The sequence below is a fragment of the Salmo salar genome, chromosome ssa13 (assembly GCF_905237065.1).
Source record: "Salmo salar chromosome ssa13, Ssal_v3.1, whole genome shotgun sequence".
Taxonomy (NCBI): Eukaryota; Metazoa; Chordata; class Actinopteri; order Salmoniformes; family Salmonidae; genus Salmo; species Salmo salar.
The window spans coordinates 101,671,530-101,743,618 of NC_059454.1; positions in this window are offsets into that span (position 1 = coordinate 101,671,530).

Here is a 72,089-nt window from a genome sequence, read left to right on the forward strand (position 1 = left end):
TTTAATTGGCGCAATATATACGGAACAAAAAAATAAACAGTTCATATGAGGAAATCAGTCAATTGAAATAAATTCAATGAATTTCACATGACTGGGAATACAGATAAACATCTGTTGGTCACAGATACCTTAAAACAATGGGCCTCAGGATCTCATCACAGTATTTTTGTGCATTCAAATTGCCATCGATAAAATGCAATTGTTTTTATTGTCCATAGTTTATGCCTGCCCATACCATAACCTCACCACCACCACTCTGTTCACAACATTGACATCAGCAAACCACTCGCCCACACGATGCCATACACATGGTCTGCAGTTTTGAAGCCGGTTGGATGTACTGCAAAATTCTCAAAAATGCCATTGGAGGCAGTTTAAGGTAGAGAAATTAACATTCAATTCTCTGGCATCAGCTCTGGTGGACAAGCCTGCAGTCAGCATGCCAATTGCACTCTCCCTCAAAACTTGAGACATCTGTGGCGTTCTGTTGTGTGACAGAACTGCACATTTTATTGTCCCCAGCACAAGGTGCACCTGTGTAGTGATCATGCTGTTTAATCAGCTTCATTGATATGCCACACCTGTCAGGTGGATGAATTATCTTGACATTTGTGCACAAAATATGAGAGAAATACGTTTTTTGTGCTTATGGAAAACATCTGTCATCTTTTATTTCAGCTCATAAAACATGGGACCAACACTTTACATGTTGCGATTATATTTTTGGTCAGTGTAATAACCTTTTGGTATTTTCCCTATAAACAACGGCTGACCTTTGATACTACCTTAATAAAGTTTTGAAACTTTTATTAAAAACTTTTTCAGGCTTTTTTCTAAATTTCCGCCTGACTGACCTGCCCAAAGTGAACTGCCTGTTGCTCAGGCCCTGAAGCCAGGATATGCATATAATTGGTACCATTGGAAAGAAGATACTTGGGGGTTTGTAGAAATGTTAAAATAATGTAGGAGACTATAACACAAAAGATATGGTAGGAGAAAATCTCAAGAAGAAAAACAACCAGAATTGTTTTGTTTTGTTGAGAGCCCATGCTCTTACAATGGAAAGTATAGGGAAATAATTTAATCTAGCTCCCAGTATGCAATTTCTATGGCTTCCACTGGGTGTCAGCACTCAATGTTCAAGGTTGCAGGCTTGTTCCTTCCAAAACGAGTAAGAATAATGAGTTTTACTACAGGGGCACAGTCTTGGAAATTCGTGGGTGCGCATGCCATGAAGACAACACGCACCTGCTAATATCGCTTTCCAATTGAACATACTTCTTTCCGTATTAAATATTATAGTTTGATTACATTTTAGGGTATATGAGAATTAACCTCTATGGGACCGGCGGGACGAATTCGTCCCACCGACGTAACAGCCACTGCCAGCCTGTGGCGCGATTTTCAAAATCTTCAAAATCCTATTACTTCAATTTCTCAAACATATGACTATTTTACAGCCATTTAAAGATAAGACTCTCGTTAATCTAACCACACTGTCCGATTTCAAAAAGGCTTTACAACGAAAGCAAAACATTAGATTATGTCAGCAGAGTACCAAGCCAGAAATAATCAGACACCCATTTTTCAAGCCAGCATATAATGTCACCAAAACCCAGAAGACAGCTAAATGCAGCACTCACCTTTGATGATCTTCATCAGATGACAACCCTAGGACATTATGTTATACAATACATGCATGTTTTGTTCAATCAAGTTCATATTTATATCAAAAACCAGCTTTTTACATTAGCATGTGACGTTCAGAACTAGCATACCCCCGCAAACTTACGGGGAATTCGCTAACATTTTACTAAATTACTCACGATAAACGTTCACAAAAAGCATAACAATTATTTTAAGAATTATAGATACAGACCTCCTCTATGCACTCGATATGTCCGATTTTAAAATAGCTTTTGGTGAAAGCACATTTTGCAATATTCTAAGTACATAGCCCAGGCATCACGGGCTCGCTATTTAGACACCCGGCAAGTTTAGCACTCACCATAATCATATTTACTATTATAAAAATGTCATTACCTTTTGTTGTCTTCGTCAGAATGCACACCCAGGACGTCTACTTCAATAACAAATGTTGGTTTGGTCCAAAATAATCCATCGTTATATCCGAATAGCGGCGTTTTGTTCGTATGCGTTCCAGACACTATCCGAAATAGTAAAGAAGTGTCGCGCTTGGCGCAATTCCTGACAATAAAATTCAAAGTATTCCATTGCCGTACGTCGAAGCATGTCAACCGCTGTTTAAAATCAATTTTTACGTCATTTTTCTCGTAGAAAAGCGATAATATTCCGACAGGGAATCTCCTTTTCGGCAAACAGAGGAAAAAAATCCCAAAGGCGGGGCGGTCGGGGTCACGCGCATAAGCTAGTGTCTCTTGATGGGCCACTTGAGAAAGGCGATAATGTGTTTCAGCCTGGGGCTGGAATGACGACATTCTCTTTTTTCCCGGGCTCTGAGAGCCTATGGAATACGTGGGAAGTGTCACGTTAGAGCAGAGATCCTTAGTAAATGATAGAGATGGCAAAGAAGTTCCAGAAATGGTCAGACAGGCCACTTCCTGTAAAGGAATCTCTCAGGTTTTGACCTGCCATTTGAGTTCTGTTATACTCACAGACACCATTCAAACAGTTTTAGAAAATTTAGGGTGTTTTCTATCCATATGTAATAAGTATATGCATATTCTAGTTACTGAGTAGGAGTGGTAACCAGATTAAATCGGGTATGTTTTTTATCCAGCCGTGTCAATGCTGCCCCCTAGCCCTAACAGGTTAAATATAAATGTATTTTGACTTGTTGAAACAAAGTTTAGGGGTAGATTTTCGGATTCCTATCTTGGCACGTTGAACGAGTGGATCACTCAAATCGATGGCGCCAACTAAACAGAGTTTTTGGGATATAAAGAAGGATTTTATCTAACAAAACAACACAAAATATTATAGCTGGGACCCTTTGGATGACAAATCAGAGGAAGATATTCAAAAAGTAAGTGAATATTTAATCGCTATTTGTGAATTTAGGAAACCTGTGCCGGTGTAAAAATATTTTGATGTGGGGCGCTGTCCTCAAACAATCGCATGGCATGCTTTCACTGTAAAGCCTACTGTAAATCGGATAATGTAGTTAGATTAACAAGAATTTAAGTTTTCAACCAATATAAGACACTTGTATGTACCTAAATGTTTAACATCCATAATTTTTATGATTATTTATTTGAATTGCGCGCCCTCCAGCTTCACCGGAAGTTGTCTCGCTAGCTGTCCCGGACGCCTAACCTGAAGAAGTTTTTTGTTAAGCTTTGGTGTGGTGTGGCTATTAGCCTGTTATACTGCAGGCCTGTGATATGAACTTGAGGTGAGGAAGAAGATTTTAGACCTACCTGAGTTAGTCCTGTAATCTAACAATGTGATGCTTACCTTTAAACAAAATATTTGGATAGAAAATTAACGAATTAGCCTCTTTCTGTTCTCTTTCTCTTTCTTGCCTACAGTTGAAGTCAGAAGTTTACATACACTTAGGTTGGAGTCATTAAAACTCGTTTTTCAACCACTCCAAAAATGTCTTGTTAACAAACTATAGTTTCAGCAAGTCTGTTAGGACATCTACTTTGTGCATGACACAAGTCATTTTTCCAACAATTGTTTACAGACAGATTATTTAACTTACAATTCACTGTATCACAATTCCAGTGGGTCAGAAGTTTACATACACTAAGTTGACTGTGCCTTTAAACAGCTTGGAAAATTCCAGAAAATGATGTCATGGCTTTAGAAGCTTCTGATAGGCTAATTGACATAATTTGAGTCAATTGGAGGTGTACCTGTGGATGTATTTCAAGGCCTACCTTCAAACTCAGTGCCTCTTTGCTTGACATCATGGGGAAATCAAAAGAAATCAGCCAAGACCTCAGAAAAAAATTGTAGACCTCCACAAGTCTGGTTCATCCTTGGGAGAAATTTCTAAACACCTGAAGGTACCACGTTCATCTGTACAAACAATAGTACGCAAGTATAAACACCATGGGACCAAGCAGCTGTCACTCCGCTCAGGAAGGAGACACATTCTGTCGCCTAGAGATGAATGTACTTTGGTGCAAAAAGTGCAAGTCAATCCCAGAACAACAGCAAAGGACCTTGTGAAGATGCTGGAGGAAACAGGTACAAAAGTATCTATATCCAAAGTAAAACGAGTCCTATATCGACATAACCTGAAAGGCCGCTCAGCAAGGAAGAAGCCACTGCTCCAAAACCGCCTTAAAAAAGCCAGACTACGGTTTGCAACTGCACATGGGGACAAAGATTGTACTTTTTGTAGAAATGTCCTCTGGTCTGATGAAACAAAAATAGAACTGTTTGGCCATAATGACCATCGTTATGTTTGGAGGAAAAAGGGGGAGGCTTGCAAGCCGAAGAATACCATCCCAACCATGAAGCACGGGGGTGACAGCATCATGTTGTGGGGGTGCTTTGCTGCAGGAGGGACTGGTGCACTTCACAAAATAGATGGCATCATGAGGTAGGAAAATGATGTGGATATATTGAAGCAACATCTCAAGACATCAGTCAGGAAGTTGGTCGCAAATGGGTCTTCCAAATGGACAATGACCCCAAGCATACTTCCAAAGTTGTGGCAAAATGGCTTAAGGACAACAAAGTCAAGGTACTGGATTAGCCATCACACAGCCCTGACCTCAATCATATAGAACATTTGTGGGCAGAAGTGAAAAAGCATGTGCGAGCAAGGAGGCCTACAAACCTGACTCCGTTACACCAGCTCTGTCAGGAGGAATGGGCCAAAATTCACCCAACTTATTGTGGGAAGCTTGTGGAAGGCTACCTGAAACATTTGACCCAAGTTAAACAATTTATAGGCAATGCTACCAAATGCTAATTGAGTGTATGTAAACATCTGACCCACTGAGAATGTGATGAAAGAAATAAAAGCTGAAATAAATCATTGTCTCTACTATTATTCTGACATTTCACATTCTTAAAATAAAGTGGTGATCCTAACTAACCAAAGACAGGGAATTTTTACGAGAATTAAATGTCAGGAATTGTGAAAAACTGAGTTTAAATGTATTTGGCTAAGGTGTATGTAAACTTTCGACTTCAACTGCGTATATATATATATAGTGGGGGAAAAAAGTATTTGATCCCCTGCTGATTTTGTACGTTTGCCCACTAACAAAGACATGATCAGTCTATAATTTTAATGGTAGGTTTATTTGAACAGTGAGAGACAGAATAACAAGAAAAATATCGAGAAAAACGCATGCCAAAAATGTTATAAATTGATTTGCATTTTAATCAGGGAAATAGGTATTTGACCCCTCTGCAAAACATGACTTAGTACTTGGTGGCAAAACCGTTGTTGGCAATCACAGAGGTCAGACGTTTCTTGTAGTTGGCCACCAAGTTTGCACACATCTCAGGAGGGATTTTGTCCCACTCCTCTTTGCAGATCTTCTCCAAGTGTTTAAGGTTTCGAGGCTGACGTTTGGTAACTCGAACCTTCAGCTCCCTCCACAGATTTTCTATGGGATTATTTTCTATGGGATTATGATTTCTTTGTCAGTGGGCAAATGTACAAAATCAGCAGGGGATCAAATACCTTTTTCCCCCACTTTGTATATATATATCATACAGAGGACATCTAAGCCTATAGGCCTATACATGCAATGCCCTGATGCATTTAGCTGAGGTGGAAAATTGTTGTTTTAGGAAAGTAAACACCAACAAAACGATAGATTCTAAAGTTGATGATACACATCAAAAACACAAAGAATAGTGTTTTTCTCATTTGTTATTGTCACGACTTCCGCCGAAGTCGGTCCCTCTCCTTGTTCGGGCGGCGTTCGGCGGTCGACGTCACTGGCCTTCTAGCCATCGCCGATCCACTTTTCATTTTCCATTTGTTTTGTCCTTGTCTTACACACCTGGTTTCATTCCCCCAATTACTTGTTCATTATTTAACCCTCTGTTCCCCCATGTTTGTTTGTGAGTGATTGTTTGTTTGTAATACGGTCCGTTATTGTGGGCTCGTATTATTGCGTTGTATTTGTGAATATTTGAGTAAATTACGTTTATTAGTCATTTCTGCTGTCCTGCGCCTGACTCCTCTACACCAGCTACACACAGGCAATATTACAGTTATAGACTGTTTTTGAGGACACTCAAATGCGTCTAATTTGGCCCAATATCCCTTGTGTATTGATGGCGATGGCTGCGTGGGTGGATGCCCTAATGGGTTACGCACCAAATGAACAGGCCTATGGATGACTGGTACATTTCTCAAATGTCAAATAAATTAAAATTTTCCCGGAAACCCTGGTGTGTGTGTGTGTGTGTGCACTGTTGTCTCTGAGTTTTACTTTGTGTGTTTGTGAGTGATCCCTCAAGCCAATACACTACATCCACTGTATACAATAAAACATGCAGCCATGTTTTCCCATAGTATGCTTCAATAGACAGCTCAGCCCTCTGAGACAATTACACTACATCAAAAACAAATGGTGGAATTATGAATTCAAAACCCCTCACCATGTCATGGTAATCATGCCAGAGGAGATGGCTGCCGTTCTCCTAACCAATTGTGCTATTGTGTGTGTTTCTCCGCGTTATTTGTAACTTATTCTGTACATAATGTTTCTGCCACGTATTATTTATATTTTTTGCTTATCTATTTTTTACTAAACACTTATTTTTCCTAAAACTGCATTGTTTGTTAAGGGCTTGTAAGTGAGCATTTCACTGTAAGGTCTTCACCTGTTGTATTTGGCGCATGTGACAAATAAAATTTGATTTGGTTCAATTTGATCTGAAGGAAGTGACACTTGATAAAACAATTACAAAAATGGCTTGTAGCACCTTAAACTCTAACGTGTGTGTGTGTGTGTGTGGGGGGGGGGTGACGACTTGTTGCTAAGCTACTGTTTAATAAAGAGATGGTGCACTGCTGAAGTTAATTAATATTCTGTTAACCCAAATAATGTTGTTGACTCGCCCTATACTTGTATTTGTGGCCAAAGCATAAATTCTCCTCTCTCTCCTCCTCTCCACCTCTCTCTCTACTGGTTAGGTTAGTCTGTGTGTGTGTGTGTGTGTGTGTGTGTGTGTGTGTGTGTGTGTGTGTGTGTGTGTGTGTGTGTGTGTGTGTGTGTGTGTGTGTGTGTGTGTGTGTGTGTCTTGCTCATATGGAATGACCTTCACAGTCACATACTAAACTCAGCAAAAGAAGAAACGTCCTCTCACTGTCAACTGTGTTTATTTTCAGCAAACTTAACATGTGTAAATATTTGTATGAACATAGCAAGATTCAACAACTGAGACATAAACTGAACAAGTTCCACAGACATGTGACTAACATAAATGGAATAATGTGTCCCTGAACAAAGGGGGGGTCAAAATCAAAAGTAACAGTCAGTATCTGGTGTGGCCACCAGCTGCATTAAGTACTGCAGTGCATCTCCTCCTCATGGACTGCACCAGATTTGCCAGTTCTTGCTGTGAGATGTTACCCCATTCTTCCACCAAGGCACCTGCAAGTTCCCGGACATTTCTGGGGGGAATGGCCCTAGCCCTCACCTTCCGATCCAACAGGTCCCAGACGTGTTCAATGGGATTGAGATCCGGGCTCTTCGCTGGCCATGGCAGAACACTGACATTCCTGTCTTGCAGGAATTCACGCACAGAACGAGCAGTATGGCTGGTGGCATTGTCATGCTGGAGGGTCATGTTAGGATGAGCCTGCAGGAAGGGTACCACATGAGGGAGGAGGATGTCTTCCTTGTAACGCACAGTGTTGAGATTGCCTGCAATGACAACAAGCCCCATGATGCTGTGACACACCGCCCCAAACCATGACGGACCTTCCACCTCCAAATCGATCCCGGTCCAGAGTACAGGCCTCGGTGTAACGCTTATTCCTTCGACGATAAACGCGAATCCGACCATCACCCCTGGAGAGACAAAACCGCAACTCGTCAGTGAAGAGCACTTTTTGCCAGTCCTGTCTGGTCCAGCGAAAGTGGGTTTGTGCCCATAGGCGACATTGTTGCCGGTGATGTCTGGTGAGGACCTGCCTTACATCAGGCCTACAAGCCCTCAGTCCAGCCTCTCTCAGCCTATTGTGGACAGTTTGAGCACTGATGGAGGGATTGTGCGTTCCTGGTGTAACTCGGGCAGTTGTTGTTGCCATCCTGTACCTGTCCCGCAGGTGTGATGTTCGGATGTACTGATCCTTACACGTGGTCTGCCACTGCGAGGACGATCAGCTGTCCGTCCTGTCTCCCTGTAGCGCTGTCTTAGGAGTCTCACATTAGGGGCATTGCAATTTATTGCCCTAGCCACATCTGCAGTCCTCATGCCTCCTTGCAGCATGCCTAAGGCACGTTCACGCAGATGAGCAGGGACCCTGGGCATCTTCCTTTTGGTGTTTTTCAGAGTCAGTAGAAAGGCCTCTTTAGTGTCCTAAGTTTTCATAACTGTGACCTTAATTGCCTACCATCTGTAAGCTGTTAGTGTCTTAACGACCGTTCCACAGGTGCATGTTCATTAATTGTTTATGGTTCATTGAACAGGCATGGGAAACAGTGTTTAAACTCTTTACAATGAAGATCTGTGAAGTTATTTGGATTTTTACGAATTATCTTTGAAAGACAGGGTCCTGAAAAAGGGACGTTTCTTTTTTTGCTGAGTTTATGACTACTTAGTATACAAAGAAACACACACATTATTGTATTCTTGTTTTGCCCTTTTTTGTCCTTTTCGTGCTGTCCTGGCTCCATCGACATACACAGGAAGCATTACTCTGAAACAACATCAAAGCACACTCTGAAAAGCACTCTCTGTTGTTCCAGCTGACTGTTTATCCATCTGCAGTATACAGGTAATATTGAATCAAATCAATGCTGTCCTCAGCTAGCTGAGCTCCCAACTCTAACTAATGGAAGGGCTCCATCGGCATGGAAACGGCAATCAAAACAGACGCTATTATTTTTGGAATTATATAATTATATATATGGTAGCATTATTATCATTATAAAAACAGGAAAATAACAGTGTTTTCTGGTTGAGAACACAGCAGCCCCCGTGACGCAGGTTTTGTCCTCCTCCACCTCTTTTTTTTACATTTTAGTAATTTAGCAGACGCTCTTATCCAGAACAACTTACAGGAGCAATTATGGTTAAGTGCCTTGTTCAAGGGCATATCTCCAGATTTTCCCCCTAGTCGGCTCAGGGATTCGAACCAGCAAACTTCCACTTACTGGCCCAGCGCTCTTAACCTCTTTTAACCTCTCATAACCTCTAGGCTCCTCTCCCTCTCCCCTCCCCTCCTTCCCCTACTCCAATCCTTCTCACTCACTCTCCCTTTCCTCTCCTCTTTTCTCTTCTGGCCAAGAGACCTTTCAGAATCTCAGAAGGAATCACAGAATGAGGGGGGTTGCCTAGCAACCAGGGTTCTAACTGTTCTAATGGTCTGAGACATAAAGAGAAGGAGGGAAAGTGAGAGAGAGATAGAAAGAGTGAGAGAGAGGGAAGGCGGAATAGGTTGTGATCACGACAAACATTGGCCATTATATTGGTACTGGTAGTCACATCTATTTGTGGAATGTAGCAGACAGTGAAGAGAAGACATTTGTGTAGGCTAATGAATAAACCTATCCAAGAGCCTGCGAAAACAATATAGAAAACAGCTAATATATTACAGATTTGCCCACGTATTTATCAACTTTCTCAACTATCTCAACTATCTCAACTGTCTCCACTGTTTCAACTATCTCAACTGTCTCCACTGTTTCTCAACTGTTTCCACTGTTTCAACTGTTTCAACTATCTCAACTGTTTCAACTATCTCAACTATTTAAACTATCTCAACTATCTCAACTATCTCAACTGTTTCAACTGTTTCAACTAACTCAACTGTTTCAACTGTTTCAACTGTTTCAATTATCAAAACTGTTTCAACTATCTCAACTGTTTCAACTGTTTTAACTATCTCAACTATTTCAACTGTTTTAACTATCTCAACTATTTCAACTGTTTTAACTATCTCAACTATTTCAACTGTTTTAACTATCTCAACTATCTCAACTGTTTCAACTGTTTCAACTATCTCAACTATCTCAACTGTTTCAACTGTTTCAACTATCTCAAATGTTTCAACTGTTTCAACTATCTCAACTGTTTCAACTGTTTCAACTGTTTCAACTAACTCAACTGTTTCAACTGTTTCAACTATCTCAACTATCTCAACTGTTTCAACTGTTTCAATTATCAAAACTGTTTCAACTATCTCAACTGTTTCAATTATCAAAACTGTTTCAACTATCTCAACTGTTTCAACTGTTTTAACTATCTCAACTATCTCAACTATCTCAACTGTTTCAACTGTTTTAACTATCTCAACTATTTCAACTATCTCAACTATCTCAACTGTTTCAACTGTTTCAACTATCTCAACTATCTCAACTGTTTCAACTGTTTCAATTATCAAAACTGTTTCAACTATCTCAACTGTTTCAACTGTTTTAACTATCTCAACTATTTCAACTATCTCAACTATCTCAACTGTCTCAACTATCTCAACTGTTTCAACTATCTCAACTATTTCAACTATCTCAACTATCTGTTTCAACTGTTTCAACTGTTTCAATTATCTCAACTGTCTCAACTGTTTCAACTATCTCAACCATCTCAACTGTTTCAACTGTTTCAACTATCTCAACTGTCTCAACTGTTTCAACTGTTTCAAATATCTGAACTATCTGAACTGTTTCAACTGTTTCAACTATCTCAACTGTTTCGACTATCTCAACTGTTTCAACTATCTCAACTGTTTCAACTGTTTCAACTGTTTCAACTATCTCAACTTTTTCAACTATCTCAACTGTTTCAACTATCTCAACCATCTCAACTGTTTCAACTGTTTCAATTATCAAAACTGTTTCAACTGTTTTAACTATCTCAACTGTTTCAACTATCTCAACTATCTCAACTGTTTCAACTGTTTCAACTATCTCAACTGTTTCAACTATCTCAACTGTTTCAACAATATCAACTGTTTCAACTGTTTCAACTGTTTCAACTGTTTCAACCATCTCAACTGTTTCAACTGTTTCAACTGTTTCAACTATCTCAACTGTTTCAACTGTTTCAACAATCTGAACTGTTTCAACTATCTCAACTGTTTCAACTATCTCAACTGTTTCAACTGTTTCAACTATCTCAACTATCTCAACTGTTTCAACTGTTTCAACTATCTCAACTGTTTCAACTATCTCAACTATCTCAACTGTTTCAACTATCTCAACTGTTTCAAGTGTGTCAAATATCTCAACTATCTCAACTGTTTCAACTATCTCAACTGTTTCAAGTGTGTCAAATATCTCAACTGTTTCAACAATCTGAACTGTTTCAACTATCTCAACTGTTTCAACTATCAAAACTGTTTCAACTGTTTCAACTATCTCAACTATCTCAACTGTTTCAACTGTTTCAACAATCTGAACTGTTTCAACTATCTCAACTGTTTCAACTATCTCAACTGTTTCAACTGTTTCAACTATCTCAACTGTTTCAACTATCTCAACTATCTCAACTGTTTCAACTGTTTCAACTATCTCAACTGTTTCAACTATCTCAACTATCTCAACTGTTTCAACTATCTCAACTGTTTCAAGTGTGTCAAATATCTCAACTATCTCAACTGTTTCAACTGTTTCAATTATCTCAACTATCTCAACTGTCTCAACTGTTTCAACTATCTCAGCTGTTTCAACTATCTCAACTATCTCAACTATCTCAACTGTTTCAACTGTTTCAACTGTTTCAATGATCTCAACTGTTTCAATGATCTCAACTGTTTCAACGATCTCAACTGTTTCAACTATCTCAACTGTCTCAACTGTTTCAACTATCTCAACTATCTGAACTGTTTCAACTGTTTCAACTATCTCAACTGTTTCAACTTTCTCAACTGTTTCAACTTTCTCAACTGTTTCAACTATCTCAACTGTTTCAACTGTTTCAACTATCTCAACTGTTTCAACTGTTTCAACTATCTCAACTGTTTCAACTAACTCAACTGTTTCAACTATATCAACCATCTCAACTGTTTCAACTGTTTCAATTATCAAAACTGTTTCAACTGTTTCAACTATCTCAACTGTTTCAACTGTTTCAACTATCTCAACTGTTTCAACTGTTTCAACTGTTTCAACTATCTCAACTTTTTCAACTATCTCAACTGTTTCAACTATCTCAACCATCTCAACTGTTTCAACTGTTTCAATTATCAAAACTGTTTCAACTGTTTTAACTATCTCAACTGTTTCAACTATCTCAACTATCTCAACTGTTTCAACTGTTTCAACTATCTCAACTATCTCAACTGTTTCAACTGTTTCAACTATCTCAACTGTTTCAACAATATCAACTGTTTCAACTGTTTCAACTGTTTCAACTGTTTCAACTGTTTCAACTGTTTCAACTATCTCAACTGTTTCAACTGTTTCAACTATCTCAACCATCTCAACTGTTTCAACTGTTTCAATTATCAAAACTGTTTCAACTGTTTCAACTATCTCAACTATCTCAACTGTTTCAACTGTTTCAACAATCTCAACTGTTTCAACTATCTCAACTGTTTCAACTGTTTCAACTATCTCAACTATCTCAACTGTTTCAACTGTTTCAACTGTTTCAACTAACTCAACTGTTTCAACTGTTTCAACTGTTTCAATTATCAAAACTGTTTCAACTATCTCAACTGTTTCAACTGTTTTAACTATCTCAACTATCTCAACTATCTCAACTGTCTCAACTGTTTCAACTATCTCAACTGTTTCAACTATCTCAACTATCTCAACTGTTTCAACTGTTTCAACTATCTCAACTGTTTCAACTGTTTCAACTGTTTCAACTAACTCAACTGTTTCAACTGTTTCAACTATCTCAACTATCTCAACTGTTTCAACTGTTTCAATTATCAAAACTGTTTCAACTATCTCAACTGTTTCAACTGTTTTAACTATCTCAACTATTTCAACTATCTCAACTATCTCAACTGTCTCAACTATCTCAACTGTTTCAACTATCTCAACTATTTCAACTATCTCAACTATCTCAACTATCTCAACTATCTGTTTCAACTGTTTCAACTGTTTCAACTATCTCAACTGTCTCAACTGTTTCAACTATCTCAACCATCTCAACTGTTTCAACTGTTTCAAATATCTGAACTATCTGAACTGTTTCAACTGTTTCAACTATCTCAACTGTTTCGACTATCTCAACTGTTTCAACTATCTCAACTGTTTCAACTGTTTCAACTATCTCAACTGTTTCAACTGTTTCAACTGTTTCAACTGTCTCAACTTTTTCAACTATCTCAACTGTTTCAACTATCTCAACCATCTCAACTGTTTCAACTGTTTCAATTATCAAAACTGTTTCAACTGTTTCAACTATCTCAACTATCTCAACTGTTTCAACTGTTTCAACAATCTCAACTGTTTCAACTATCTCAACTGTTTCAACTATCTCAACTGTTTCAACTGTTTCAACTATCTCAACTGTTTCAACTATCTCAACTATCTCAACTGTTTCAACTGTTTCAACTATTTCAACTATCTCAACTATCTCAACTGTTTCAACTATCTCAACTGTTTCAAGTGTGTCAAATATCTCAACTATCTCAACTGTTTCAACTGTTTCAATTATCTCAACTGTTTCAACTATCTCAACTATCTCAACTATCTCAACTATCTCAACTGTTTCAACTGTTTCAACTGTTTCAATGATCTCAACTGTTTCAATGATCTCAACTGTTTCAACGATCTCAACTGTTTCAACTATCTCAACTGTCTCAACTGTTTCAACTATCTCAACTATCTCAACTGTTTCAACTGTTTCAATTATCAAAACTGTTTCAACTATCTCAACTGTTTCAACTGTTTTAACTATCTCAACTATTTCAACTATCTCAACTATCTCAACTGTCTCAACTATCTCAACTGTTTCAACTATCTCAACTATTTCAACTATCTCAACTATCTCAACTATCTCAACTATCTGTTTCAACTGTTTCAACTGTTTCAACTATCTCAACCATCTCAACTGTTTCAACTGTTTCAACTATCTCAACCATCTCAACTGTTTCAACTGTTTCAACTATCTCAACTGTCTCAACTGTTTCAACTGTTTCAAATATCTGAACTATCTGAACTGTTTCAACTGTTTCAACTATCTCAACTGTTTCGACTATCTCAACTGTTTCAACTATCTCAACTGTTTCAACTGTTTCAACTATCTCAACTGTTTCAACTGTTTCAACTATCTCAACTGTTTCAACTGTTTCAACTATCTCAACTATCTCAACTGTTTCAACTGTTTCAACTATCTCAACTGTTTCAACTATCTCAACTGTTTCAACAATATCAACTGTTTCAACTGTTTCAACTGTTTCAACTGTTTCAACTATCTCAACTGTTTCAACTGTTTCAACTATCTCAACTATCTCAACTGTTTCAACTGTTTCAACAATCTCAACTGTTTCAACTATCTCAACTGTTTCAACTGTTTCAACTATCTCAACTGTTTCAACTATCTCAACTATCTCAACTGTTTCAACTGTTTCAACTATCTCAACTGTTTCAACTATCTCAACTATCTCAACTGTTTCAACTATCTCAACTGTTTCAAGTGTGTCAAATATCTCAACTATCTCAACTGTTTCAACTGTTTCAATTATCTCAACTGTTTCAACTATCTCAACTGTCTCAACTGTTTCAACTATCTCAGCTGTTTCAACTATCTCAACTATCTCAACTATCTCAACTGTTTCAACTGTTTCAACTGTTTCAATGATCTCAACTGTTTCAATGATCTCAACTGTTTCAACGATCTCAACTGTTTCAACTATCTCAACTGTCTCAACTGTTTCAACTATCTCAACTATCTCAAATGTTTCAACTGTTTCAATTATCAAAACTGTTTCAACTGTTTCAACTATCTCAACTGTTTCAACTTTCTCAACTGTTTCAACTATCTCAACTGTTTCAACTATCTCAACTGTTTCAACTAACTCAACTGTTTCAACTATATCAACCATCTCAACTGTTTCAACTGTTTCAACTATCTCAACTTTTTCAACTGTTTCAACTATCTTAACTGTTTCAACTGTTTCAACTATCTCAACTATCTCAACTGTTTCAACTATCTCAACTATCTCAACTATCTCAACTGTTTCAACTGTTTCAACTATCAAAACTGTTTCAACTGTTTCAACTATCTCAACTATCTCAACTGTTTAAACTATCTCAACTGTTTCAACTGTTTCAACTATCTCAACTGTTTCAAGTGTGTCAAATATCTCAACTATCTCAACTGTTTCAACTGTTTCAATTATCTCAACTGTTTCAACTATCTCAACTGTCTCAACTGTTTCAACTGTTTCAACTATCTCAGCTGTTTCAACTATCTCAACTATCTCAACTGTTTCAACTGTTTCAACTATCTGAACTGTTTCAACTATCTCAACTGTTTCAACTGTTTCAACTGTTTCAATGATCTCAACTGTTTCAATGATCTCAACTGTTTCAACGATCTCAACTGTTTCAACTATCTCAACTGTCTCAACTGTTTCAACTATCTCAACTATCTCAATTGTTTCAACTGTTTCAACTATCCCAACTGTTTCAACTATCTCAACTATCTCAACTGTTTCAACTGTTTCAACTATCTCAATTATCTCAACTGTTTCACCTGTTTCAACTGTTTCAACTATCTCAACTGTTTCAACTGTTTCAACTATCTCAACTATCTCAACTGTTTCAACTGTTTCAACTATCTCAACTGTTTCAACTGTTTCAACTATCTCAACTGTTTCAACTGTTTCAACTATCTCAACTGTTTCAACTGTTTCAACTGTTTCAACTATCTCAACTGTTTCAACTGTTTCAACTATCTCAACTGTTTCAACTGTTTCAACTGTTTCAACTATCTCAACTGTTTCAACTGTTTCAACTATCTCAACTGTTTCAACTATCTCAACTGTTTCAACTGTTTCAACTGTTTCAACTATTTTAACTGTTTCAACTGTTTCAACTGTTTCAACTATCTCAACTGTTTCAACTATCTCAACTATCTCAACTGTTTCAACTCTTTCATCTGTTTCAACTATCTCAACTGTTTCAACTGTTTCAACTGTTTCAACTGTTTCAACTATCTCAACTGTTTCAACTGTTTCAACTATCTCAACTATCTCAACTATCTCAACTGTTTCAACTGTTTCAATGATCTCAACTGTTTCAACGATCTCAACTGTTTGAACTATCTCAACTGTCTCAACTGTTTCAACTGTTTCAACTATCCCAACTGTTTCAACTGTTTCAACTATCTCAACTGTTTCAACTGTTTCAACTATCTCAACTGTTTCAACTGTTTCAACTGTTTCAACTATCTCAACTGTTTCAACTGTTTCAACTCTTTCAACTATCTCAACTATCTCAACTGTTTCAACTGTTTCAACTATCTCAACTGTTTCAACTGTTTCAACTATCTGAACTGTTTCAACTATCTCAACTATCTCAACTGTTTCAACTGTTTCAACTGTTTCAACTATCTCAACTGTTTCAACTGTTTCAACTCTTTCAACTATCTCAACTATCTCAACTGTTTCAACTATCTCAACTATCTCAACTGTTTCAACTGTTTCAACTATCTGAACTGTTTCAACTATCTCAACTATCTCAACTGTTTCAACTGTTTCAACTGTTTCAAATATCTCAACTATCTGAACTGTTTCAACTGTTTCAACTATCTCAACTGTTTCAACTTTCTCAACTGTTTCAACTATCTCAACTGTTTCAACTATCTCAACTGTTTCAACTGTTTCAACTATCTCAACTGTTTCAACTGTTTCAACTATCTCAACTGTTTCAACTAACTCAACTGTTTCAACTATCTCAACCATCTCAACTGTTTCAACTGTTTCAATTATCAAAACTGTTTCAACTGTTTCAACTATCTCAACTGTTTCAACTATCTCAACTATCTCAACTTTTTCAACTGTTTCAACTATCTCAACTGTTTCAACTATCTCAACTGTTTCAACTGTTTCAACAATCTCAACTGTTTCAACTGTTTCAACTATCTCAACTGTTTCAACTGTTTCAACTATCTCAACTGTTTCAACTATCTCAACCATCTCAACTGTTTCAACTGTTTCAATTATCAAAACTGTTTCAACTGTTTCAACTATCTCAACTATCTCAACTGTTTCAACTGTTTCAACTATCTCAACTGTTTCAACTATCTCAACTGTTTCAACTATCTCAACTGTTTCAACTGTTTCAACTGTTTCAACTATCTCAACTGTTTCAACTATCTCAACTGTTTCAACTATCTCAACTGTTTCAACTGTTTCAACTATCTCAACTGTTTCAACTGTTTCAACTATCTCAACTGTTTCAACTGTTTCAACTATCTGAACTGTTTCAACTATCTCAACTATCTCAACTGTTTCAACTGTTTCAACTATCTGAACTGTTTCAACTATCTCAACTATCTCAACTGTTTCAACTGTTTCAACTGTTTCAACTATCTCAACTATCTCAACTGTTTCAACTCTTTCATCTATCTCAACTGTTTCAACTATCTCAACTATCTCAACTGTTTCAACTGTTTCAACTGTTTCAACTATCTCAACTATCTGAACTGTTTCAACTGTTTCAACTATCTGAACTGTTTCAACTATCTCAACTATCTCAACTGTTTCAACTGTTTCAACTGTTTCAAATATCTCAACTATCTGAACTGTTTCAACTGTTTCAACTATCTCAACTGTTTCAACTATCTCAACTGTTTCAACTATCTCAACCAACTCAACTGTTTCAACTGTTTCAATTATCAAAACTGTTTCAACTGTTTCAACTATCTCAACTATCTCAACTGTTTCAACTGTTTCAACTATCTCAACTGTTTCAACTGTTTCAACTGTTTCAACTATTTTAACTGTTTCAACTGTTTCAACTGTTTCAACTATCTCAACTATCTCAACTTTTTCAACTGTTTCAACTATCTCAACTGTTTCAACTATCTCAACTGTTTCAACTGTCTCAACTGTTTCAACTGTTTCAACAATCTCAACTGTTTCAACTGTTTCAACAGTTTCAACTGTTTCAATTATCAAAACTGTTTCAACTGTTTCAACTATCTCAACTATCTCAACTGTTTCAACTGTTTCAACAATCTCAACTGTTTCAACTGTTTCAACTGTTTCAACTATTTTAACTGTTTCAACTGTTTCAACTATCTCAACTGTTTCAACTATCTCAACTATCTCAACTGTTTCAACTATTTCATCTGTTTCAACTATCTCAACTGTTTCAACTATCTCAACTGTTTCAACTGTTTCAAATGTTTCAACTGTTTCAACTATCTCAACTGTTTCAAATGTTTCAACTGTTTCAACTGTTTCAACTATCTCAACTGTTTCAACTGTTTCAACTGTTTCAACTATCTCAACTATCTCAACTATCTCAACTATCTCAACTGTTTCAACTGTTTCAACTATCTCAACTGTTTCAACTATCGCAACTGTTTCAACTGTTTCAACTGTTTCAACTGTTTCAACTATTTCAACTATTTCAAATGTTTCAACTGTTTCAACTGTTTCAACTATCTCAACTGTTTCAACTGTTTCAACTATCTCAACTATCTCAACTATCTCAACTATCTTAACTGTTTCAACTGTTTCAACGATCTCAACTGTTTCAATGATCTCAACTGTTTCAATGATCTCAACTGTTTCAACTGTTTCAACTATCTCAACTGTTTCAACTATCTCAACTGTTTCAACTGTTTCAACTCTTTCAACTATCTCAACTGTTTCAACTATCTCAACTGTTTCAACTGTTTCAACTGTTTCAACTGTTTCAACTATCTCAACTGTTTCAACTATCTCAACTGTTTCAACAATATCAACTATCTCAACTGTTTCAACTATCTCAACTATCTCAACTGTTTCAACTATTTCATCTGTTTCAACTATCTCAACTGTTTCAACTATCTCAACTGTTTCAACTGTTTCAAATGTTTCAACTGTTTCAACTATCTCAACTGTTTCAACTATCTCAACTGTTTCAACTGTTTCAACTGTTTCAACTGTTTCAACTATCTCAACTATCTCAACTGTTTCAACTGTTTCAACTATCTCAACTGTTTCAACTAACTCAACTGTTTCAACTATATCAACCATCTCAACTGTTTCAACTGTTTCAATTATCAAAACTGTTTCAACTGTTTCAACTATCTCAACTGTTTCAACTTTCTCAACTATCTCAACTTTTTCAACTGTTTCAACTATCTTAACTGTTTCAACTGTTTCAACTATCTCAACTATCTCAACTGTTTCAACTATCTCAACTATCTCAACTATCTCAACTGTTTCAACTGTTTCAACTATCTCAACTGTTTCAACTATCAAAACTGTTTCAACTGTTTCAACTATCTCAACTATCTCAACTGTTTCAACTGTTTCAACTATCTAAACTGTTTCAACTATCTCAACTATCTCAACTGTTTAAACTATCTCAACTGTTTCAACTGTTTCAACTATCTCAACTGTTTCAAGTGTGTCAAATATCTCAACTATCTCAACTGTTTCAACTGTTTCAATTATCTCAACTGTTTCAACTATCTCAACTGTCTCAACTGTTTCAACTGTTTCAACTATCTCAACTGTTTCAACTATCTCAACTGTTTCAACTGTTTCAACTGTTTCAATGATCTCAACTGTTTCAATGATCTCAACTGTTTCAACGATCTCAACTGTTTCAACTATCTCAACTGTCTCAACTGTTTCAACTATCTCAACTATCTCAATTGTTTCAACTGTTTCAACTATCCCAACTGTTTCAACTATCTCAACTATCTCAACTGTTTCAACTGTTTCAACTGTTTCAACTATCTCAACTGTTTCAACTGTTTCAACTATCTCAACTATCTCAACTGTTTCAACTGTTTCAACTATCTCAACTGTTTCAACTGTTTCAACTATCTCAACTGTTTCAACTGTTTCAACTGTTTCAACTGTTTCAACTGTTTCAACTATCTCAACTGTTTCAACTGTTTCAACTGTTTCAACTATCTCAACTGTTTCAACTGTTTCAACTATCTCAACTATCTCAACTGTTTCAACTGTTTCAACTATCTCAACTGTTTCAACTGTTTCAACTATCTCAACTGTTTCAACTGTTTCAACTATCTAAACTGTTTCAACTGTTTCAACTATTTTAACTGTTTCAACTGTTTCAACTGTTTCAACTATCTCAACTGTTTCAACTGTTTCAACTGTTTCAACTGTTTCAACTATCTCAACTGTTTCAACTGTTTCAACTATCTCAACTATCTCAACTATCTCAACTGTTTCAACTGTTTCAACTGTTTCAATGATGTCAACTGTTTCAATGATCTCAACTGTTTCAACGATCTCAACTGTTTGAACTATCTCAACTGTCTCAACTGTTTCAACTGTTTCAACTATCCCAACTGTTTCAACTGTTTCAACTATCTCAACTGTTTCAACTGTTTCAACTATCTCAATTATTTCAACTGTTTCAACTATCTCAACTGTTTCAACTGTTTCAACTATCTCAACTGTTTCAACTGTTTCAACTATCTCAATTATCTCAACTGTTTCAACTGTTTCAACTATCCCAACTGTTTCAACTGTTTCAACTGTTTCAACTATCTCAACTGTTTCAACTGTTTCAACTGTTTCAAATATCTCAACTATCTCAACTGTTTCAACTGTTTCAACTATCTCAACTGTTTCAACTTTCTCAACTGTTTCAACTATCTCAACTGTTTCAACTATCTCAACTGTTTCAACTGTTTCAACTGTTTCAACTATCTCAACTGTTTCAACTGTTTCAACTATCTCAACTGTTTCAACTAACTCAACTGTTTCAACTATCTCAACCATCTCAACTGTTTCAACTGTTTCAACTATCACAACTGTTTCAACTGTTTCAACTATCTCAACTGTTTCAACTATCTCAACTATCTCAACTTTTTCAACTGTTTCAACTATCTCAACTGTTTCAACTATCTCAACTGTTTCAACTGTTTCAACAATCTCAACTGTTTCAACTGTTTCAACTGTTTCAACTGTTTCAACTATCTCAACTGTTTCAACTGTTTCAACTGTTTCAACTATCTCAACTGTTTCAACTATCTCAACCATCTCAACTGTTTCAACTGTTTCAATTATCAAAACTGTTTCAACTGTTTCAACTATCTCAACTATCTCAACTGTTTCAATTATCTCAACTGTTTCAACTGTTTCAACTATCTCAACTGTTTCAACTGTTTCAACTGTTTCAACTATCTCAACTGTTTCAACTGTTTCAACTGTTTCAACTATCTCAACTGTTTCAACTGTTTCAACTATCTGAACTGTTTCAACTATCTCAACTATCTCAACTGTTTCAACTGTCTGAACTGTTTCAACTATCTCAACTATCTCAACTGTTTCAACTGTTTCAACTGTTTCAACTATCTCAACTATCTCAACTGTTTCAACTATCTGAACTGTTTCAATTATCTCAACTGTTTCAACTGTTTCAACTATCTCAACTGTTTCAACTGTTTCAACTGTTTCAACTATCTCAACTGTTTCAACTGTTTCAACTATCTGAACTGTTTCAACTATCTCAACTATCTCAACTGTTTCAACTGTTTCAACTGTTTCAACTATCTCAGCTATCTCAACTGTTTCAACTCTTTCATCTATCTCAACTGTTTCAACTATCTCAACTATCTCAACTATCTCAACTGTTTCAACTGTTTCAACTATCTCAACTGTTTCAACTAACTCAACTGTTTCAACTATATCAACCATCTCAACTGTTTCAACTGTTTCAATTATCAAAACTGTTTCAACTGTTTCAACTATCTCAACTGTTTCAACTTTCTCAACTATCTCAACTTTTTCAACTGTTTCAACTATCTTAACTGTTTCAACTGTTTCAACTATCTCAACTATCTCAACTGTTTCAACTATTTCAACTATCTCAACTATCTCAACTGTTTCAACTGTTTCAACTATCTCAACTGTTTCAACTATCAAAACTGTTTCAACTGTTTCAACTATCTCAACTATCTCAACTGTTTCAACTGTTTCAACTATCTAAACTGTTTCAACTATCTCAACTATCTCAACTGTTTAAACTATCTCAACTGTTTCAACTGTTTCAACTATCTCAACTGTTTCAAGTGTGTCAAATATCTCAACTATCTCAACTGTTTCAACTGTTTCAATTATCTCAACTGTTTCAACTATCTCAACTGTCTCAACTGTTTCAACTGTTTCAACTATCTCAACTGTTTCAACTATCTCAACTGTTTCAACTGTTTCAACTGTTTCAATGATCTCAACTGTTTCAATGATCTCAACTGTTTCAACGATCTCAACTGTTTCAACTATCTCAACTGTCTCAACTGTTTCAACTATCTCAACTATCTCAATTGTTTCAACTGTTTCAACTATCCCAACTGTTTCAACTATCTCAACTATCTCAACTGTTTCAACTGTTTCAACTGTTTCAACTATCTCAACTGTTTCAACTGTTTCAACTATCTCAACTATCTCAACTGTTTCAACTGTTTCAACTATCTCAACTGTTTCAACTGTTTCAACTATCTCAACTGTTTCAACTGTTTCAACTGTTTCAACTGTTTCAACTGTTTCAACTATCTCAACTGTTTCAACTGTTTCAACTGTTTCAACTATCTCAACTGTTTCAACTGTTTCAACTATCTCAACTATCTCAACTGTTTCAACTGTTTCAACTATCTCAACTGTTTCAACTGTTTCAACTATCTCAACTGTTTCAACTGTTTCAACTATCTAAACTGTTTCAACTGTTTCAACTATTTTAACTGTTTCAACTGTTTCAACTGTTTCAACTATCTCAACTGTTTCAACTGTTTCAACTGTTTCAACTGTTTCAACTATCTCAACTGTTTCAACTGTTTCAACTATCTCAACTATCTCAACTATCTCAACTGTTTCAACTGTTTCAACTGTTTCAATGATGTCAACTGTTTCAATGATCTCAACTGTTTCAACGATCTCAACTGTTTGAACTATCTCAACTGTCTCAACTGTTTCAACTGTTTCAACTATCCCAACTGTTTCAACTGTTTCAACTATCTCAACTGTTTCAACTGTTTCAACTATCTCAATTATCTCAACTGTTTCAACTGTTTCAACTATCTCAACTGTTTCAACTGTTTCAACTATCTCAACTGTTTCAACTGTTTCAACTATCTCAATTATCTCAACTGTTTCAACTGTTTCAACTATCTCAACTGTTTCAACTGTTTCAACTGTTTCAACTATCTGAACTGTTTCAACTGTTTCAACTGTTTCAAATATCTCAACTATCTGAACTGTTTCAACTGTTTCAACTATCTCAACTGTTTCAACTTTCTCAACTGTTTCAACTATCTCAACTGTTTCAACTATCTCAACTGTTTCAACTGTTTCAACTATCTCAACTGTTTCAACTGTTTCAACTATCTCAACTGTTTCAACTAACTCAACTGTTTCAACTATCTCAACCATCTCAACTGTTTCAACTGTTTCAATTATCAAAACTGTTTCAACTGTTTCAACTATCTCAACTGTTTCAACTATCTCAACTATCTCAACTTTTTCAACTGTTTCAACTATCTCAACTGTTTCAACTATCTCAACTGTTGCAACTGTTTCAACAATCTCAACTGTTTCAACTGTTTCAACTGTTTCAACTGTTTCAACTATCTCAACTGTTTCAACTGTTTCAACTGTTTCAACTATCTCAACTGTTTCAACTATCTCAACCATCTCAACTGTTTCAACTGTTTCAATTATCAAAACTGTTTCAACTGTTTCAACTATCTCAACTATCTCAACTGTTTCAATTATCTCAACTGTTTCAACTGTTTCAACTATCTCAACTGTTTCAACTGTTTCAACTGTTTCAACTATCTCAACTGTTTCAACTGTTTCAACTGTTTCAACTATCTCAACTGTTTCAACTGTTTCAACTATCTGAACTGTTTCAACTATCTCAACTATCTCAACTGTTTCAACTGTCTGAACTGTTTCAACTATCTCAACTATCTCAACTGTTTCAACTGTTTCAACTGTTTCAACTATCTCAACTATCTCAACTGTTTCAACTATCTGAACTGTTTCAATTATCTCAACTGTTTCAACTGTTTCAACTATCTCAACTGTTTCAACTGTTTCAACTATCTCAACTGTTTCAACTGTTTCAACTATCTGAACTGTTTCAACTATCTCAACTATCTCAACTGTTTCAACTGTTTCAACTGTTTCAACTATCTCAGCTATCTCAACTGTTTCAACTCTTTCATCTATCTCAACTGTTTCAACTATCTCAACTATCTCAACTGTTTCAACTGTTTCAACTGTTTCAACTATCTCAACTATCTGAACTGTTTCAACTGTTTCAACTATCTCAACTGTTTCAACTCCTTCAACTGTTTCAACTATCTCAACTGTTTCAACTATCTCAACTATCTCAACTGTTTCAACTTTTTCAACTATCTTAACTGTTTCAACCGTTTCAACTATCTCAACTATCTCAACTATCTCAACTGTTTCAACTGTTTCAACTATCTCAACTATCTCAACTGTTTCAACTGTTTCAACTATCTCAACTATCTCAACTGTTTCAACTGTTTCAACTATCTCAACTATCTCAACTGTTTCAATTATCTCAACTGTTTCAACTATCTCAATTTTTTTAAACAGTTTAAATTTTAATATACAGTTTGTACAGGTGAGAGGTTGAAATGACAAATGTTGAGGTTCTTTTAATATTGGAGCCCATTAGTCATTGAATAACGGTGACTAAATAATACAAGGTAAAGTAGTGATTATGTTGATGGTAACATTATGGTATTCATGTTAATACCATACAAGTTATGATAATGTTGATACCATTGTATTAATATGTAATAATGATAATGCTAGCTGTGTAACTGTATCGTAGGTGCTGTAATGCTAATGCTAGCTGTGTAACTGTATCATAGGTGCTGTAATGCTAATGGTAGCTGTGTAACTGTATTGTAGGTGCTGTAATGCTAATGCTAGCTGTGTAACTGTATCATAGGTGCTGTAATGCTAATGCTAGCTGTGTAACTGTATCATAGGTGCTGTAATGCTAATGCTAGCTGTGTAACTGTATCATAGGTGCTGTAATGCTAATGCTAGCTGTGTAACTGTATCGTAGGTGCAGTAATGCTAACAGAAGCTGTGTAAATGTGGGTGCTGACGACACTGTGATATTAATGTTAATAGCGATGCTAATGCTATCTATGGCTCTGCATTGCAGGTGCTGGTTTTGATGTTAATTATAACCCTAATATTAGCCGTTTGACTGTGTTTCCGTAGGTTCTAACGGAGTAGGGCTGCGTGTTCCAGGAGAGTTATGTTTGGGAGAGACCAGGATGGTTCAACTGGGATGGTGCTGCTCCGGTGAGACAAACTTCAGTCTGATAATATTGGGTAAGGTGGTTGGCAAGGTTACTACACTAAACTGAAACCAAAACTAAAATGAATCATGAAAAAACGATTTATTAAACTGAAATAAAATAATAAACTATTATCTTTGACTCCAAAACTAACTAAAACAAAATAAAAAGTTTTAGTTTTATGAGAGGCAAAAATCAAGCTTTTTTTTCTCATAGGGTTTTCAAGCTTCTGAATCTGGCGGGTCAAGTTGAGATTGACGTTGCCACTAGTAGCTCCACAGATACTGGGCACGTTTGAGTGGTAATGCTAAAGCAGCCGACTGTCAAACAACTTTTTTGTTTACTGTTTAGATTAAATCGAGCGCTCTCAAACTTCCCATCATTCTGATTACGGTAGTCATGTTGTCACCCTCATCATGGCAAAGATACGGAGAAATGCATATGATGCAGCTTTCAAGTTGAAGGCGATGGATCTGGCTGTTGGAAAAGGAAATAGAGCTGCTGCACGGGAGCTTGGTCTTAATGAGTCGATGATACGACGTTGGAAACAGCAGCGTGAGGAATTGACTCAGTGCAAAAAAACAACTAAAGCTTACTGCTAATTTTTTATTTTTTGTTACAAGCCGTGTTTCGTTAAAGCCTATTTATTTTTGTTACAAGCCGTGTTTCATTAAAGCCTATTTATTTTTGTTACAAGCCATGTTTCGTTAAAGCCTGTGCAAAGTTAATTTGTTTCAATGTACCGGTAGGCACCTGCGGCTTATAGACATGTGCAGCTTATTTATGTTCAAAATAATACTTTTTTTAAAATTCAGTGGGTGCGGCTTATATTCAGGTGCACTTAATAATCGGAAATTACGGTATATAAAAAAATTCTCTTGGATCTTAGCTTCTTAGTCAGATTTGTTATATGTGTTACAAAGGACAACTTGTCATCAATCCAGGTCCTCAGGGTCAACATTTCGTGACCTAGAGAACAGCATTAACCTCTTGGGGCTAGGTGGGACGCTAGCGTGCCACCCGTGGTGCACTCCATCAACAGCAGGTGCATTTCAAGAGCGGCAAATTTGAATCCAAATAAATGTCAAAATTCAAATTTTTCAAAAATACAACTATGTTACACCATTTGAAAGATAAACATCTCCTTAATCTAACCACGTTTTACGATTTCAAAAAGGTTTTACGGCGAAAGCATAAATTTAGAGTATGTTAGGACAGTACATTTACAAGAGTTGTGTGTAATGTTTTGTCAAGTCAAAGACAGGGTCACCAAAACCATAAAACCAGCTAAAATGATGCACTAACCTTTTACAATCTCCATCAGATGACACTCCTAGGACATTATGTTAGACAATGCATGCATTTTTAGTTCTATCAAGTTCATATTTATATCCAAAAACAGCGTTTTACTATGGCATTGATGTTGAGGAAATCGTTTCCCTCCAATAACCGGCAGTCAAGTCAGCGTCAGAAATTAAATAATTAAAATTAGAAAACATTGGTAAAATATTATATTGTCATTTAAAGAATTATAGATTTACATCTCTTGAACGCAATCAACTTGCCAGATTTAAAAATAACCTTACTGGGAAATCACACTTTGCAATAATCTGAGCACTGCGCCCAGAAAAATACGCGTTGCGATACAGACTAGACGTCATGTTGGGGAGATCTAAAATCGAAAATACTATGTAAATAATCCATTACCTTTGATTCTCTTCATCAGATGTCACTTCCAGGTATCACAGGTCCATAACGAATGTAGTTTTGTTCAAAAAAGCTCATCATTTATGTCCAAAAATCTCTGTCTCGTTAGCACATGATGTAAGCCAGCCGGACTTCTCGTCATGAACGAGGGGAAAAAATATATTTCCGTTCGTTCAAACATGTCAAACGTTGTATAGCATAAATCATTAGGGCCTTTTTTAACCAGAACATGAATAATATTCAAGGTGGACGAATGCATACTCTTTTATAACGTATTGGAACGAGGGTACCCAAGATGAACTCGCGCGCAAGGTGTCTAATGGGCCATCATCGTTCCATGGCTCTTGTTCGGTCAGATCTCCCTCCAGAAGACTCAAAACACTTTGTAAAGGCTGGTGACATCTAGTGGAAGCAATAGGAAGTGCCAAAATATTCCTAAACCCCTGTGTTTTTCAATGGGATAGGTTTAAAGTCAATACAACACATCAGGTATCCACTTCCTGTCAGAAAATGTCTCAGGGTTTTGCCTGCCAAATGAGTTCTGTTATACTCACAGACACCATTCAAACAGTTTTGGAAACTTTAGAGTGTTTTCTATCCATATATAATAAGTATATGCATATTCTAGTTACTGGGTAGGATTAGTAACCAGATTAAATCGGGTACATTTTTTTTATCCAGACGTGCAAATGCTGCCCCCTAGACCCAACAGGTTAACTTGGTTTTACTTGTATTTAACACTAATTTAAGATCTGTAAGTGATTTCTGAATTGAATCAAAGTCATACTGAAGTTCACAAACGGCCTGCAGCACTGAGGTTGCACAGGAATACAGAACTGTGTCATCTGCATAGAGATGAATGTTACAAGTATTAACAGTGTTTCCTATGTCATTAATATACAAAGTGAACAATAATGGACCCAAAATCGAACCCTGAGGAACACCTTTTTGAATCTCAAGAAATTCAGATTTAACCCCATCTATTAAGATGGCCTGAGTTCTGTCGCTAAGATAATTCTGAAACCATAAGCAGGCTGTATATCCCAGGCCTACTCTTGATAATTTCTTCAGCAAAACAGAATGATCAACAGTGTCGAACGCCTTTGACAGATCAATGAACAAGGCAGCACAGCTCTTTTTAGCATCCAAGGCATTGACAAGATCATTAACAACTAGCGTGGTTGCTGTGGTAGTACTATGCCCAGGCCTAAACCCTGTGCTCCGCCCTATGGGACTCCCAATCACGGCCGGATGTGATGCAGCCTGGAACAAAGTTGTAAATTAACCAAGGATTCAAGAATCTTAGCTAAACAAGGTAGTCTTGAAATGGGGTGATTGTTGTCAAGATCATTTGAATCCCCACCTTTAAAGAGTGGCAGCACATATGCAGATTTCCATGCTTTTGGAATACTTTCTGATAACAATGTTAAATAACAAATGTGGGCTACTGAGCCAGCAATAAAGGTTGCTGAACACTTAAGCAGACCAGGCTCCAAATGATAAGCCCCTGTAGATGTTTTTGTTACAAGCCGTGTTTCGTTAAAGCCTATTTATTTTTGTTACAAGCCTGTTGCATAATATCAGTACATTTCCTAAAAGAAAACTCCTGACCAGCATTTTCAGTATCATTCAATAGATTTTCACCATCTACATCCAAACTACTCTTCCCAAGAGCTGGCTTTGAAATACATTCAAATATTAAGCCTGCAGAAATAAAATGGTGATTAAATGCATTAATGATGTATATTTTTGTCAGTAATAAGGACAAAATTTAAATGAATTTATTGGGGGAGAGAAGAGGAGACACAACCCTTCAGTGATTTAACAGCTTTCCAGAATTTAGCTAGTAAAAACTGAGTGGCCAGACCACCAAAGATAACCTGCCCGAAGGCAAGACTCCCATCAGCCCAGCGCGATGCACAGCCCTCGAAGTAGAGGAAAAAGAGAAAATGACAGGTCTTGGCTTTCCCAGTAGACTGTACAATTCAGCTATTGGTATGCCCAGCATAGCGACTTCCTCTCGATAGCCCTCCGTGAGCTGCACTGAAAGTTAGGGCATTCGACCCCATCCCGGAACAGGGCAAAGTATATACAACTCCTACAGCTTTGATAACGCAATGAGTCCTCCAAAATCTCGTAGAGTGTAAGCTATATACAGGATCAGTGCCAGTACCATATTTACAATGTTGAGGGATACAAGACTAGTTAGGTAGATATGTAAATGTAGGCATGGATTAGGAGCTAGTGACTGATAGCAGGAACAATTATAATAATAATAGTAAACAGCAGTGTAAACAGGGCTAAAAATGACTATTAGCAGAAATATATAAATACCATGGTAATATACTAATAGTGAAATACACACGGAGTGGCCAGTTTATTAGGTACACTATCTAGTACCGGATCGGACCCCCCTTTGCCTCCAGAACAGCCTGAATTCTTCGAGGCGTGGACATATTACTCAATTGGTATCAAGGGGCCTAACGTGTGCCAAGAAAACATTCCCCACGGCATTACACCACAGCCACCAGACTGTACAGTTGACACCAGGCAGGATGGGGCCATGGCCAAATCCTGACTCTGCCCTCAGCATGATGCAACAGGAACCCGGGATTCATCAGACCAGGCTGTCACGACTTCCACCGAAGGTGGCTCCTCTCACTGTTCGGGCGGTGCTCGGCGGTCGTCGTCGCCGGCCTACTAGCTGCCACTGATCCATTTTTCCTTTTCGTTTGTGTCTGTCTGTTTTTTCACACCTGTGTTCATTTAGTTGATTTCGGTGGGTTTATCTACATCCCGCTGCATGCTAGGCTTTGTGCGGGATTGTTTGTATGTCTTTCATGTTAGGGGTGGGTGTCTGCACCACGGGGTTTTTGATTTTGTTTCGGTAGTGTTACCGTGTGTTTTTCGAGACTCTGTTTAGGAGTCGAGGTTTCTCCTCCGTGTGTACAATTAGTTTCCCTGTGTGTGGCGACTTCGTTTTGTGCGTGTTTTCCCTCTGTTTGGATTGTGAGTTTTGGGACTACCTTATTAAACGTTTTGTGCCACTGGAACTTCTTTGCTCTCCTGCTCCCCCCCCCCAAAAACAACAACATGCCGTCGAAGGAGAGGGTGCCGGAGCGGTCTTCTAGTGAGGCTTCAGAAGCTCGCACACCACCCACTGCTTTCGAGTATATTACTCGCTAATGTCCAGTCCCTAGTTAACAAAGTAGACGAAATTAGGGCAAGAGTTGCTTTCCAAAGAGATATCTGGGATTGTAACATCCTCTGTTTCACGGAGACATGGCAAGCTGGGGACATGCTGTCGGAGTCCATACAACCAACAGGATTTTCAGTGCATCACACAGACAGGAAGAAACATCTCTCTGGTAAGAAATAGGGTGGGGGTGTATGTTTCATGATTAAAACCTCTATGGGACCCCCTTCCCGTTCTCATCCCGGTAACGGGATTGCTTGACAAGATAGCAAAAATCTAATAATTTCAATTTCTCAAACAATCAACTATTTTACACCATTTCAAAGATAAACATCTCCTTAATCCAACCACGTTGTCCGATTTCAAAAAGGCTTTACGGCGAAAGCATAAAGTTAGATTATGTTAGGACAGTACATAGAAAAAAAATTACACACAGCCATTTTCAATGCAAGGACAGGCATCACCAAAAGCAGAAAACCAGCTAAAATTATGCACTAACCTTTGACAATCTTCATCAGATGACACTCCTAGGACATTATGTTAGACAATACATGCATTTGTTGTTCTATCAAGTTCATATTTATATCCAAAAACAGCATTTTACATTGGCGCGTGACATTCAGAAAATGTATTTCCCCCAAAACTTCCGGTGAGTCAGTACTAAAATTTACAAAAATACTTGTCATAAACGTTGATAAAATATTAAACTGTTATTCAAAGAATTATAGATTAACATCTCCTGAATGCAACCGCATTGACAGATTTAAAAATAACTTTACTGGGAAAGCACACTTTGCAATAATTTGAGTACTGTGCTCAGAAAAATACACTACGCAATACAGATAGCCGCCATTTTGGAGTCATCTAAATGCATAAATAGCATTAGAAATATTTACTTACCTTTAATAATCTTCATCAGAAGGCACTTCCAGGATTCCCAGGTCCACAACAAATGTTGTTTTGTTCGATAAAGTTAATAATTTATGTCCAAATAACTCCTTGTTGTTCAGTTCAGCTACTCCAAATGTAGGAAGCGTGCGGAAAATGTGATGACGAAAAGTTTAAGAAAATCTATTTACGTTCGTTCAAACATGTCAAGCATTGTATAGCATCAATCTTTAGGGCCTTTAGAACGTGAAGATTCAGTAATATTTCAACCAGACCATTCCTGTGTCTTGAAAAAACGTTTTGGAACAGAGCTTCCTCTCTCATGAATGCGCGCCAATGAAGTGATGTCCTTCCCTGGGTTACCAACTTCCCAGCCTTCTCATTCGGTCTCTGTTCATCATAGACGCCTCAAACAACTTTCTAAAGACTTTTGACATCTAGTGGAAGCCTTAGGAAGTGCAAAATGAATCCTTAGTCACTGTGTGTTCGATTGGCAATGACTTGAAAAACCTACAGGCACCAGATTTTCATTTCCTGCTTGTATTTTTCTCAGGTTTTTGCCTGCCATATGAGTTCTGTTATACTTACAGACTCCATTCAAACAGTTTTAGAAACTTCAGAGTGTTTCCTATCCAAATCTACTAATAATATGCATATTCTAGTTTCTGGGCCAGAGTAGTAACCTGTTCAAATTGGGTACGTTTTTCATCCGGCCGTGAAAATACTGCCCCCTAGCCCAGACAGGTTACGACTCATGGTGTAATTGTAACAAAATACAAGAACTCAAGTCCTTTTGTTCACCTGACCTAGAATTCCTCACAATCAAATGCCGCCCGTATAATCTCCCAAGAGAACTCTCCTCGGTTATCGTCACAGCCGTGTATATCCCCCCACAGCAGATACCAAGATGGCCATCAAGGAACTTCACTGGACTTTATGCAAACTGGAAACCATATTTATTTTTTTATTTTCACCTTTATTTAACCAGGTAGGCTAGTTGAGACCATGTTTTCATTTACAACTGCATCCTGGCCAAGATAAAGCAAAGCAGTGCGACACAAACAACAACACAGAGTTACACATGGAATAAACAAGCATACAGTCAATAACACAATAGAAAAAAAGAAAGTCTATATACAGTGTGTGCAAATGGCGTGAGGAGGTAGGCAATAAATAGGCCATAGTAGCGAGGTAATTACAATTTAGCAGATTAACACTGGAATGATAAATGAGCAGATGATGATGTGCAAGTAGAGATACTGGTGTGCAAAAGAGCAGAAAATAAAATAAAACAATATGGGGATGAGGTAGGTAGATATCACGCCTGTCGTCGTAGAGAGAAAGGGACCAATGCGCAGCGGGTTTCGTGCTCAACATATTTATTTATAAAATAATGCGAACACCACGGAAGAAAACAATAAACAAACTAACGACATGAAACAGTGAAAGCAGGCTCAACAAAAAGCAGTGTTCTCAAACAAATACCCACAAAAAACAAAGACAAACACACCCTACTATATAGGACTCCCAATCAAAGGCAACTCAACACACCTGCCTTCAATTGAGAGTCCAACCCCAATCAACTAGACATAGAAACACAGACATAGACCAGTGACAAACCCCATAATACATACATCAACTAACCTCTGCCACGTCCTGACCAAACTACAATAACCAAATATACTCTATACTGGTCAGGACGTGACAGTAGATTGGGTGGACTATTTACAGATGGACTATGTACAGCTGCAGCGATCGTTTATCTGCTCAGATAGCTGATTAAAGTTGGTGAGGGAAATATAAGTCTCCAGCTTCAGCAATTTTTGCAATTTGTTCCAGTCACTGGCAGCAGAGAACTGGAAGGAATATATCCTGAGGCTGCATTTATTGTAGCTAATCTGAGAACAAGGCTACTACCTAAATTCTATCAGCATATCGATTGCAGTACAGGAGCAAGTAATGCACTCGACCACTGCTACTCTAACTTCTGCGATGCATACAAGGCCCTCCCCCACCCTCCTTTTGGCAAATCTGACCATGACTCCATCTTTTTTCTCCCCTCTTATAGGCAGAAACTGAAACAGGAAGCGCCCGTACATAGCTCTATCCAACGCTGGTCTAACCAATTGGATTCCACGCTTCAAGATTGCTTCAATCACGTGGACTGGGATATGTTCCGGGTAGCCTCAGACAATAAAATTGACGTACACGCTGACTCGGTGAGTGAGTTTATAAGGAAGTGTATAGGAGATGTTGTACCCACTGTGACTATTAAAACCTTCCCTAACCAGAAACCGTGGATTGATGGCAGAATTCGCGCGAAACTGAAAGCACGTATCATCGCATTTAATCACGGCAAGACAACTGAAAACATGACCGAATACAAAGAGTGTAGTTATTACCTCCGTAAGGCAATCAAACAAGCAAAGCGTCAGTATAGAGACAAAGTGTCGCAATTAAACGACTCAAACACGAGACGTATGTGGCAGGGTCTACAGACAATCACGGATTACAAAAAGAAAACCAGCCCCGTCACGGACATCGACATCTTGCTCCCAGACAAATGAAACAATTTCTTTGCGGGCTTTGTGGACAATACAGTGCCACCGACACGGCCCGCTACCAAAGACTGTGGGCTCTCCTTCTCGGTGGCCGAGATGAGTAAAACATTTAAACGTGTTAACCCTTGCAAGGCTGCCCAGATGGCGTCCCTAGTCGCGTTCTCAGAGCATGCGCAGATCAGCTGGCTGGTGTGTTTACGGACATATTCAATCAATCCCTTTACCAGTCTGCTGTCCCCACATGCTTCAAGATGGCCACCATTGTTCCTGTTCCCAAGAAAGCTAAGGTAACTGAACTAAATAATGACACTCACTTCTGTCATCATGAGGTGCTTTGAGAGACTTGTCAAGGATCATATCACCTCGACCCTACCTGTTACCCTAGATCCACTCCAAGTTGCTTACCGCCCCAATAGGTCCACAGACGATGCAATCGCCATCACACTGCACACTGCCCTATCCCATCTGGACAAGAGGAATACCTATGTAAGAATGCGGGTGATGCGGGTGATTCCTTGATCCACCTCTACGCGGACGGCACCATTCTGTATACATCTGGCCCTTCTTTGGACACTGTGTTAACTACCTCCAAACGGTCTTCAATGCCATACAACACTCCTTCCGTGGACTCCAATTGCTCTTAAAAGCTAGTAAAACTAAATGCATGCTCTTCAACCGATCGCTCTTCAACCTGCCCGCCCGACCAGTATCACTACTCTGGACAGTTCTGACTTAGAATATGTGGACAACTACAAATACCTAGGTGTCTGGTTAGACTGTAAACTCTCCTTCCAGACTCATATTAAACATCTCCAATCCAAAATTAAATCTAGAATTGGCTTCCTATTTTGAAACAAAGCCTCTTTCACTCATGCTGCCAAACATACCCTCGTAAAACTGACTATCCTACCAATCCTCGACTTCGGAGATTTCATTTACAAAATAGCCTCCAACACTCTACTCAGCAAACTGGATGCAGTCTATCACAGTGCCATCCTTTTTGTCACCAAAGCCCCATATACCACCCACCACTGTGACCTGTATGCTCTTGTCGGCTGGCCCTCGCTACATATTCGTCGCCAGACCCACTGGCTCCAGGTCATCTATAAGTCTTTGCTAGGTAAAGCTCTGCCTTATCTCAGCTCACTGGTCACCATAACAACACCCACCCATAGTAGGTATATCTGTATATCTCACTGGTCATCCCCAAAGCCAACACCTTCTTTGGCCGCCTTTCCTTCCAGTTCTCTGCTGCCAATGACTGGAACGAATTGCAAAAATCGCTGAAGTTGAAGACATATCTCCCTGTGAGGTGGGAATGAGCGCTCTCCATTCCCACCTCACTTCTCCCATCCCACCGTTTTCTCTGCCTCTTCTCTCCCTCACTGTCCCTGTCTTCTCTCCCTCACTCTCCCTGTCCTCTCTCCCTCACTCTCCCTGTCCTCTCTCCCTCACTCTCCCTGTCCTCTCTCCCTCACTCTCCCTGTCCTCTCTCCCTCACTCTCCCTGTCCTCTCTCCCTCACTCTCCCTCTCCTCTCTCCCTCACACTCTTCCCTCACTCTTCTCTCACTCCCATCTACCTTGTGAACTAGTAGAACAGCTGGATGAATGGAGGTTCAAGGTGCTGGGTGTTGTGATGTCAGAGAGCTGTGAAGCAGGAGAAAGAGAAGAGCGAGAGATTCATTATAGTGAATCTTGTAGAAGTATCCATATGGGGGGGGGGGGGCTCTACTTTTGGGAAGAGGAACATGGGAGTTGTGATGCCCAGTGAGAGAATTCTGCAAGTACCTGTTCATGGCTTGTATTTTGCCATACAATTTCAACCAGAAAAATCACATTTGAACCCATTTTCTGGATTCATATCATATCCTATATCGTCTGTACCATATGCTCTTGTTCATCAAAAATACACATTTACAGTAAATCAGCAAACACAGACATGGCAACATGACTATATACTGCATGCGTTCAATGGCTAGTCCATTTACAGACAGACAATAGAAAGGACAAATGTAGAGGAAAGAGGGTAGCATTGAAATTAGCCCTTTTTCTCTCTGTCTGTCATGTTGCCACTCTGTTCTCTCTGTTTTCTCCCTTCTCTCCCTCGCTCCCTCTCTCTGTCCCTTCTCTCCCTTGTGCTCTATCCCTCCATCCCTCACTCCCTCCCTTCTCTCCCTCGTCCCTCCCTCGCTCCCTCTCTCTGTTCCTTCTCTCCCTTGTGCTCTCTCTCTCCCTCCGTCCCTCCCTCGCTCCCTCCCTTCTCTCCCTCGTCCCTCCCTCACTCCCTCTCTCCCTTGCGCCCTCTCTCTCCCTCGCTCCCATTTCTCTTTGTTCTCGTCACTCAAAGTGCAGAAGGACAGGCTACTCTGGCCTCCCTATGATGTCTGTCTTGCTCTGTTTCCAGCTTCTCTGACGTCACACCCAGGAAGAAATGTGTCAACATACCCATACCCAGAAAAGGGTCTTTCTCTGTGATGTCACTCTCTGACTGAGAAGTAGTGCTTCACACACAGCAATCTACACTATTGATGAAATGGTACTATTGTGGTACTGTCAGATAGGGAATGTGTTCAATAGTCACTATCATCTTAACGATCTCTCTCATCGAGGGTCTTTGACGTCAAACACAAGAAGCACTGTAGTCTCCTAGACAGAGCTGGCCAGTCTTTATGATGTCCATCTCTCTCTGTGAGAGGGTCCCTGAAATCAAACCCAGGAAGTAATGCTTCACACACTGCACTCACAATAAAACATAGTACTACTCTGTCTCTGTTAGGGCAATGGGGAATACGTGCAACACTCACCAGTCATAACATCTTGATCATAGTGCTCATTGTCATCTGATTTCATGCCACTCGGGCATAACATAGTCCCATATACTGAGTTATCTGACACCACTGAAATTGGAGTTGCAGCGTTGTCTCACTATGCATGAATTTAATCAACCCTGCAGTTCCCCAATTCCATCTGGTACAGTACGTGGACACTGTTATTATGGAAACTACAATATATAGCCATGCCCTGTGTTTATCAGCAGCCAGCTGTGTGTGTGTGTGTGTGTGTGTGTGCGTGCGTGCGTGCGCGTGCGTGCGTGTGCGTGCGTGTGTGTGTGCGTGCGTGCGTGTGTGCGTGCGTGCGTGTGTGTGTGCATGTGTGTGTGTGTGCGTGCGTGTGTGTGTGTGGAAGCTACAGTGCCTTCAGATAGTATTCACACCCCCCCATACCCCTTTTACACATTTTGTTTTCTTACAGCCTGAATTAAAATTGATTGAATTGTTTTGTTTTTCTCACTTATCGACAAACAATACCCCATAATGACAAAGTGAATACATGTTTTTAGAAAGGTTTGCACATTTATTGAAAATATATATGTCATGACGTTGCCCTCTCTCTGGGAACAGGGAGCACAGTTGACCCCCTCCCCCTTGCACCATCCCCCTACCTACCTCTCCCTACCCAGGCCCTGTGAAGGCGGTCGTAAAATTCTAAAGGAGAATGTCCTGCCGCATGGCCCAGTTGAGACAGAGGGGTTTCATAGAGAGACAAAGGAAATTCTTCCAACTCACAGAATTGGGGAACCGAACGACATTTATGTTCTGGAGAAGGTATAAAAGATCGGTGAAGAATCCAGCTACGAACTGGTCCAATTTTGTGATACCCATTGGAGACAATAGTACCATATTACCATACTAAGGTTTATATAATAGCCTCAGCTATGGGACTAGCATCTAAATGGTTGTATACAATGATTTAATAAGATTAAAGCTATTTGGAATATGCTGAGAGGCTATGTACTGATGTTAATGTGATAGAATTGTATTTCTGTTCAAGCTTAACTCAGTCATCGGCACGCCCCCAGGGACACAGACAAGACCTGGCGTCATGAGACAGCCTTTTTCTGTCATTCCGAATAAAACCCCCACCCAGGGTTACTTTCATCAGACCAGGCCTCCACTCCATTACGAGTTGGCCAATAGGTTTGACCATACATTCCTCTACTGAACTTTAACCCTACCACATGTTTAAACTATCGATACAGAATAAGAACACGTCTTTGATATTAAGTACTAGTCTGCAGCTAGAATTCGGTATCATTGAATGCGAAGACCGACGAAACATCCATTCTATAACGACATTAATGAATGTCACTTTGAAAGATCCATTCTAACCGAGAGAGAGAGAGAGAGAGAGAACGCGGACAAAACTCTCCAACAGAACAGAACAGAACTCTCCAACAAGGATCCCGACACACACTGAGCGTAAATATATATTGATTGCAATTGTTCCCGAATGAGTGAGCGTTCATGTGCAATGGGTTAGCATATCAATTGTTAATATTTATGAACTCTGTGTGCCTTCTCAGCTGCCCTTTATGACCCTTTGTTTAACAAGACACCAGCCATGCCGGTTTAGCCCACTAGGGCACATTTCTCTACCAATTCTTTGTGACGATAATTACTGTTTGTATGCTTTCTGTGAATTACTTAGTTTAGTAAATAAATGATTTTAAGACAATTGATGTATGGATGACTTTTAGTAAAGACTGGGTTCGTGCAGATACAACAATCTACGACGTTTTGAATGAGACGGACGCGAGGTAAAATACACCATTTAAACCAGAAGATAATCGGCCTATACTATAATATAATATATCATGTTATAATATAGGAAAGTTATATTAGGAAAATTATAACTTTGTAATCTGAATATTTTCCTTGGTTCCCCGATCTCCTAGTTAATTACAGTTAAACGATTAATCTGTTTAATCGCGTGATAATAATTACATGGAGTTAATTAATAAACATGTCTTCAAGTTAATGGTGCCCAAAGACACGACATATATCTAATATATCTAATATCTAATTGACATAAGGTTTCACACCCCTGAGTCAGTACATGTTGGAATCACCTTAGGAAGCCATTATTGCTGTGAGACTTTCCGAGTAAGACTCTAAGAGCTTTGTACACCTGGATTGTACAATATTTGCACATTATTATTTTTAAAATCCTCTAAGCTCTGTCAAGTTGATTGTTGATTATTGCTAGACAGCGCCGATTTAAGTGGAAACTGCAACTCGGCCAATCAGGAACATTCATTGTCGTCTTGGTAAGTAACTCCAGTGTAAGTTTGGCCTTGGTTTTAGGTTATTGTCCTGCTGAAAGGTAAATTTGTCTCCCAGTGTCTGTTGGAAAGCAGACTGAACCAGATTTTCCTCTAGGATTTTTGTTACATTTCCTTTTCTCCTAAAAAGCTCCCTTGCCGATCACAAGCATACTCAGACCAGGGCAGCACGGCTGGCCCTTAAAAGTACACAGAGAGCTAACATTAATGACATGCATGTCAATCTCTCATGGCTCAAAGTGGAAGCTGAAGGTACCGAGCTGTCTGTTTAAAATACTAGCACCCAGCTCGGACACCCATGCATACCCCACAAGACATGCCACCTTGTCTCTTCACAGTCCCCAAGTCCAGAACAGACTATGGGAAGCGCACTTTATTATGTAGAGCCATGACTACATGGAACTCTATTCCACATCAGGTAACTGATGCAAGCAGTAGAATCAGATTTAAAAAGCAGGTAAAAATACACCTTATGGAACAGCGGGACTGTGAAGTAACACAAACATAGGCAGAGACACATGCATACACACACATGATAACAGACGCACTATGCACACACGTACATATGGATTTTGCGTTGTTGATATGTGGTAGTGGAGTAGAGGCCTGAGGGCACACACTTAGTGTGTTGTGAATTCTGTAATGAATGTATTGTAATGTTTTTAAAATGGTATAACTGCCTTCATTTTGCCGGACCCCAGGAAGAGTAGCTGCTGCCTTGGCATTGAAAACCTCCCTGATCTTTGAGGTTGAATCTGTGTTTGAATTTCACTGCTCGACTGAGTGACCTTACAGATATGTATGTGTGGGGTACAGAGATGAGGTAGTCATTGAAAAATCATGAAAGTCCATGCAACTTGTTATGTGACTTGTTAAGCAGATGTTTACTCCTGAACTTATTTAGGCTGCCATATCAAAGGGGTTGAATACTTATTGACTCAAGACATTTCAGCATTTCATTTTTAATTATTTGGAAAGATTTCAAAAGCATATTTCCACTTTGACATTATGGGAATTGTGCGTAGGCCAGTGACACAGCACAGCACAGCACAGCACAGCACAACACAGCACAACACAACACAACACAACACAACACAACACAACACAACACAACACAACACAACACAGCACAGCACAGCACAGCACAGCACAACACAACACAGCACAGCACAGCACAGCACAGCACAGCACAGCACAGCACAGCACAGCACAACACAACACAACACAACACAACACAGCACAACACAGCACAGCACAGCACAGCACAGCACAACACAACACAACACAACACAGCACAGCACAGCACAGCACAGCACTCTCCCCTCCTCCACTCTCCTCTCCTCCACTCTCCTCTCCTCCACTCTCCTTTCCTCCACTCTCCTCCACTCTGGCACTCTCCCCTCCTCCACTCTCCTCTCCACCACTCTCCTCTTCTCCACTCTCCTCTCCTCCACTCTCTGCCACTCTCCCCTCCTCCACTCTCCTCCACTCTCTGCCACTCTCCTCTCCTCCACTCTCCTCCACTCTGCCACTCTCCCCTCCTCCACTCTCCTCCACTCTCTGCCACTCTCCCCTCCTCCACTCTCCTCTCCTCCACTCTCCTCCACTCTCTGCCACTCTCCCCTCCTCCACTCTCCCCTCCTCCACTCTCCTCTACTCCACTCTCCTCCACTCTCCACTCCTCCACTCTCCACCACTCTCCTCTCCCCCACTCTCCTCCACTCTCCTCTCCTCCACTCCACTCTCCTCTCCTCCACTCACCTCTCCTCCACCCACCTCCCTCTCCTCTACTCCTCCCTCCTCCACTCTCCTCTCCTCACTCTCCTCTCCTCCACTCTCCTCTCCTCCACTCTCCTCCCCTCTTCTCCAATTTCCTCATCATTATGGCTGTCCTCGTCCTCCTCTCTCAGTCTCTGATCTGCTAGTAAAAATGAGACTAATGTCCCTAAGCCACTGGCTCTCCCTCCATACACATCACAATGTCCTTTCTTGTGTCATCTCCTCTCGACTCCCTCTTCCCCATTCCCTTGCACCCTTCCCAATTCCTGTCTCCCCACTTCACCATTCACTCACGCCCCTTCGCCCATCCTGAAATGTGAATGAAGTGTTGTCACAACACATCTGCAGCTCAAACGAGTCCCCTGCGACAGTGTTGCTAGCGATGAGGAGGTGACGGTGAGAGAGAGAGAGAAAGACACAGAGACAGACACAGAGACAGACACAGAGACAGACACAGAGACAGACACACACACAGACAGACAGACAGACAGACAGACAGACAGACAGACAGACAGACAGACAGACAGACAGACAGACAGACAGACAGACAGACAGACAGACAGACAGACAGACAGACAGACAGACAGACAGACAGACAGACAGAGCGAAAGAGACATACAGACAGATAGAGCGGGAGAGACGGACAGACCGGCAGAGCGAGAGAGACAGACAGACAGACAGAGCGAGAGAGACAGACAGACAGACAGAGCGAGAGAGAACGACAGACAGACAGAGTGAGAGAGACGGACAGACAGACAGAGTGAGAGAGACAGACAGAAAGACAGAGCGAGAGAGACGGACAGAGTGAGAGAGACGGACAGACAGACAGAGTGAGAGAGACAGACAGACAGAGCGAGAGAGACAGACAGACACAGCAAGAGAGAGACACAGACAGACAGAGCGAAAGAGACAGACAGAGCGAGAGAGACAGACAGACAGAGCGAGACAGACACAGCGAGAGAGAGAGAGACAGACAGACAGACAGACAGACAGACAGACAGACAGACAGACAGACAGACAGACAGACAGACAGACAGACAGACAGACAGAGCAAAAGAGACAGAGCGAGAGAGAGACAGAGCAAGGCAGACAGACAAAGCGAAAGAGACAGACAGAGCGAGAGAGACAGACAGACAGAGCGAGACAGACAGAGCGAGAGAGAGACAAACAGACAGAGCAAAAGAGACAGACAGACAGAGCAAGAGAGACAGACAGACAGAGCGAGAGAGACAGACAGACAGACAGACAGACATACAGAGCGAGAGAGAGACAGAGCAAGGCAGACAGACAGAACAAGACAGACAGACAGCTCGAGCGAGAGCGACAGACAGAGATAGAGAGAGAGACAGATACATAGAGGGAGGAGAGAGAGAGAGACAGACAGATGCATAGAGGAAGGGGAGGAGAGAGAGAGAGAGAGACAGACAGATGCATAGAGGAAGGGGAGGAGAGAGAGAGAGAGAGACAGACAGATATATAGAGGGAGGAGTGACAGACAGACAGACAGACAGATACATAGAGGGAGGGGAGGAGAGAGAGAGAGAGAGACAGGTACATAGAGGGAGGGGAGGCGAGGAGAGAGAGACGGACAGAGAGACAGACAGATGCATAGAGGAAGGGGAGGAGAGAGAGAGAGAGAGAGAGATAGAGAGAGAGATACATAGAGGGAGGGGAGGACAGACAGACGGACGGACGGACGGACGGACGGACGGACGGACGGACGGACGGACGGACGGACGGACGGACGGACAGACAGACGAGACAGACAGACAGACAGACAGACAGACAGACAGACAGACAGACAGACAGACAGACAGACAGACAGACAGACAGACAGACAGACAGACAGACAGAGGGAGAGAGGGAGAGAGGGAGAGAGGGAGAGAGGGAGAGAGAGACAGACAGATACACAGAGGGAGGGGAGGAGAGAGACAGACATGTGCACTGACACACACACACACACACACACACAGACACACACACACAAAGACATGTGCACTCACTCACACACACACACACACACACACAGACACGCACACATGCACACGCACACACATACGGACACGCATGCATACACAGACTTGTGCACTCACGCACACACACACACACACACACACACACACACACTGGGATTATAATTAGACAGCTTGTTGGCCTCTACAGTTCAGGATGCATAGCGATGTTTCAGAGGTAAGGAATGGGAGAAGGTTGTTCATGAAATATCAGAGAGCTTCATGTCACGTCTGCCGTTGTCTGCAGTGAACACACATACACACACATACACACACATCCAAATCAATATCACACCCACATTCACACACAACCTGATCCCTTCTACAGCAACCCAACCCAACCTCATACTTTAAAAATACCCTGAAACCACCTACCTTCATGAAAGATCTAGTATATATATATATATATATCTCTCTCAAAATCCACATGTTCTCAAAGCCTTGGCTGTGGCGGCCACAGCCAGCCAATCCCAGACCTTATCTCCCTCACTACCTCACACCTTTATTCTGTCTTCATGAGTTCTCTGCTCTGTGATGCGTGCGACCACACACACACTTTGTGGCAGAGGCCTAAACATGCATTACTCTTCCTCCATCCGAGGCAGCCACTCAACTCTGAGATGTACCTCTAAAGAATGACGTGTCTGCAGTCTCAGCCAGCCATACAGCCACTCCAATACCTGAAATAGCCCTGGTCCTCCTAGTAAATGGTGTATTTTGACTGGGTTAGACGGAGGTTTGTTTTTGTACGTAGCGTGGCGGTAGCAGCTTGCAGCCCAAGTTTTTGCCGTGGTGGAAACATCCATCACTTTGACTGCCGCCAATGTAGTGACTGTGTGTGTGTGTGTGTGTGTGTGTGTGTGTGTGTGTGTGTGTGTGTGTGTGTGTGTGTGTGTGTGTGTGTGTGTGTGTGTGTGTGTGTGTGTGTGTGTGTGTGTGTGTGTCTAGTGTGGGATGGAGTTTAATACCCTGTAGCAGGAGACACTAACGCTGCTGCCGGACCCTAAATGAGGAAGCCAAGGCTGGCCTCTATCTCAATTGCTTATTGGAAAGGACTCATCTGCACTTATTAGAAAGGACTTGACAGGTGAAAACAATATGGTGGAAGCTCATCATTATAATGGAGGAGAGAGAGGAATATGAGCCAAATTAGAGGGCAGCATCACAGTGAAGGATGAGCACAATGGCTAGCTAGCTAGCTAGCGTTAGCAACGTTGGGTGGTCAATGAGACTGAGAGTTAGCTAACCAGCTGAGCCAGTAAACAATATAATAAAAGTATAATTTCTGTTTAGAAAAATATTCCATCAACAGGCTATGCATAGGGTTATAAAATTCAATGAACTTTCAATACATTTTCTGGTTTTCCAGAAATCCTAGTTGGAGGATTCTGGATTTCCTGCTTATTCCCTCCTGATTCCGGAAGTCCTCCAACTGGTATTTCTGGAAAACCAGGGAATTAATTTTTTAACCCTAGCTCTCCCAATCTCTCTTCCGATAGCTCTGCCCTGGAGCACCTGCTTTCATTGACTACGGGGGCCCTTCAGTGACTGATTTCTGGGAAGTGCCTGATTACAGAATACATTTTACAGAACTTCTCATGATCGATGTCATGCGTCACACCATTGTCACATTTAGACCATAAGGATTTGGGAAGACAGCACAAACAGATCTGGGATCAGGCTACATCAGTGACACGGCACTTCTCATCAACCAGATTACACAGCAGGACGTGTGTGTGTCCACCCTGCTGGACCCGGGCCCAGTGTTGCATACCGTCAGACAAGACAGCAACCAGCCAAACCTGGACTGGCCATGGAAAATGAATGATGATGTTTTGTTTCGCCTACTCAATCCTAGTGTCTGTTGTGCCACACTACCTTTTAATGAATTAGTATATTTTCTGCTGAAAACAAAGTCTGCTACACTACCACAGGTAGAACCTTCTGAATTAAGTTATGATGCGGTCGGATCCAGTTAGATTAACATCAAAATATTACTTGAGACATCAGTCTTAGTTGGAAGATTGATGCCTGTCTAATCTCTCGTGGACAGATTCTGCGTATAAACAGTGAGACGGTAACAAACGAACTTCTGGACTGTTCTTTCTGAGATTGACAGGTTGACTACTGGGTACATTGGCTGTTGACAGCTCTGCTGCAATTGGTGATTGACAGCTATTAACTGGTTGGTTCGAGTCGTGAATGCTGATTGGCTGACAGCCGTGGTATATCAGACCGTATACCACGTGTATGACAAAACATTTATTTTTACTGCTCTAATTACGTTGGTAAGGAGTTTATAATAGCAATAAGGCACCTCAGGGGCGTTGCGTTGTGCATAAGAACATCCCTTAGCTGTGGTATATTTGCCATATACCACACCCCCTTGTGCCTTATTGCTTAAATATACCATTGACACACTGTTGATCCCATTGGCTGCTGCTGGTTAGAGCTGTTTCTTAATGGCAGGTGATTGGTTAACGGGGTGTATGTCTGTCTGTCCACAGTTGAGAGTTGCTACAGGAGATCCTGGATACAGAACTGAGTAATGAAGCCTTCCCCTTCTCTACACACAAAGTCTGTAACGCTGCCGGACACAAGGTAACAACAGGACCCGTCTATCTGTCTGGTTGGCTGACTGTCTGTCAGTCTGCCTGCCAGTCTGTCTTCTTACCTTTTTGCCTGGCTGACTGTCTGTCTGTCTCTCTGTCTGCCTGCCAGACTGTCTTCTTACCTGTCTGGCTGGCTGACTGTCTGCCTGCCAGTCTGTCTTCTTACCTTTTTGCCTGGCTGACTGTCTGTCTGTCTGTCTGTCTGTCTCTATGTCTGCCTGCCAGTCTGTCTTCTTACCTTTCTGCCTGGCTGACTGTCTAACTGTCAGTCTGTCGTCTTACCTGTCTGTCTGTCTGGCTGGCTGGCTATCTTCCTACCTAGCTGTCTGTCTGTGTATCTGTCTGTCTCTGGCTGGCTGACTGATTTGCATGCCTGCCTGCCTGCCCATTCGTAAGTCTGTCTATATATCTGTCATTCCCGTCCTTTTTTAACACACAGAGACAAACAAACCCAGACCTCATCAAATGTATAATTCAATATGGTACAAATTCCTTTGCTTCACACAGTGCTGTCAACTACCAATGGAATTTAAGTAGTAAATTAGAATGAATGTAAATTTCATGACTGCTTGAAGTAGGGTTTGTTTCTCCCGAGAGTGTGTGAGAGAGAGCAAGGAGAAAGAGCAAAGAGAGAGAGAGAGAGAGAGAGAGAGAGAGAGAGTGAGAGAGAGAGAGAGAGAGTGTGTGTTTCTTGTGTGTCTTGGCCTAGTTGGGAGTGTGTGTCTAGGGACCTGTGTGAGTGTGTTTATGGGACAGATGGCCTGGCTCACATCACCGCTGTGACCCCCCGACTGAGACGTCATGTCGCTCTCTACCTCTCTCTCTCTCTCTCTCTCTCTCTCTCTCTCTCTCCTCTCCCTCTCTCTCTCTCTCTCTCTCTCTCTCTCTCTCTCTCCTTCACGGCCCCCCTCCACCTCTCTCTCTCTCTCTCTCTCTCTCTCTCAGGCTCTCTCTCTCAGACTCTTTCACCATCCAATTCCTCCTTTCACTCTCTCTCTGTCCTTTAGAACCTCATATACTGTCCCATTATATAAGTCCTATTAGTTTTATTAAAACAATATACTGTCCCATTATATAAGTCATTATTAGTTTTATTAAAACAATATATTGACCCATTATATAAGTCCTATTCATTTTATTAAAACAATATACTGGTATACACTGAGTGTACAAAACATTAGGAACACCTCTTGACCGGGTGAATCCAGGTGAAAGCTATGATCCCTTATTGATGTCACTTGTTAACTCCACTTCAGTCAGTGAAGATGAAGGGGAGGAGACAGGTTAAAGAAGGATTTTTAAGCCTTAAGACATTTGAGACATGGATTGTGTATGTGTGCCATTCAGAGGGTGAACGGGCAAGACAAAATATTTAAGTGCCTTTGAACGGGGTATGAAAATAGGTGCCAGTCGCACCGGTTTGTCAAGAACTGCAACTCTGCTGGGTTTTTCACTCCCAAAAGTTTCCCGTGTGTATCAAGAATGGTCCACCACCCAAAGGACATCCAGCCAACTTGACACAACTGTGGGAAGCACTGGAGTCAACATGGGCCAGAATCCTTGTGGAACGCTTTTGACACCTTGTAGACTCCATGACCCGACAAATTGAAGCTGTTCTGAGGGAAAAAGGAGGTGAAACTGAATATTAGGAAGATGTTCCTACTGTTTTGAACACTCAGTGTATGTTCTACTTGATAAGTATTGTACAATGGTGTTTTAATAACATCAATACAGCTCTAACTATTACAGTGTAATTTCATTACAGTATAAAACACTGGGTCATGTGTAATGTGTTTCCCAGTAGATGAGATGAGCAGAGCAGCGTTGTGTTGGAGCAGAGTGTCTCTTTCTCTTCCAAATGAAGGAAGCTCTATTTCTAACTAAGCCTTAGGCTCACTGTCGCTAATGCATTCTGTTTTGATTTAACTGAATTACATCATATTTTCAGTTGGTTCCACCGTGTTTTGTGGTATCAGCCTGACTTCACTAATGCTCCATCTTGTCCTACATTAAGTATGTCTTGATGTCATTATTATTATAATATTTATTATTTTATCATTATTTATTATTGTTCATTTAATGTCTCCCTGTCTCCCAAACATTGTTTTCTTCTGTGGGTCTCTTTGTTGTGCTGTGGTGAAAACATTGTTTTCTTCTGTGGGTCTCTTTGCCCTAACTTACTCGTGTCACATCACTCACAAATGTATGTAGTTCTGTCCTTGAGCTGTTCTTGTCGATTGGCGTTCTGTATTATGTCATTCTGTATTATGTTTCATGTTTTGTGTGGACCCCAGGAAGAGTAGCTGCTGCTTTTGCAACAGCTAATTTGGGATCCTAATAAAATACAAAATACCACACACAGGTTTACCATACCGTGACAGGTGTGTGTGTGCGTGTGTGTGTGCATGCGTGTCCATGCATGTATTATTATGCATGTTTGTGTGTGTGTTTTTGTGTATGTGTGTTATGTGTGAGGATCATGGCCTAGTTCTGCCCAGATCCCCAGAGTTTCCTGCTGTGTGTCTGGGGGAGAAGGGGACCTGTGTGAGGCTATGCTGGCCAGATGGCCTGGCTGACAGAGATTCTTCTGGAGCTACCTCTTCCTCCTCCTTTTCAGCTCTCCTTGCTGTTGACACATCTCTTTATCTCTCCTTGCTGTTGTCACATCTCTTTATCTCTCCTTGCTGTTGTCACATCTCTTTATCTCTCCTTGCTGTTGTCACATCTCTTTATCTATCCTTGCTGTTGTCACATCTCTTTATCTATCCTTGCTGTTGTCACATCTCTTTATCTCTCCTTGCTGTTGTCACATCTCTTTATCTCTCCTTGCTGTTGACACATCTCTTTATCTATCCTTGCTGTTGTCACATCTCTTTATCTCTCCTTGCTGTTGTCACATCTCTTTATCTCTCCTTGCTGTTGTCACATCTCTTTATCTCTCCTTGATGTTGTCACATCTCTTTATCTCTCCTTGCTGTTGTCACATCTCTTTATCTCTCCTTGCTGTTGTCACATCTCTTTATCTCTCCTTGCTGTTGTCACATCTCTTTATCTCTCCTTGCTGTTGTCACATCTCCTCAGCGTTTCCTCACATTCCTTCTGCTCTCCTGCTTAGAAATTCTCTCAGCCTCTCCCCTTCTTCAGTATCTCACTCTCTCTCCTTCTTCAGTCTCTCACCCTCTCCTTCTTCAGTATCTCACCCTCTCTCCTTCAGTCTCTGACTCTCTCACTACTTCCTCTCTTCTACTCCTTATCCATCTCTTTCCCTTACGCATTCCTTCACTCCTTTTCTGTCTTAATCTTTCCCCCTCTGACTGTCTATGTCTCTCTCTCCCTCTATCCAATCCCACTTCACCTACTCCTCAGTCTTTACATGACTCTCTTCATTTCAATCTATCCTTCATTACTAAATCTACTCACTTTTCTTCTTCTCTTTTATCTCTGTTCCTTTCTTTCTTTCCCATGGTTCTGTTGTTCCTCCCTCGTTCTCTCTCTTCTCTCTGTTCCCTCTCTCCCTGTGAAGCAGACAGAGGTTGTTCTTCATTAGAATGTGCGGCAGCCAGGCATACAGACCGTGTCCTTGAGGGTGTGTGTGTGTGTGTGTGTGTGTGTGTGTGTGTGTGTGTGTGTGTGTGTGTGTGTGAGCAGTAGGTAGGGGGAGGGATGCAGAGCAGCTGTTCTGTTCTCTAGAAGGATTCTTCTCTCTGTCAAGTGCATCAAAACACTGACTAGACCAGTCTGAGCTGTCTGCCTGTCTGTCTGTCTGCTTGTCTGCCTATCTGCCTGTCTGTCTGCTTGTCTGTCTGCCTGTTTGCTTTCAAGGACAACTCATATACAACTCCTTTATTCATTCCATTACATCTAGAGTACATTGTGTTGTGCTCATGCATTTTGAAGTGCCTGACTTTTCCTGAAGTCCACGATCAGCTCCTTTGTCTTGCTCACGTTGAGGGAGAGGTTGTTGTCCTGGCACCACACTGCTAGTTCTCTGACCTCCTCCCTATAGGCTGTCACATCGTTGTCGGTGATCAGTCCTAACACTGTTGTGTCGTCAGCAAACTTAATGATGGTGTTGGAGTCGTGTTTTGCCACACAGTCGTGGGTGAACAGGGAGTACAGGGGGGGACTGAGCACGCACCCATGGGAAGCTCCAGTGTTGAGGATCACCGTGGCAGATGTGTTGATGCCTACCTTTAGCTCCTGGGGGTGGCCCGTCAGGAAGTCCAGGATCCAGTTGCAGATGGAAATGTTTAGTCCCAGGGTCCTTAGCCTAGTGACATATCTGATATAGGAATGCTCAACCGGTGTCGCTGTAGGAATGCTCAACCGGTGTCACTCATTCAGCCGACAGAAACTTTAAACCGGTTCCCCCATTAAGCAGCGAGTCGGAGTCAGAGGCCGAGCCTTCTCTGGTCTCTACTCCTACCGTTACGGGGTCTGAGACGCCCAAGCTTCCCACCATTAGCTCTGACAAATTGAAAACTCTAGTCATTGGCAACTCCATTACCCGCAGTATTAGACTTAAAACAAATCATCCAGCGATCATACACTGTTTACCAGGGGACAGGGCTACCGACGTTAAGGCTAATCCAAAGATGGTGCTGGCTAAAGCTAAAACTGGCGAGTGTAGAGAGTATAGAGATATTGTTATCCACGTCGGCACCAACGATGTTAGGATGAAATAGTCAGAGGTCACCAAGCGCAACATAGCTTCAGCGTGTAAATCAGCCAGAAAGATGTGTCGGCATCAAGTAATTGTCTCTGGCCCCCTCCCAGTTAGGGGGAGTGATGAGCTCTACAGCAGAGTCTCACAACTCAATCGCTGGTTGAAAACTGTTTTCTGCACCTCCCAAAAGTTAGAATTTGTAGATAATTGCCCTCTTTCTGGGACTCAACCACAAACAGGACCAAGCCTGGCCTGTTGAGGAGTGACGGACTCCATCCAAGCTGGAGGGGTGCTCTCATCTTATCTACGAACATAGACAGGGCTCTAACTCCCCTAGCTCCACAATGAAATAGGGTGCAGGCCAGGCAGGCGGCTGTTAGCCAGCCTGCCAGCTTAGTGGAGTCTGCCACTAGCACAGTCAATGTAGTCAGCTCAGCTATCCCCATTGAGACCATGTCTGTGCCTCGACCTAGGTTGGGCAAAACTTAACATGGCGGTGTTCGCCTTAGCAAAGTCACTAGAATAAAGATCTCCTCCATTCCTGCCATTATTGAAAGAGATTGATACCTCACATCTCAAAATAGGGCTACTTAATGTTAGATCCCTCACTTCAAAGGCAGTTATAGTCAATGAACTAATCACTGATCATAATCTTGATGTGATTGGCCTGACTGAAACATGGGTTAAGTCTGATGAATGTACTGTGTTAAATGAGGCCTCACCTCCTGGCGGAGGTGTTGCTAACATTTACGATAGAAAATTTCAATTTCCAAAAAAAAAAAAAAGTTTTCATCTTGTTTTCAATTTGTTTTCATTTGAGCTTCTAGTCATGAAATCTATGCAGCCTACTCAATCACTTTTTATAGCTACTGTTTACAGGCCTCCTGGGCCATATACTACATTCCTCACTGAGTTCCCTGAATTCCTATCAGACCTTGTAGTCATAGCAGATAATATTCTAATTTTTGGTGACTTTAATATTCACATGGAAAAGTCCACAGACACACTCCAAAAGGCTTTCGGAGCCATCATCGACTCAGTGGGTTTTGTCCAAAATGTTTCCGGACCTACTCACTGCCACAGTCATACTCTGGACCTAGTTTTGTCCCATGGAATAAATGTTGTGGATCTTAATGTTTTTCCTCATAATCCTGGACTACCGGACCACCATTTTATTACGTTTGCAATCGCTTAATCGCTTAATAATCTGCTTAGACCAAAACCATGGAGCATCAAAAGTCGTGCTATAAATTCTCAGACATTCCAAAGATTCCTTGATGCCCTTCCAGACTCCCTCTGCCTACCCAAGGACATTAGAGGACAAAAAAAACAGTTAACCACCTAACTGAGGAACTCAATTTAACCTTGCGCAATACCCTAGATGCAGTTGCACCCCTAAAAACGAAAAACATTTGTCATAAGAAACTAGCTCCCTGGTATACAGAAAATACCCGAGCTCTGAAGCAAGCTTCCAGAAAATTGGAACGGAAATGGCGCCACACCAAACTGGAAGTCTTCCGGCTAGCTTGGAAAGACAGTATCGAAGAGCCCTCACTGCTGCTCGATCATCCTATTTTTCCAACTTAATTGAGGAAAATAACCTCTCTGGGGTATGTGGGACGCTAGCGTCCCACTCGCCAACAGCCAGTGAAATAGCAGAGCGCCAAATTCAAAACAACAAAATCTCATAACTCAAATTTCTAACACATACAAGTATTATACACCATTTTAAAGATAAACTTCTCGTTAATCCAACCACAGTGTCCGATTTCAAAAAGGCTTTACGGCGAAAGCATACCATTAGATTATGTTTGGACAGCACCTAGACAAGACAAACCACACAGCCATTTTCCAAGCAAGGAGAGGCGTCACAAAAACCAGAAATACAGCTAAAATGAATCACTAACCTTTGATGATCTTCATCAGATGGCACTCATAGGACTTCATGTTACACAATACATGTATGTTTTGCTCAATAAAGTTCATATTTATATCCAAAAACCCTATTTTACATTGGCGTGTAATGTTCAGAAATGTTTTGCCTCCAAAACCTACGGTGAATGAGCACATCAATTTACAGAAATACTCATCAAAAACATTGATAAAATAGACAACTGTTATGCATAGAATTAAAGATAAACTTCTCCTTAATGCAACCGCTGTGTCAGATTTCAAAAAAGCTTTACGGCGAAAGCACACTTTGCAATAATCTGAGTACAGCGCTCAGTCACCAAAACAAGCCATATAGATACCCGCCATGTTGTGGTGTCAACAGAAGTCAGAAATAGCATTATAAATATTAACTTACCTTTCATGATCTTCATTGGGATGCACTCCCAGGAATCCCAGTTCCACAATAAATGTTTGTTTTGTTTCGATAAAGTCCATATTTATGTCCAAATACCTCCTTTTTGTTCGCGCATTCAGTTCACGAAAAGTCAAAAAAGTTGCATTACAGTTTGTAGAAACATGTCAAACGATGTATAGAATCAATCTTTAGGATGTTTTTATCATAAATCTTCAATAATATTTCAACGGACAATTCCTTTGTCTTCAGAAATGAAAATGAACTCAGCTCGCTCTCATGGCTGCGCACATGACTGAGCGCATGCCTTTCTGCCAGACACCTGATTCCAATAGCTCTTATTCTCTCCCCATTCACAATAGAAGCCTGAAGCAACGTTCTAGACTGTTGACATCTAGTGGAAGCCTTAGGAAGTGCAATATGACCCCACAGACACTGTATATTGGATAGGCAATCACTTGAAAAACTACAAACCTCAGATGTCCCACTTCCTGGTTGGATTTTTCTCAGGTTTTTGCATTGCCATAGTGTTCTATTATACTCACAGACATCATTCAAACGGTTGTAGAAACTTCAGAGTGTTTTCTATCCAAATCTACTAATAATATGCATATCCTAGCTTCTGGGCCTGAGTAGCAGGCAGTTTACTCTGGGCACGCTTTTCATCCAGACGTGAAAATACTGCCCCCTACCCCAAAGAAGATAAGAACAATCTGAAATTTCTTTTTGATACTGTCGCAAAGCTGAAAAGCAGCATTTCCCAAGAGAGGATGGCTTTCACTTCAGCAGTAATAAATTCATGAACTTCTTTGAGGAAGAGATCATGATCATTAGAAAGCAAATTACAGACTCCTATTTAAATCTGCGTATTCCTCCAAAGCTCAGTTGTCCTTAGTCTGCACAACTCTGCCAGGACCTAGGATCAAGGGAGACACACAAGTGTTTTAATACTATATCTCTTGACACAATGATGAAAATAATCATGGCCTCTAAACCTTCAAGCTGCATACTGGACCCTATTCCAACTAAACTACTGAAAGAGCTGCTTCCTGTGCTTGGCCCTCCTATGTTGAACATAATAAACGGCTCTCTATCCACCGGACGTGTACCAAACTCACTAAAAGTGGCAGTAATAAAGCCTCTCTAGAAAAAGCCAAACCTTGACCCAGAAAATATTTTTAAAACTATCGGCCTATATCGAATCTCCCATTCCGCTCAAAATTATTTGAAAATGCTGTTGCGCAGGAACTCACTGCCTTCCTGAAGACAAGCAATGTATACGAAATGCTTCAGTCTGGTTTTAGACCCCATCATAGCACTGAGACTGTACTTGTGAAGGTGGTAAATGACCTTTTAATGGCATCAGACTGAGGCTATGCATTTGTCCTCATGCTCCTACACCTTAGTGCTGCTTTTGATACCATTGATCACCACATTCTTTTGGAGAGATTGGAAACCCAAATTGGTGTACATGGACAAGTTCTGGCCTGGTTTAGATCTTATCTCTCAGATAGATATCAGTTTGTCTCTGTGGATGGTTTGTCCTCTGACAAATCAGCTGTACATTTCGGTGTTCCTCAAGGTTCCGTTTTAGGACCACTATTGTTTTCACTATATATTTTACCTCTTGGGGATGTCATTTGAAAACATAATGTTAACTTTCACTGCTATGCAGATGACACACAGCTGTACATTTCAATGAAACATGGTGAAGCCCTAAAATTGCCCTCGCTAGAAGCCTGTGTTTCAGACATAAGGAAGTGGATGGTTGCAAACTTCCTACTTTTAAACTCGGACAAAACAGAGATGCTTGTTCTAGGTCCCAAGAATCAAAGAGATCTTCTGTTGAATCTGACAATTAATCTTGATGGTTGTACAGTCGTCTCAAATAAAACTGTGAAGGACCTCGGCTTTACTCTGGACCTTGATCTCTCTTTTGACGAACATATCAAGACTGTTTCAAGGACAGCTTTTTTCCATCTACGTAACATTGCAAAAATCAGAAACTTTCTGTCCAAAAATGATGCAGAAAAATGAATCCATGCTTTTGTTACCTCTAGGTTAGACTATTGCAATGCTCTACTTTCCGTCTACCCGGATAAAGCACGAAATAAACTTCAGTTAGTGCTAAACACTGCTGCTAGAATCCTGACTAGAACCAAAAAATGTCATCATATTACTCCAGTGCTAGCCTCCCTACACTGGCTTCCTGTTAAGGCAAGGGCTGATTTCAAGGTTTTACTTCTAACCTACAAAGCATTACATGGGCTTGCTCCTACCTATCCTTCCGATTTGGTCCTGCCGTACATACCTACACGTACACTACGGTCACAAGACGCAGGCCTCCTAATTATCCCTAGAATTTCTTAGCAAACAGTTGGAGGCAGGGCTTTCTCCTATAGAGCTCCATATTTATGGAATGGTCTGCCTACCCATGTGAGAGACGCAGACCCTCTCTCCACTGGGATTCTCTGCCTCTAACCCTATTACAGGGGCTGAGTCACTGGCTTACTGGTGCTCTTCCATGCCGTCCCTAGGAGGGGTGCGTCACTTGAGTGGGTTGGGTTGTGCCGTGGCGGAGATCTTTGTGGGTTATACTCGGCCTTGTCTCAGGATGGTAAGTTGGTGGATGAAGATATCCCTCTAGTGGTGTGGGGGCTGTGCTTTGGCAAAGTGGGTGGGGTTATATCCTGCCTGTTTGGCCCTGTCCGGGGGTATCATTGGATGGAGCCATAGTGTGTCCTGACCCCTCCTGTCTCAGCCTCCAGTATTAATGCTGCAGTAGTTTATGTGTCAGGGGGCTAGGGTCAGTCTGTTATATCTTGTAATGGCTGTTGAAGGGAGTAGACCAAGGCACAGCATGGTTAGTGCTCATCTTGTATTTATTAAACTGAGAACACTATAAACAAAGAAACAAAAACAACAGCCCACAGTTCTGTCAGGTTAGACAAATAAACATAAATGTAACCACCCACAAACACAATGAAAAATACTCCTACTTAAATATGGTCTCTAATCGGAGGCAACGAGATTCAGCTGCCTCCAATTAGAGACCAACCCCAAACAATTCCAAAATAGAAATAGATACCCTAGAATAAACATAGAAATAGAAGAACATAGAACATAACCCCAAAACCCCAAAACACACGGAAAAACACCCCCTGCCATGCCCTGACCAAACTACAATAACAAATAACCCCTTTTGCTGGTCAGGACGTGACAGTACCCCCCCCCTCCCCCCAAAGGTGCAGACCCCGGAATGCACCTCAAACAAAAAAAAACACAAAAACAACCCCAAACTTAAAGGGAGGGAAGGGAGGGTGGCCACCGTCAACTACGGTTCTTGTGCTTCACCCCCCCTTCCCAATCCTCCCCCCTACGGAGTTGGCTCAGGAGCGGTACGCAGACACCACTGGCTCACCCCACTTTGGTGGCGCCTCTAGAGCGGGGTCCCTCGCCGCCGACGCCGGACTGGCGGGCGACTCTGGCAGCGCCGGACTGGCGGGGGCTCTGGCTGCGCCAGACAGGCGGGCGGCTCTGGCTGCGCCGGACAGGCAGGCGGCTCTGGCTGCGCCGGACAGGCGGGCGGCTCTGGCGGCTCCGGACTGGCGGGCGGCTCTGGCGGATCCGGACTGGCAGGACTTTCAGTAGGCCTGGCTCTGGGCGCAGGCACAGGACTCACCAGGCTGGGGAAATATGCAGGAGGCCTGGCTCTGGGTGCAGGCACAGGACTCACCAGGCTGGGAGACATGCAGGAGGCCTGGCTCTGGGAGCAGGCACAGGACGCACCAGGCTGAGGACTTGCAGGAGGCCTGGCTCTGGGCGCAGGCACAGGACTCACCAGGCTGGGGAGACACACAGGAGGCCTTGTCCTTGACCGAGGCACTGGATACCCTGGGCCGTGGAGGCGCACTGGAGGTCTCGAGCTGAGAGCCTGCACAACCCGTCCTGGCTGGATGGTGACCTTGGTCCGGCACGTGCGGGGCGCAGGCACAGGACGCACTGGGCTGTGCCGACGCACTGGAGACATAGTGCGCAGAGCCGGCACAGGATATCCTGGCCCGAGGAGACGCACTGGAGGTCTGGAGAGTAGGACTGGCCCAATCCTTCCTGGTGTGATCCTCACCCTAGCCCGGCAGATGCGGGGAGCTGGGAGGTAACGTTCCGGGCTGTGACCGCGCACTGGAGACACCATGCGCTCCACCGCATAACACGGTGTCTGACCAGTACAACTCACACCACGGTAAGCACGGGGAGCTGGCTCAGGTCTCCAACCTGACTCTGCCACACTCCCCGTGGGTAGATGCCCACCCGGACCCTCCCAATATAGGTTCAGGTTTGGGGCTGGGATTCCGCACCTTTGGGGGGGGGGGGGTACTGTCACGCCCTGACCTTAGAGAGACGTTTTATTTCCTCTAGTTTGGTTAGGTCAGGGCGTGATGTGGAGTGGGCAATCTAGTTGTTGTATTTCTTTGGGTTTGGCCGAGTATGGTTCCTAATCAGAGGCAGCTGTCTATCGTTGTCTCTGATTGGGAATCATACTTAGGCAGCCCTTTTTCCCTCCTTCAGTTGTGGGATCTTGTTTTTGTACAGCTCAGTAAAGCCTGCAGAACGTGACGTTCGTTTTCCTTGTTTGTTCTTTTGATTTAGTGTTTTGAGTTATAATAAATATTAATCATGAGCACTTACCACGCTGCACTTTGGTCTCCTCTCTACGACGTTCATCACAGCTACAGGCAGTTAGATTTGGGTATGTCATTTTAGGTGAAAATTGAAAAAAAGGGGCGTATCTTTAACTACGTTATTCTGTAAGCAGCTGTGTACAGGACAGCTGAGCTCTGAGAGTGTTATGGCAGACAACTTAACTACGTTATTCTGTAAGCAGCTGTGTACAGAACAGCTGAGCTCTGAGAGTGCTATGGCAGACAACTTAACTAAGTTATTCTGTAACCAGCTGTGTACAGAACAGCTGAGCTCTGAGAGTGCTATGGCAGACAACTTAACTAAGTTATTCTGTAACCAGCTGTGGTTAACAACACATCAGCTAGCTGTGCTTCAGATATGACATGTCCCAGAAACAGTTACGTCTTTCAGTGAAATGTTCCGGTAAACTATTAGGACTCCAGTCTATCTCCCCTTTTCTTTTTTCACAGCAGTGGGATAATCACACACTTCATGTTTTTATTAGCTTTGCCGCCCGTAGCCTGGGTACCATCACTGGCAATGGCACGGAGTACAAGGAGTGGAATGTTAGCTAAACAGACTGGTCCCCCCCCAGGCTAACAGTACAGTAACAGTCCTATAAATTACTTAAGTGGCTTTATAAACTGGGTTCGAGCCCTGAATGCCGATTAGCTGAAAGCCATATACCACAGATTTATGTTTACTGTTCTAATACCATTGGTAACCAATTTATAATAGCAATAAGGCACCTCAGGGGTTTGCTGTATATGGCCAATACACTGTACCACAGCTGTATCCAGGCACTCTGCGTTGCACCTAAGAACAGCCCTTAGCCTGGTCTTCCACATTTAACCAAACCCCTCTGAATCAGAGAGGTGCGCTAGGCTGCCTTAATCAACATCCAGTTGTTGTTGGGGGTTAACAGCCTTGCTCAAGGGCATAACAGCAGATTGTTGCCAGCTCGGGGATTCAAACTACCGACCTTTTGATTACTGGCTCAACGCTCTTAACCGCGAGGCTAGCTGCTGCCTCTGCGTCCTTGAGAGAGCAGCAGTAGCATGACTAGCAGAGCCAACGAGAGGCCAATTACAGTGGCTGTTTCAAGCATCAGCAGTATCCTATACAGTTAGTCTGTTAGCCTCCAACAGCACTGTACAACTATACTGCTCTCTTGACTATCTGCTGCTATCTGTTGACGGGCCAGAAGGGAGATGCATGTGTATGTGTGCTTATAAGTATGTGTGTATTTCAGTGCAATACAGTAACGTCTTTGAGAGTGCTTAGCCTCTGTGCACTTGCATGGTTTCATGTTTCTGTTTATACTGAACGTGAGTAGGAAAGCGTACATTACATCATCTCTCTCATCCATTCTGTCCTCTTCCCCTCCTCTCCTTTCCTATCCCCCTTCTCTCATCTCCTCCCCCTTCCCCCAGGTTACAGACATTGGCACGCTGACCTGCGGCCTGATGACACACCGTTGGAGTCGGGGCTAGTATTCATCTGTAAGATGAAGAGCAGTATTCCCTTCCTGGGTCAGGCCTCTCTGTAGAAGCAGAAGGCTGAGGGGCTACGCCGACACATCGTCTGTTTCACCATCAACAAGTGAGTGAACTTGACCACGGTCACTGTTATGACTACTGTATGAACACAACCACATCTACAGTTAGCAACTATGACCATGACCTGGACCACAACCACCAGTTATCATTACCGTTTGAACATAATAATTTACCAAGACAACTTTATGACCCCAAACACAACCTTTCACCTTTGGAAATACTAGATACCATCGACTACCACCAGAACTAGAACCACCAGAACTAGAACTACCAGAACTAGAACCACCAGAACTAGAACTACCAGAACTAGAACCACCAGAACTAGAACCACCAGAACTAGAACCACTAGAACTAGAACCACCAGAACTAGAACCACCAGAACTTGAACCACTAGAACTAGAACCACCAGAACTAGAACTACCAGAACTAGAACCACCAGAACAAGAACTACCAGAACTAGAACCAACAGAACTAGAACCACCAGAACTAGAACCAACAGAACTAGAACCACCAGAACTAGAACCACCAGAACTAGAACCACCAGAACTAGAACTACCAGAACTAGAACCAACAGAACTAGAACCACCAGAACTAGAACCACCAGAACTAGAACCACCAGAACTAGTACCAAAAGAACTAGAACCACCAGAACTAGAACTACAAGAACTAGAACCACCAGAACTAGAACCACCAGAACTAGAACTACCAGAAATAGAACTAGAACAACCAGAACTATAACTACCAGAACTAGAACCACAAGAACTAGAACAACCAGAACTAGAACCACCAGAACTACAACTACCAGAACTAGAACTAGAACTACTAGAACTAGAACTACCAGAACTAGAACTACCAGAACTAGAACTACTAGAACTACCAGAACTAGAACCACCAGAAGTAGAACCACCAGAAGTAGAACCACCAGAACTAGAACTACCAGAACTAGAACTAGAACTACCAGAACTAGAATTACCAGAACTAGAACCACAAGAACTAGAAAAACCAGAACTAGAACCACCAGAACTACAACTACCAGAACTAGAACTACCAGAACTTGAACCACCAGAACTAGAACTAGAACTAGAACTAGAACCACCAGAACTAGAACTACCAGAACTAGAACCACCAGAACTAGAACCCCAAGAACAAGAACAACCAGAACTAGAACCACCAGAACTAGAACCACCAGAACTAGAACCCCAAGAACTAGAACAACCAGAACTAGAACTACCAGAACTAGAACCACCAGAACTACAACCAACAGAACTAGAACCACCAGAACTAGAACCACCAGAACTAGAACTACCAGAACTAGAACTACCAGAACTAGAACCACCAGAACTAGAACCAACAGAACTAGAACCACCAGAAATAGAACCACCAGAAATAGAACTAGAACAACCAGAACTAGAACAACCAGAACTAGAACTACCAGAACTAGAACCACCAGAACTAGAACCACCAGAACTAGAACCACCAGAACTAGAACTACCAGAACTAGAACAACCAGAACTAGAACTACCAGAACTAGAACTAGAACTAGAATCACCAGAACTAGAACTACCAGAACTAGAACCACCAGAACTAGAACTACCAGAACTAGAACCACCAGAACTAGAACTAGAACAACCAGAACTAGAACAACCAGAACTAGAACTACCAGAACTAGAACCAACAGAACTAGAACCACCAGAAATAGAACCACCAGAAATAGAACTAGAACAACCAGAACTAGAACAACCAGAACTAGAACTACCAGAACTAGAACTACCAGAACTAGAACCACCAGAACTAGAACAACCAGAACTAGAACCACAAGAACTAGAACTACCAGAACTAGAACTACCAGAACTAGAACTACCAGAACTAGAACCACCAGAAGTAGAACCACCAGAACTAGAACTACCAGAACTAGAACTACCAGAACTAGAACTACCAGAACTAGAACTAGAACTAGAATCACCAGAACTAGAACTACCAGAACTAGAACCACCAGAACTAGAACTACCAGAACTAGAACCACCAGAACTAGAACTACCAGAACTAGAACTACCAGAACAAGAACCATCAGAACTAGAACAACCAGAACTAGAACCACCAGAACTAGAACAACCAGAACTAGAACCACCAGAACTAGAACTACCAGAACTAGAACTACCAGAACAAGAACCATCAGAACTAGAACAACCAGAACTAGAACCACCAGAACTAGAACAACCAGAACTAGAACCACCAGAGCTAGAACTACTAGAACTAGTACAACCAGAACTAGAACAACCAGAACTAGAACCACCAGAACTAGAACTAGAACTACCAGAACTAGAACCACCAGAACTAGAACAACCAGAACTAGAACAACCAGAACTAGAACTACCAGAACTAGAACCACCAGAACTAGAACTACCAGAACTAGAACCACCAGAACTAGAACTACCAGAACTAGAACTACCAGAACTAGAACCACCAGAACTAGAACCACCAGAACTAGAACTACCAGAACTAGAACCACCAGAACTAGAACTACCAGAACTAGAACCACCAGAACTAGAACTACCAGAACTAGAACTACCAGAACAAGAACCATCAGAACTAGAACAACCAGAACTAGAACTACCAGAACTAGAACCACCAGAACTAGAACCACCAGAACTAGAACTACCAGAACTAGAACCACCAGAACTAGAACTACCAGAACTAGAACTACCAGAACAAGAACCATCAGAACTAGAACCACAAGAACTAGAACTACCAGAACTAGAACCACCAGAACTAGAACTACCAGAACTAGAACTACCAGAACAAGAACCATCAGAACTAGAACAACCAGAACTAGAACCACCAGAACTAGAACAACCAGAACTAGAACCACCAGAGCTAGAACTACTAGAACTAGAACAACCAGAACTAGAACCACCAGAACTAGAACTAGAACTACCAGAACTAGAACCACCAGAACTAGAACAACCAGAACTAGAACAACCAGAACTAGAACCACCAGAACTAGAACTAGAACTACCAGAACTAGAACCACCAGAACTAGAACAACCAGAACTAGAACAACCAGAACTAGAACTACCAGAACTAGAACCACCAGAACTAGAACTACCAGAACTAGAACTACTAGAACTAGAACCACCAGAAATAGAACCACCAGAACTAGAACCACCAGAAATAGAACCACCAGAAATAGAACTAGAACAACCAGAACTAGAACCACCAGAACTAGAACCACCAGAACTAGAACTACTAGAACTAGAACCACCAGAAATAGAACCACCAGAACTAGAACTAACAGAAATAGAACCACCAGGCCAACACCAAAGTCACTAGTAGAATCAGATTTTGATTTAGTCTGACTCAGTGATGCAGCTCTTGTGATGTTTCCAGTGATTCACTAAGGCTGGGATTTGATTTGATTAGAAGGGATTCAGCAGGAAGTGGACTGAAGTGGATGTAAAGGACTCAGTCTCTAACAGTCCCATCTCTCTAACAGACTTGAACAGTCTCTAACAGTCTCTAACAGTCCCCTCTCTCTAACAGACTTGAACAGTCTCTAACAGTCCCCTCTCTCTAACAGACTTGAACAGTCTCTAACAGTCTCTAACAGTCCCCTCTCTCTAACAGTCTCCCCTCTCTAACAGTCTCTAACAGTCCCCTCTCTCTAACAGTCTCTAACAGCCCCCTCTCTATAACAGTCTCTAACAGTCCCCTCTCTCTAACAGTCTCTAACAGCCCCCCCTCTCTAACAGTCTCTAACAGTCTCTAACGGTTTCTAACTGTCCCCTCTCTCTAACAGACTTGAACAGTCCCTAACAGTCTCTAACAGCCCGCTTTCTCTAACAATCTCTAACAGCTCCCCCCCCTAACAGTCTCTAACAGTCTCCAAGAGTCCCCTCTCTCTAACAGTCTCTAACAGCCTCTAACAGACTCTAACAGTCTCCTCTCTCTAACAGTCTCTAACAGTCTCTAACAGTCTCCTCTCTCCAACAGTCTCCTCTCTCTAACAGTCTCTAACAGTATCTAACAGTCTCCTCTCTCCAACAGTCTCCTCTCTCTAACAGTCTCTAACAGTCTCTAACAGTCTCCTCTCTCCAACAGTCTCCTCTCTCTAATAGTCTCTAACAGTCTCTAACAGTCTCCTCTCTCCAACAGTCTCCTCTCTCTAACAGTTTCTAACAGTCTCTAACATACTCCAAAAGTCTCTAACAGTCTCTAACAGTCTCCTCTCTCTAACAGTCTCCAACAGTCTCTAACAGCCACTCTCTAACAGACTCTAACAGTTTCTAACAGTCCCCTCTCTCTAACAGTCTCTAACAGACTCTAACAGACTCTAACAGCCTCTAACAGACTCTAACAGTCTCTAACAGACTCTAACAGTTTCTAACAGTCCCCTCTCTCTAACAGTCTCCTCTCTCCAATAGTCTCTAACAGTCTCCTCTCTCTAACAGACTAACAGTCTCTAACAGTCCCCTCTCTCTAACAGTCTCTAACAGACTCTAACAGACTCTAACAGTCTCTAACAGTCTCTTCTCTCTAACAGACTCTAACAGTTTCTAACAGTCTCTAACAGTCTCTACCAGTTTCTAACATTCCCCTCTCTCTAACAGCCCCCTCTTTCTAACAGACTAACAGTCTCCAACAGTCTCTAAAAGTTTCTAACTGTCCCTTCTCCCTAACAGCCCTCTCTTTCTAACAGTCCGCTCTCTCTAACAGTCTCTAACAGTCTCTAACAGTCCCCTCACTCTAACAGTCTCTAACAGTCCCCTCTCTCTAACAGTCTCTAACAGTCCCCTCTCTCTAACAGTCTCTAACAGACTCTAACAGTCCCCTCTCTCTAACAGTCTCTAACAGACTCTAACAGTCCCCTCTCTCTAACAGTCTCTAACAGTCTCTAACAGTCTCTAACAGTCTCTAACAGACTCTAACAGACTCCTCTCTCCAACAGTCTCTAACAGTCCCTAACAGTCTCCTCTCTCCAATAGTCTCTAACAGTCTCCTCTCTCTAACAGACTAACAGTCTCTAACAGTCCCCTCTCACTAACAGTCTCTAACAGACTCTAACAGTCTCTAACAGTCTCTTCTCTCTAACAGACTCTAACAGTTTCTAACAGTCTCTAACAGTCTCTAACAGACTCCTCTCTCTAACAGACTAACAGTCTCTAACAGTCCCCTCTCTCCAACAGTCTCTAACAGTCTCTAACAGACTCTAACAGTCTCCTCTCTCTAACAGACTAACAGTCTCCAACAGTCTCTAACAGTCTCTTCTCTCTAACAGACTCTAACAGACTCTAACAGTCTCTAACAGTCCCCTCTCTCTAACAGTCTCTAACAGTCTCTAACAGTCCCTTCTCTCTAACAGACTCTAACAGTTTCTAACAGTCTCTAACAGTCTCTACCAGTTTCTAACATTCCCCTCTCTCTAACAGCCCCCTCTTTCTAACAGACTAGCAGTCTCCAACAGTCTCTAAGAGTTTCTAACTGTCCCTTCTCCCTAACAGCCCTTTCTTTCTAACAGTCCGCTCTCTCTAACAGTCTCTAACAGTCTCTAACAGTCCCCTCTCTCTAACAGTCTCTAACAGACTCTAACAGTCCCCTCTCTCTAACAGTCTCTAACAGTCTCTAACAGTCTCTAACAGTTTCTAACTGTCCCTTCTCCCTAACAGCCCTCTCTTTCTAACAGTCCGCTCTCTCTAACAGTCTCTAACAGTCTCTAACAGCCCCCCCTCTCTAACAGTCTCTAACAGTCTCTAACAGTCCCCTCTCTCTAACAGTCTCCCCTCTCTAACAGTCTCTAACAGTCTCTAACAGTCCTCTCTCTCTAACAGTCTCTAACAGCCCCCCCCTCTAACAGTCTCTAACAGTCCCCTCTCTCTAACAGTCTCCCCTCTCTAACAGTCTCTAACAGTCTCTAACAGTCCTCTCTCTCTAACAGTCTCTAACAGCCCCCCCTCTCTAACAGTCTCTAACAGTCTCTAACGGTTTCTAACTGTCCCCTCTCTCTAACAGACTTGAACAGTCCCTAACAGTCTCTAACAGCCCGCTTTCTCTAACAATCTCTAACAGCTCCCCCCCCTAACAGTCTCTAACAGTCTCCAAGAGTCCCCTCTCTCTAACAGTCTCTAACAGCCTCTAACAGACTCTAACAGTCTCCTCTCTCCAACAGTCTCTAACAGTCTCCTCTCTCTAACAGACTAACAGTCTTTAACAGTCCCCTCTCTCCAACAGTCTCTAACAGTCTCTAACAGACTCTAACAGTCTCCTCTCTCTAACAGACTAACAGTCTCTAACAGTCCCCTCTCTCCAACAGTCTCTAACAGTCTCTAACAGACTCTAACAGTCTCCTCTCTCTAACAGACTAACAGTCTCTAACAGTCTCTAACAGACTCCTCTCTCTAACAGACTAACAGTCTCTAACAGTCCCCTTCTCCAACAGTCTCTAACAGTCTCTAACAGACTCTAACAGTCTCCTCTCTCTAACAGACTCAGTCTCCAACAGTCTCTAACAGTCCCTTCTCTCTAACAGACTCTAACAGACTCTAACAGTCTCTAACAGTCCCCTCTCTCTAACAGTCTCTAACAGTCTCTAACAGTCCCTTCTCTCTAACAGACTCTAACAGTTTCTAACAGTCTCTAACAGTCTCTACCAGTTTCTAACATTCCCCTCTCTCTAACAGCCCCTCTTTCTAACAGACTAGCAGTCTCCAACAGTCTCTAAGAGTTTCTAACTGTCCCTTCTCCCTAACAGCCCTTTCTTTCTAACAGTCCGCTCTCTCTAACAGTCTCTAACAGTCTCTAACAGTCCCTCTCTCTAACAGTCTCTAACAGACTCTAACAGTCCCCTCTCTCTAACAGTCTCTAACAGTCTCTAACAGTCTCTAACAGTTTCTAACTGTCCCTTCTCCCTAACAGCCCTCTCTTTCTAACAGTCCGCTCTCTCTAACAGTCTCTAACAGTCTCTAACAGCCCCCCTCTCTAACAGTCTCTAACAGTCTCTAACAGTCCCCTCTCTCTAACAGTCTCCCCTCTCTAACAGTCTCTAACAGTCTCTAACAGTCCTCTCTCTCTAACAGTCTCTAACAGCCCCCCCCTCTAACAGTCTCTAACAGTCCCCTCTCTCTAACAGTCTCCCCTCTCTAACAGTCTCTAACAGTCTCTAACAGTCCTCTCTCTCTAACAGTCTCTAACAGCCCCCCCTCTCTAACAGTCTCTAACAGTCTCTAACGGTTTCTAACTGTCCCCTCTCTCTAACAGACTTGAACAGTCCCTAACAGTCTCTAACAGCCCGCTTTCTCTAACAATCTCTAACAGCTCCCCCCCCTAACAGTCTCTAACAGTCTCCAAGAGTCCCCTCTCTCTAACAGTCTCTAACAGCCTCTAACAGACTCTAACAGTCTCCTCTCTCCAACAGTCTCTAACAGTCTCCTCTCTCTAACAGACTAACAGTCTTTAACAGTCCCCTCTCTCCAACAGTCTCTAACAGTCTCTAACAGACTCTAACAGTCTCCTCTCTCTAACAGACTAACAGTCTCTAAAAGTCCCCTCTCTCCAACAGTCTCTAACAGTCTCTAACAGACTCTAACAGTCTCCTCTCTCTAACAGACTAACAGTCTCCAACAGTCTCTAACAGTCTCTTCTCTCTAACAGACTCTAACAGTTTCTAACAGACTCTAACAGTCTCTACCAGACTCTAACAGTCTCTAACAGACTCTAACAGCCTCTAACAGACTCTAACAGTTTCTAACAGTCCCCTCTCTCTAACAGTCTCTAACAGACTCTAACAGACTCTAACAGTCTCTAACAGACTCTAACAGTCTCTAACAGACTCTAACAGTTTCTAACAGTCCCCTCTCTCTAACAGTCTCTAACAGTCTCTAACAGACTCTAACAGTCTCCTCTCTCCAACAGTCTCTAACAGTCTCTAACAGTCTCCTCTCTCCAATAGTCTCTAACAGTCTCCTCTCTCTAACAGTCTCCTCTCTCCAACAGTCTCTAACAGTCTCTAACAGTCTCCTCTCTCCAACAGTCTCCTCTCTCTAACAGTCTCTAACAGTCTCTAACAGTCTCCTCTCTCCAACAGTCTCCTCTCTCTAACAGTCTCTAACAGTCTCTAACAGTCTCCTCTCTCCAACAGTCTCCTCTCTCTAACAGTTTCTAACAGTCTCTAACAGTCTCTAACAGTCTCCTCTCTCTAACAGTCTCCAACAGTCTCTAACAGTCTCCTCTCTCTAACAGACTAACAGTCTCTAACAGTCCCCTCTCTCCAACAGTCTCTAACAGTCTCTTCTCTCTAACAGACTCTAACAGTTTCTAACAGTCCCCTCTCTCTAACAGTCTCTAACAGACTCTAACAGACTCTAACAGACTCTAACAGCCTCTAACAGACTCTAACAGACTCTAACAGTCCCCTCTCTCTAACAGTCTCTAACAGCCTCTAACAGACTCTAACAGACTCTAACAGTTTCTAACAGTCCCCTCTCTCTAACAGTCTCTAACAGCCTCTAACAGTCTCTAACAGACTCTAACAGTCTCTAACAGTCTCTAACAGACTCTAACAGTCTCTAACAGACTCTAACAGTTTCTAACAGTCCCCTCTCTCTAACAGTCTCTAACAGACTCTAACAGACTCTAACAGTCTCTAACAGTCCCCTCTCTCTAACAGTCTCTAACAGACTCTAACAGTCTCTAACAGTCTCTAACAGACTCTAACAGACTCTAACAGACTCTAACAGACTCTAACAGTTTCTAACAGTCCCCTCTCTCTAACAGTCTCTAACAGCCTCTAACAGTCTCTAACAGACTCTAACAGTCTCTAACAGTCTCTAACAGACTCTAACAGTCTCTAACAGACTCTAACAGTTTCTAACAGTCCCCTCTCTCTAACAGTCTCTAACAGTCTCTAACAGACTCTAACAGTCTCCTCTCTCCAGCAGTCTCTAACAGTCTCTAACAGTCTCCTCTCTCCAATAGTCTCTAACAGTCTCCTCTCTCTAACAGACTAACAGTCTCTAACAGTCCCCTCTCTCTAACAGTCTCTAACAGACTCTAACAGACTCTAACAGTCTCTAACAGTCTCTTCTCTCTAACAGACTCTAACAGTCTCTAACAGTCTCTTCTCTCTAACAGTCTCTAACAGTCTCTAACAGTCCCATCTCTCTAACAGTCTCTAACAGTCTCTAACAGTCCCCTCTCTCTAACAGTCTCTAACAGTCTCTAACAGTCTCTAACAGTCCCATCTCTCTAACAGTCTCTAACAGTCTCTAACAGTCCCCTCTCTCTAACAGTCTCTAACAGACTCTAACAGTCCCCTCTCTCTAACAGTCTCTAACAGTCTCTAACAGTCTCTAACAGTCTCTAACAGACTCTAACAGACTCCTCTCTCCAACAGTCTCTAACAGTCCCTAACAGTCTCCTCTCTCCAATAGTCTCTAACAGTCTCCTCTCTCTAACAGACTAACAGTCTCTAACAGTCCCCTCTCACTAACAGTCTCTAACAGACTCTAACAGTCTCTAACAGTCTCTTCTCTCTAACAGACTCTAACAGTTTCTAACAGTCTCTAACAGTCTCTAACAGACTCCTCTCTCTAACAGACTAACAGTCTCTAACAGTCCCCTCTCTCCAACAGTCTCTAACAGTCTCTAACAGACTCTAACAGTCTCCTCTCTCTAACAGACTAACAGTCTCCAAGAGTCTCTAACAGTCTCTTCTCTCTAACAGACTCTAACAGACTCTAACAGTCTCTAACAGTCCCCTCTCTCTAACAGTCTCTAAGAGTCTCTAACAGTCCCTTCTCTCTAACAGACTCTAACAGTTTCTAACAGTCTCTAACAGTCTCTACCAGTTTCTAACATTCCCCTCTCTCTAACAGCCCCCTCTTTCTAACAGACTAGCAGTCTCCAACAGTCTCTAACAGTTTCTAACTGTCCCTTCTCCCTAACAGCCCTTTCTTTCTAACAGTCCGCTCTCTCTAACAGTCTCTAACAGTCTCTAACAGCCCCCCCTCTCTAACAGTCTCTAACAGTCCCCTCTCTCTAACAGTCTCCCCTCTCTAACAGTCTCTAACAGTCTCTAACAGTCCTCTCTCTCTAACAGTCTCTAACAGCCCCCCCTCTCTAACAGTCTCTAACAGTCTCTAACGGTTTCTAACTGTCCCCTCTCTCTAACAGACTTGAACAGTCCCTAACAGTCTCTAACAGCCCGCTTTCTCTAACGATCTCTAACAGCTCCCCCCCCCTAACAGTCTCTAACAGTCTCGAAGAGTCCCCTCTCTCTAACAGTCTCTAACAGCCTCTAACAGTCTCCTCTCTCCAACAGTCTCTAACAGTCTCCTCTCTCTAACAGACTAACAGTCTTTAACAGTCCCCTCTCTCCAACAGTCTCTAACAGTCTCTAACAGACTCTAACAGTCTCCTCTCTCTAACAGACTAACAGTCTCTAACAGTCCCCTCTCTCCAACAGTCTCTAACAGTCTATAACAGACTCTAACAGTCTCCTCTCTCTAACAGACTAACAGTCTCCAACAGTCTCTAACAGTCTCTTCCCTCTAACAGACTCTAACAGTTTCTAACAGTCCCCTCTCTCTAACAGTCTCTAACAGTCTCTAACAGACTCTAACAGACTCTAACAGACTCTAACAGACTCTAACAGACTCTAACAGACTCTAACAGTCTCTAACAGACTCTAACAGACTCTAACAGCCTCTAACAGACTCTAACAGTTTCTAACAGTCCCCTCTCTCTAACAGTCTCTAACAGACTCTAACAGACTCTAACAGTCTCTAACAGACTCTAACAGTCTCTAACAGACTCTAACAGTTTCTAACAGTCCCCTCTCTCTAACAGTCTCTAACAGTCTCTAACAGACTCTAACAGTCTCCTCTCTCCAACAGTCTCTAACAGTCTCTAACAGTCTCCTCTCTCCAATAGTCTCTAACAGTCTCCTCTCTCTAACAGTCTCCTCTCTCCAACAGTCTCTAACAGTCTCTAACAGTCTCCTCTCTCCAACAGTCTCCTCTCTCTAACAGTCTCTAACAGTCTCTAACAGTCTCCTCTCTCCAACAGTCTCCTCTCTCTAACAGTCTCTAACAGTCTCTAACAGTCTCCTCTCTCCAACAGTCTCCTCTCTCTAACAGTCTCTAACAGTCTCCAACAGTCTCCTCTCTCCAACAGTCTCCTCTCTCTAATAGTCTCTAACAGTCTCTAACAGTCTCCTCTCTCCAACAGTCTCCTCTCTCTAACAGTTTCTAACAGTCTCTAACAGTCTCTAACAGTCTCCTCTCTCTAACAGTCTCCAACAGTCTCTAACAGTCTCCTCTCTCTAACAGACTAACAGTCTCTAACAGTCCCCTCTCTCCAACAGTCTCTAACAGTCTCCTCTCTCTAACAGACTAACAGTTTCTAACAGTCCCCTCTCTCTAACAGTCTCTAACAGACTCTAACAGACTCTAACAGTCTCTAACAGACTCTAACAGTCTCTAACAGACTCTAACAGTCTCTAACAGACTCTAACAGACTCTAACAGACTCTAACAGTTTCTAACAGACTCTAACAGACTCTAACAGACTCTAACAATCTCTAACAGACTCTAACAGTCTCTAACAGACTCTAACAGTTTCTAACAGTCCCCTCTCTCTAACAGTCTCTAACAGTCTCTAACAGACTCTAACAGTCTCCTCTCTCCAGCAGTCTCTAACAGTCTCTAACAGTCTCCTCTCTCCAATAGTCTCTAACAGTCCCCTCTCTCTAACAGTCTCTAACAGACTCTAACAGACTCTAACAGTCTCTAACAGTCTCTTCTCTCTAACAGACTCTAACAGACTCTAACAGTCTCTAACAGACTCTAACAGACTCTAACAGACTCTAACAGACTCTAACAGTCTCTAACAGTCCCCTCTCTCTAACAGTCTCTAACAGTCTCTAACAGTCTCTTCTCTCTAACAGACTCTAACAGTTTCTAACATTCTCTAACAGTCTCTACCAGTTTCTAACATTCCCCTCTCTCTAACAGCCCCCTCTTTCTAACAGACTAGCAGTCTCCAACAGTCTCTAACAGTTTCTAACTGTCACTTCTCCCTAACAGCCCTTTCTTTCTAACAGTCCGCTCTCTCTAACAGTCTCTAACAGTCTCTAACAGTCCCCTCTCTCTAACAGTCTCTAACAGACTCTAACAGTCCCCTCTCTCTAACAGTCTCTAACATTCTCTAACAGTCCCCTCTCTCTAACAGACTCTAACAGTCTCTAACAGTCTCTAAGAGTCCCCTCTCTCTAACAGTCTCTAACAGTCCCCTCTCTCTAACAGTCTCTAACAGTCTCTAACAGTCCCCTATCTCTAACAGTCTCTAACAGTCTCTATCAGTCCCATCTCTCTAACAGTCTCTAACAGTCTCTAACAGTCCCCTCTCTCTAACAGTCACTAACAGACTCTAACAGTCCCCTCTCTCTAACAGTCTCTAACAGCCTCTAACAGTCCCCTCTCTCTAACAGTCTCTAACAGTCTCTAACAGTCCCCTCTCTCTAACAGTCACTAACAGTCTCTAACAGTCCCCTCTTTCTAACAGTCTCTAACAGTCTCTAACAGCCCCCTCTCTCTAACAGTCTCTAACAGTCTCTAACAGTCCCCTCTCTCTAACAGTCTCTAACAGTCCCCTCTCTCTAACAGTCTCTAACGGTCTCTAACAGTCCCCTCTCTCTAACAGTCTCTAACAGACTCTAACAGCCTCTAACAGTCCCCTCTCTCTAACAGTCTCTAACGGTCTCTAACAGTCCCCTCTCTCTAACAGTCTCTAACAGACTCTAACAGTTTCTAACAGTCCCCTCTCTCTAACAGCCCCCTCTTTCTAACAGACTAACAGTCTCCAACAGTCTCTAACAGTGTCTAACTGTCGCTTCTCCCTAACAGCCCCCTCTTTCTAACAGTCCGCTCTCTCTAACAGTCTCTAACAGTCTCTAACAGTCCCCTCTCTCTAACAGTCTCTAACAGTCTCTAACAGTCCCATCTCTCTAACAGACTCTAACAGTCTCCTCTCTCCAACAGTCTCTAACAGTCTCCTCTCTCTAACAGACTAACAGTCTCTAACAGTCTTTAACAGTCTCTAACAGTCCCCTCTCTCTAACAGTCTCTAACAGTCTCCTCTCTCCAACAGTCTCTAACAGTCTCCTCTCTCTAACAGACTAACAGTCTCTAACAGTCCCCTCTCTCCAACAGTCTCTAACAGTCTCTAACAGACTCTAACAGTCTCCTCTCTCTAACAGACTAACAGTCTCTAACAGTCTCTAACAGTCTCTAACAGACTCTACCAGTTTCTAACAGTCCCCTCTCTCTAACAGACTCTAACAGTCTCTAACAGACACTAACAGACTCTAACAGTCTCTAACAGACTCTAACAGACTCTAACAGTCTCTTCTCTCTAACAGACTCTAACAG